Raw genomic sequence first — 72089 nt, 5'->3', positions numbered from 1 at the left:
CATACATAATTTCTCTCAAGTCTAATACTTGAGGATATAATAGCACCAACAGAATAGAAAACACACATGCATGAATGTAAATAAAGCGTAAAATTAACACTAATATTAGATAGTTCTAACATTTAAAAACCAAAATCAACACTCCCGGTGAAACGCTATGCGGTCGGCGCTTGCTCAGCCCGATTTCCGGTGAGGCTCATCCTCCGGTTCCTCTTCCGGCTCCTCTTCCGGCTCTTCCATTGGTTCCTCCTCGACTTTTGTTTCTCCCGTCTGGTCATTATTTTCGTTCAACTCGTCATACATTTCCTCCTCTTCATCAGTGAAGGCATCCTCTTGTGGGTCATACTCTAGTGATTTTAAGATGGACTCATCCATGTCCTCATAACCTGGTGACACAATTGCCAACAACTCAGAATTAGTGGCCTCACTCTCCAAAGGAATGAGACGGTTTCCCAGGTTGGTCCCACAGTATTGGTTTACCCTTTCCACCTCTGCACTATGTAGCGGCACCGCTTCTAATTCCTCATCTGCCAGTCCTGCCGTAATTTCATCTGCTTGTTCGTCTGACATTGCGCAATCCAGCTTTCTCTTACCCTTGGATTCTCTTGTCTGTTTGGGGGAATAGTTCTTTGGTTTACTCGGCATTTCCGAGATTCTCCTGCTTCTTCTAGGAGTGAAGTTGTTACCTTTAGTCTTTGATTTGTGCCTGGTGAGCGGCGGGCTAGGTTTAGGTTGTGCTTGCTGATCCACCCCTTTGTCTGCGCTGACTTGGTTGTCATCTGATTGAAAGTCTTCGTTGGCCGCCGTATCTTCCTCCTGTTCTTCCATCTCCTCATCTCCCATCTCGCCATCAAATCCCTCTTCATTATTGTTGTCCTCCTGGGTCTGACCTTCCTCCAGGGCTGGTGGAGCCTGGTCCGAAATTTCCTCCGTAACTGCCAATTTCTCCCTGTACGAATCTATTTCCTGTTGTGTATATAGCCATGGGTGTGAGAGCGGCGACGGAGGCAGGGGGAGATACGGTGTCAGACACCTGACATGGGGGCCCTTGTTCGCAGCGAAGTTTGCTGCTATTATTGGATCCACATTCGCCGGTAGCGGGACCCCCCCCCCCCGATTTTTCTAATGGGTATAGCGGCACTACAATCGGGCCCCTATGCTTTTTTGGGCTTTCCTGAATTTTCATGTTCCTTGGAGAGTCCGGATCTGAGTCAGTTCCCTCTCGATGGGTCTCTGATGGATTGTTTAATACAGCTTGTAGTATCTGGCGGCCCGCAATAACCGAGTAATTTTCTGCCTCTTGAGTGATATTTCTAGCGGGCTCTGGGCCTTTAAATAACAGCTCACTGTTGGGCCTTTCTTGTACTGCAGAAGGTACTGGGATTCTCGTTTTGGCAGGGGGTGTTTGGATTATCTCCTGTGATGCGGCGCTCGCGTGTTGTCCTTGCCCCATGAGGCAATTAATGCCGAGGTGACCCTGTACGTTATCCTCTTGTTGTCCATTTTCAACTTCACTGGAGTTCTCCAGTAGAAATGTTTTTTGAACTGTCACCTGCGGCTGTGAGTCGACGGCAGTTCCGGCTCCGTCGTTTATGCGCGCATCAATGACAATGGCCCGTTTCATCTCACTCGAGTTGTGTTGCATTTGGTTTGTTTCTGGGACAAAGCATATAGACATGTTTGGTCTGTTTTTCGGCATGTCCTTGTCCCCCAAGTTACCGCGCGGCACGAGGGGGTCAAAGTTTGATGGCTTGGAAGCCGGTGAGTAGTTGCACATGCGCGCCTCATGTCCCGTCTGCCAGCATTTTGCGCATGTACGTTCCTGGCTCGGGCAGTCGTTTTGGTCGTGACCGAGTTCGAGGCAGTTGTAGCATCTCCCTCTCCATGCCTGGTGTTTCGGGTCTGGTGGTAAAGGAAGGGCTTGTGGTGGGGTGGGAACATTTTCGTTGTTTGAAGGTGAGTTGGCAGGAGTAGTAAAAGTCCATGGGTTGTTGTCTATGTAACTTTTCCAGATTGGCTATGGGAAGCGGATCGGTTGCTGTATGAGGTGGATATTTGGTGGAGATGTTACCATGGTTGAGAAGGATTTAGGCGTACGTTGGTGCTGGCCGGAGTTGGTGTAGGTGTGGTTTGGGTGTGCTTTGTTTGGGATGAATTGGTTCTGTTTCTTTTTAGTCATCTGGTTTTGTGTGTAGCTGGTTGGGGGGAGAGCGGTAAGAAGGAGTGGGTGGTTTTGTGTATATTTTGTTTTTGGGTTGAGATGAGTTTGTTTAATTTGAATTTCCACTGAGTTTGAATGGGGATTCGGTAACGCATGGGAGTACGGTGTCAAGAAATCCAGGGAGCAATATTTTTGGATTAGATTTGCGTTTGAGCGATGGCGTATGCTATTGTTGTAAGGACGTCGCCGGTACCAGTTTTTAGGTACTTTACCATGTTTTGCCCCCTGGGTTGTTGTTTGATTTGATTGCCCATTAATTCTACTGTACTTACCTGAGTTGTAGCCGTTTTGATTGGACCTTTGAACGGTGTTACGCACAATTTGTCTCCAGCCGTCTCCAGTGTCGATTTCCTTGAAGCGTCTCCCCATGTGAAGAATCGCCCAGCCAATCGCCCTTTTTGGAGCTCTCCATACTTCACCAAATCCACAATAATTATCCTAAACCCGAGATAATAATAATGCCCTCTATATCCTCCAGATTTTCACAAGATGAATACTGTAAAATTAACAAAGAAAATACTGTAAAATTAACAGATCAATACTCCATATCGTCTCTCTATAATTTCTTTTCTCCATATTTCCACAAGATGAATACTGTAAAATTAACAGGGAAATACTATAAAATTAACATATCAATACTCCATATCGCATCTCTATCATCTCTTTCCTTCAGATTTCCACTAGATAAATACTGTAAAATGACAAGATGAATACTGTAAAATTAACGGGGCAATACTGTAAAATTAACATATCAATACTCCATATCGCCTCTCTATCATCTCTTTTCTCCAGATTTCCACAAGATGAATACTGTAAAATTAACAGGGGAAATACTGTAAAATTAACATATCAATACTCCATATCGCATCTCTATCATCTCTCATTCATGTCGCCTCTCTCAGATCATCTCCTCATATTTCCTCCATATCAAAATTCAACAGAAATAAAGAAATAATTACGAGATAATGCGAGATCCGTTATTGAACAGTAAGTGATACAATTAAAATTTAAATCAATGTTCATATAATGCATACACACCTGAGACTACATCAATTCAAATGAAACTTCAATAGAAGCAAAGAAATCATGATTATTAATTCAAATCAATAGAAGAAATAAAACTTAAATAGATTAGTACTGTAAAATAACCTGATTATGCTCCAGATTGCCTCACTCTTATCTCCCTTCTCCAGATCGCCTCGTTCTCATCTATCTTCTCCAGATCGCCTTGTTCTCATCTCTCTCCACTAGATCGCTCCTCCAGATCGCCTCTCTTAGATCGTTTCTCTCCATTTGAATCTAAGAGAGATGCCGGAGAATTCCGTCGAAGAGAAGAAAGCGCCGGCGAGCGGTAATGGAAATTAAAGGAGGAACAGAAGCCGAAGGCTTAGGTGTGGTTGAGACCGGGACGGAGATGGCGATGGTGGCGCGAGGAGGCGATTGGGGACGGGCGGGATGAACAGTGGAGGAGGTAGCGGCGTAGATGAGAGACTCGATCTCTTCGATTCAAAAAATAGAAATAAACGATCGGGGAAGAAGAGAGGTTTAAATTAGGCATGACGGTGGTCTAACAGTGGAGAGCGATGGTAGTTAAACTGGGAGTGGATAATGTTTGTGGACAAATGGTGGACAAAACAGTGTGGATAGAAACCTTTTCTCTTAATTTTAACACATTCATTTTTCAACATTTTTACTGCTTGATTTGATACTAAAATAACTCAAAAATATAAAAAAAAAATTGTATGTAAACGCACCACTCATAAAGTAAATTGGTTTGAACGGTTTGGATTAGTCGTTTGAAATTTATTCAATCAATTTTGAAATTAGTGTCATGTGACACCGATGTCATACTAGCCGGACTCTTTTCAGATGGATACAAAAATTCAATAGTTTGAAAACAACAATTTTGTAAAATCAATAGTAAAAAAATTAAAAAATATATATATAATTTGATCTGCAAGCACATTTTAATATATCTATCATATTGAACAGTTTAAATTGACTGTTTAAACTTTAAAAACTTTGAAAATTTGAGTGTGATTCGGTGGTGTAAGTGGATCCCTCCTCTTAATTCCGTCAGTAGACCTCAGCCTCACTGTCTCATTAATTCTCTTCGCATAGTAGCGTTTCTCCTCGTCGCACTGTCAAGAAAGCATTGATTTACCAATTTTTAGCCTTTTGTTGTGACCCAGCGCATGCAAGACCTGCACCGTGACGTCCTCACTCGGTCCGACCGCCTGGGAGATCTCTCAATTCTGTCTCCGATCACAGCTCGATCGATTTGCAAGGTACATTACTCGATCTATTTCGCGTAGATTAATGCTCGATTAATTTGTTATTGACTTTGTTTAATTCTAGTTGAATTATCTAAGATAGCTAGGTTTATTGCAAGTTCATCTCTATTTGGCTGAATAATTTTACTGTGGTGTGCACTGGGTATCAATTGATTGTTTTCCTTTTTTAGATTTAAGGATTATGCTCCATAGCTCATAGCTCAAATATAATAAATTCAGTCCAATCTTCATTCTTCCTATCAATAAATCATTATGATAAATTTCTACCTATACGCCCTTGTTTGTTGATTTTATTTTAGCCGACTATTATAATCTAACAACATACCCAACTGATAGTCAGAATCAGCTCTCCTGGTCTATGTCACTTGTTTTCCTGTGGAATGTTTGTAAAAGATCTCGGCACCAGATGCTGGTACTGTAAGATAAATCAATTCAGATACTACTGGCTTTGTAAGATATGAAACCCAAGGGTTTTTTGAATGGTTTTCTCAGGGCCTTTCAGTTGCTTGTTTCGAAAAATAAATAAATGAATTTTAGAGCTTGCACTACTACTTTCAGTCTTTTAAACTATTTATGTATATCTGAACCATCATTGTCAGTCTTTTAAACTATTTATGTATATCTGAACCATTATAGTTAGAAAATAAAGGAAAAATTCTTATTTGTAAACCGGAAATAGGGTTATCACTTATGAATTGTGGGTGCAACTATGCCCGCAATAAAAGTCTGCATAAAGCTTGCAAGGCGTCACTCTCCTAATAGACGAAGAAGCTCCTGAACAATTTTATAGTTTTTAAAGTATAATTTGTATATTGTTACTTATTTATTTTATAATTTTCTTAACTTTTCTGAAATTTATTTTGTAATTTGTTAAACTGTAAATTTTTAAAATTTAGCGTGCCTTCTAACATATGTTGTTCAATTAAAAGTTAAAATAAGTTATTATAAATAAAGTTGAAATATAAAAATTTAAGACATGACTTAAGTAACATATTCTACTTAAACAATAAATACTTTAAGTCATGTTTAAGTAATAAGCTCCAACCAAGCAAGATTGCAAGAGTAACTTACTTCACCTTAACTTGGAGTAAGCAATTTAATCCTCTTTAACTTTAATTCTCAGCTAAACATGACCCACAAGCATAATAAAGATGAATTACAAATTGTGGGGTTGTATTTAAACATATGCTCCTTTTTTTGACTTTTTGTCTAGAACCTAGCTAAAGGAGTAAATAATTTTGCTATTTGATTAATACACAAAAATGTCTTGCAGTTTTGTATAATTAATACTAAGCCCACACATATTTATTGATGAAGTAAATCGAATGAGACGATCAACAATGAGCATTAAAAGGCTTTGACTAAAATATTTATCACCACAAATTTTTAAGATTAATTAACGAAAAGAAAAGAAACTAAATTCTCTCTCAATATGAATCACTGGCTTTATCACATTGCTCCTTTGTTCAAAAAAAGAATGGTACAGTTCAACAAGTGAGCTCTATATCAATTAGTAGCCTTGAAATATTGGGGGCGGAGGTGATGCATAACTTGTACCAGTGACTGGCGGGAGGAAGCCAGTGTCTGGTACATCAGGCTCAACGTTTGGTGGGGGTGGAGCACTAACTGGTGAAGGAGGTGGCGATGAAACAGTTGGTGGTGGCGGCGAAGCAGTCGGTGGTGGTGGAGGGGAAGAAGTTGGTGGTGGAGGTGAGAACTTTGGAGGTGGCGGTGAGTAAACCGGTGAAGGAGGAGGCGGTGAAAACTTTGGAGGTGGCGGTGAGTACACTGGGGAAGGAGGGGGTGGTGAAAACTTTGGAGGTGGCGGAGAGTAAACTGGTGAAGGAGGTGGCGGAGAGTGAACTGGAGGGGGTGGGGAAGCAGTCGGTGGTGGTGGTGAAAACTTTGGAGGTGGCGGAGAGTGAACTGGAGGGGGTGGGGAAGCAGTAGGTGGTGGTGGTGAAAACTTTGGAGGTGGTGGCGAATGAACTGGTGGTGGTGGTGAGAATTTTGGAGGTGGTGGTGAGTGAACTGGCGGAGGTGGAGAAGCAGTCGGTGGGGGTGGTGAATAAACAGGAGGTGGTGGTGAGTGAACTGGCGGAGGTGGAGAAGCAATCGGTGGGGGTGGTGAATACACAGGAGGTGGTGGTGAGTGAACTGGCGGAGGTGGAGAAGCAGTCGGTGGGGGTGGTGAATACACCGGAGGTGGTGGTGAGTTAACCGGTGGAGGGGGTGGGGAAACTGTTGGTGGAGGCGACGAAAACACTGGTGAAGGAGGGGGTGGAGAAACAGCCGGAGGCGAAGGAGACACTTTAGGACTTGTCGGAGGATTGGTAGGTTGTTTAGGTTGGGGAGCAGGAGCATCAGATGTAGGAGATGTCCAAGGCGCACGGGGCTCTGCATCAGGAGCAGGAGACGGCTCGGATGGTTCCAGGGGAGATGCCCATGGAGTGCGGGGTTCAGTAGCAGGAGCAGGAGCAGGAGCAGGAGATGGCTCAGTTGGTTCCAGTGGAGATGCCCATGGTGCACGGGGTTCAGGAGCAGGTGATGGCTCTGATGGTTCCAGTGGAGATGCCCACGGTGCACGGGGTTCAGGAGCCGGTGATGGCTCTGTTGGTTCCAGTGGTGATGCCCACGGTGCACGAGGTTCAGGAGCCGGTGATGGTGCATGAGGTTGAGGAGCCGGTGCTGGTTCCGTTGGTTCCAAGGGTGATGCCCATGGTGCACGAGATTCAGGAGCCGGTGATGGTTCTGTTGGTTCCAGTGGCGATGCCCACGGTGCACGAGGTTCAGGAGCAGGAGATGGTGATGTATATTCTGGTGGGGCTATCGGTGAAACTTCTGGTGTCTGTGTCGGGGGTTTTGTTGGTGTCACTGGAGTTGGTTCTGAGGGGGTGGGTTTTGGCTCTTGCGGTGAAGGGGTAGGCTTTGGCACAGATGGTGTTGGGGTAGGTTTTGGCACAGATGGTGTTGGGGTAGGTTTTGGCACAGATGAACTTGAAGGAGAAGGCCACCCACATTTGGCTTTGTAGCAATCTACCGGATGGCTCACCACCGGGTTACAATCTTGCACCGATCTTTGTTTAGGCCGCTTTGAGCTGCCCAAACAATTGCTTCTGTCATCAAATACCACACCAGTGCTTGCTGTTGTCGGCACACACTGCGCATCCTCTGCTTGGAAGTAGTTATAAGAGAATGTGAAGTTTGCAAGCTTCGGAAGTTGGCATATCAGTGACGGCATGGTGCCGGTAAAGATGTTGTGTGAGATATCCAATTGCTCGACCGTTGACAAGCCGGAGAGACTCCACGGAAGCGACCCGGTGAGATAATTAGAGCTGGCATCGAATACTGATAAATTGTGTAGGTTACCAAGTTCGGCCGGCAAGCACCCGACGAGACCATTATTTAGGAGAACCATCTCATTTAATGAAACCATGCGGCCTACACTTTTTGGGATACATCCTCCGAGTTTGTTATTTGCAAGTACAACAACTGAAGCAGACGAGTTGCCAATGTTCTCTGGAATCCCTAATGTGAAGCGGTTGTTGTTCACGAAAATTGCATCTAAGGTTTTGTCAAAGAGCTCTGACGGGAGCGGACCTTCAAAATCATTGAACCGAAGATCAAGGAACCTACGATAAACACGTAGTTTATTGAAAAGATAAATAAATACATGTTGTAATATATGATGAGTACAGAGATTTAAGCCATCATAAATATATAGTCTTAACCAATAATATGCAAACTACTGGTATGGAATTAGTAGGGAAAAGGGTCCTAAAAATAATGTTGTGAACATACTTGAGTGCAGGCAATTGGAGGACAACTTTGGGAAACAGGCCAACGAAGCGGTTGTTACTGACATCTATCTCATGGAGGATAATGAGGCGATTGAAGGTGTCAGGAATGATGCCACAGAAACGATTGGAATTGATATGGAAGAGGGCCATGTCAGTCAACAGACCCAGCTCAGGTGGAAGATACCCTGCGATATCTCCCCCATTCAAATCGATACCTGCCACAGTTGTCACCGTGTTGTCGTCTAGCGCTTGCGCACAGAAGACACCTGAGTAAGAGCACACATCTGGGCCCACCCAGTTGCCGGTGAAGTTCTTTGGATCTGAGTAGATGGCATGCTTCCACGCCTGCATTCAGTTCACATGATAATGAGGTAAAAGTTAGAACTCATGGTCGTATGATTTCCGCCCCATTGTATTTTTAAATGCAAAAGGTAAGGAATTGTTGGTGTTAAATGAGTTTTCTATAATAATCAGGGTTTTGGCTTTTTGGGATTTGTAATTGTAAGAGATCTTTATGTTGGCACCCATTTTCTTGAGCCAGTTTGATAACTGTCATTGATAGATTTATAAACACAAACCCACAACCTGGTACCTCAATCCTGGATCCTGCAGACTAGTAATTTATTTCAATTTTTGTTACATGCATTTCAAACTCTAACGGGTTTCTAACCAGACATCTATATAAATTTATAATGGTAACTCCAAATCTGTCAACTAATTTGATGATGATATGGTAGCATTTTGCCCTTGTTTAAACTTAAATATTTATGATGATATGGTAGCATTTATGATGATGGCACAGTTGAAAACCTGTAAGGCAGTGTAGGCATTGCGGAGACGCTCATTGGCAAACTGCACACCTACTTGAATGTCAAACTTGTAATCAGGTGACAATTCGCCATCTTTAAGTCGTAAGCTCAGAAGCTGTCGACGGACAATTGCCGCAGCCTCGGCATCTGTGAGAGCCGAGGCGGATATAAGAAGAGAAGAAAAAAATAGAAGATGGAGGAGAGGCTCCATTAAGAATGGCAACAGCACTTGGTGAATCCAAGGCTGCTTAAAAGGAAAAAAAGACATAAACAGACAGAAATGAGCAAATTGGTGATGGGCAATGTGGTGTAATGGAGATTTAAGAGAGAAGCAAATTGGATATTTGAATGGTTACCCACAATTGGAGGATAACCATAATTAGTTATTTTTTGTTGGCTGATTGGCTTTCAAGAGCTGTCAGTTGGTGGGGCACCTACGCGTAGAAATCAAAGGCATCAACCAAATGAACTATACATTTCTGCTTGAATTTAAATTGTTTTTATGCTGGCTTGGCTACTAATGATAAATAACAATTGCTAGTAATATTAAAGAATATAAAAAGGATCTCTAGAGTTAACTATGTGATTTAAAACATAATATATATGATAAGTATACAACGTAATCTCAAGAATGTTCTGATTAAGCTAGGCCAACTTTTTATTTATTTTCTCAGATAGAATCTGAACCTGGTTGAGACACAACGCTCTTGCTCTAAATTGTTCCAAATTGTAACAAACAAACAACCGAGCAAATCTCAATTTCTGGTTGTCCGCACAAATGGCGGGAGACATCATCTGACCACCCTCCCAAGTCCCAAGGACAAGTTCTGTAAGAATTTTTATTTATTTTTATTAACCAAAGGGAAAATAATTAAATATTTACATAAAATAGTCAATTTTCAACTAAGAGGATTCAAATGTCTTTATTTATTTTCTGTATTTTTATTATGTCTCAATTTTTAAAATTAAAATAATTTAAATTTTATATGTCAAAATAAAACTATTAGGTAAGATCTATATTATTTTTTCTATGTAAACGTAACATATCATGACTTTTTTATTTTGTTTTTAATTAGTATCAAAAACTTGTAAAAAGACATTGATAAAAATTTATTTTGGATATTAATTTTTGAACTTATTATAAAATCACAATTGAATTGAAGTAATATAATAAAGAATCGCAGATTTTTTTATTCTATTGAAGATAATCAAAAACTTTTTTTATAAGTGAAAAATTTGAAATAAACTATGATATTGATATTATAAATAGTAAGATTTACAGTATTTTTATATCCCTATGGGATACAAGAAGAGAAATCGAAATGAAATCAAGAATCCATAAAAAAAAAAAAAAAAAAAAGAAGTAGAAGATAGAAATGATTCAAAATGAATAAATTGAAACTCATAATGGAACGAATTTGTCCTTTTTCCATTCAAAAACAAAGCATTAAATTGAAGTTTGGTAAAAAAAAATGGGGCTTTTTGTATTTGATTTGAACGAAAACAATAATATAATAAAAAATGAAGAGAAATTGAATTATCTAATATAGAAGAAATCAGCATGTGCTTGTAGAGAAAATAATATAAATGATATTTAATGGTTTTACTTTAAAATATTATTTTTTTATTTTTTTAAAAGTTAAAAAATAAATAATACATGAAAGAGTCACAACTCACAACAAAATAGAAGTATTTGGACTCTTCTCTTTAGAAATTGTAATAAATTATTTATTTTGAATGCTACATATATATCATTTTCAAAACACATCGTTAATTGTAGACATAGATTTACTAAAGACGTTTTGAGAGTTGATTATACAATTGTTTAAAAAATGCGCTCATCCAGCCCCTTTTTCTTTAACCGAATTTGACATTTTCGCATTAAAATCGCACGGCAAATATATAAAATTCTTTGTTTTTGTCATTTACAATTTGCGTCGCGTCTTAGGACGAGCCATCAACGACCGTTTTGTTGAACGAGTGTTAAAATTGAGAGCAAAGAAATATTAACGATCGAGTGTTATTTTATTTTTTTCATCTTTGTTAAAATTGAGAGCAAAGAAATACTAATGAGTGCTCTCATTTTGCTTTGCTAATAATTTAATATTGAGAGCAACGAAATATTCCCAAGTGACCAGGGTCCCAGTTGCTGTCACCGGTTGCCGAAATTTTTATTAATATTAAAAATATATATATTAAATTTAAGAACCTATCCAAGTATTCATTTTTTTTGAAATCGATCCAAACCGTAAAAAAAATTGTGGTTTTAAACTTTAAATTCCAAAACGTCAAAAAAATTGCGGTTCTATATTTTTCATATTATTTTTTAATTTAAAAAGAGATATTTATAATTTATTTATTTTTGTATTAAAATATTAGAAAGATTTTATATATTTATTTGAAAATAGATGGAACACTATATAATTTGATTTATTAGAAAGACTGCCACTAATAATCCGAATCAATATTTTTCAGGTCGGATTTTTTGCGGCTGTAAGAAAAATTAATATATTTCTTTATGTGTTATTGGAAAAAAATAAAAATGCTTGAATTCTTAGTTATTGATCTTGATTCAAAAGTCACTTCTAAGTAAATACAAAAAATATTATCATCCTTCTAGTACATTTAATTTTTAAAAAGTTGTATCTATTTTTGAAAAAAAACTTTAAGTTATTTAATGTTTGTTATTCAAAAAGAATTCTTAAAATAGATACAACTTTTTTAGAAATTAAATGTACTAGAAGGATCATAATATTTTTTGTATTACCTAAAAGTGACTATAAACCGCGATCAATAACTCAAATTCAAATCATATTTTCTTTTTCCAATAACACACAAAGAAATATATTAATTTTTCTTACAGCCGCAAAAAATCCGGAATGAAAAATATTGATCCGGGTTATTTGTAACAGTCTTTCTAATAAATCAAATTATATAGTATTACATCAATTTTCAAAGAAATATATAAAATATTTCTAATATTTCAATTAAAAAATAATAAATTATAAATATTTCTGTTTAATTAAAAAATATTATGAAAAACATAAAACCGCAAAGAAAAAATTGAGGTTTTGAAATTCAAAGTTTAAAATCGAAAAAAAAATTGTGGTTTTAAAATTTTAAAACAGTAAACTTTTTTTTACGGTAATTCAGTCTAAACTGCAAAAAAAAAAAAAAAATGATTTAAGTAGATTTTAAAAAATATGAAAATATTTAGTTTCTGAAATTTAATATTTTTTAGATATTAATAAAAATTTCGGCAACAGTTGCATAAAAAAGTATTAGTTCCAGAAGATTCAATTCCTTCGCTATCAAGTACTAACAAACAACAAAATCATCAACTCATCATTGAACCTTTTTGATCCAGAAACATAAATGGAAACTTCTACAGACTTCGTAAATCATGTCTATAGGTTTCTGAAAATTGTTTTGCGACTCGTGTCTTTTTCCGAGAAGGGAAAGGTAGCATAATTAGCTAGGAATAAGTCATAGAGTTGTTGTACCTAAAGGTCGAGAATTCAATTCTTTCTCACGACTTTGCAGTTTCTGCAGAGATTTTCAAAAAAAAAAAGACTCATATCCTTTTTCCTTATTCTCTATTGCAAAATATGAGATATTTTATCTACAGAAAACAACGAAAGAGTGTATGGAATTTTTTTTTTATATATATACAGTAAGATCGGTGGGTTCTCATCCGATAATTTTATAAAAGGAGGAATCAACTTACAAAACATCTTATAATAATTTGATTTTGCTATTTTAAAAGTTCAAACAGTTGATCTGTTCAGCATGATATCTATACTAAAATATACTTGAAGTATTTTACAAAACTGCTATTTTTTAGTGGTCCAGAATTGGCTAAAAATAGCAATTTTATAAAATACTTAATAAATAGTAAAAAATTCAAAAAAATATAAAATTTTATGTTCAAGCACATTTTGATATAGATATCATGTTGAACGGTTTGAATCGATTGTTTGAACTTTTAAAATCGCAAAATTAAATTGTTGTAAAATGTAATTTATAAATGTTGTAAGTGGATCTCTACTCTTTTATAAAATATCATTATTTTAAAAACCACCAAACAAAATAGACTTCTTAAAAAATAATTGTGAAAATGACCTTGTGGGGTCCAGTTTTCCTTTATCTCCCCCTCCCTCATCCTCTGAGTTGTCACCCTCTCCTATTTTTCCTTTCTTCTTCCTTAATTATTTTTTCTCATTGATTCTAATTATATTTAGAATCGATGAGAAAAATAATTGAGCTGCAAAGTTTTGATTGATAGTTGACTGTACTGATTACCAACAGAAAAAAAAAAAATCGGTAGGGCTTATTTATGAAATTTTTTATATATTATTTATATTTCTCTCTTCTTTTTTATTATTTTCTATAGATAAAAAATATTCAAAAAATATAATATATATATATATATATATATATATTGGCAGCGTCCTTAGATGACTGAATACCAACATAAACAATTATCAAAGATCAAAACAGCTCGAAATAATATCTATTTTCATCGTCATTTTAGACCGTTACAGTACAGCAAACTTACAACAACTTAAATGGGTGGCCACTAAAACTCGTTATATTTCTATAAATTATTTCGGAACTAATTTTTTTTTGACAAATACTACCCTCAAAATGAGCAAACAAATAGAAAAAAAATAAATCTAAATTGAAACCTTTTAAACAAACATTACATTAGTACAGAAAAATAAAATACATATATAATATCAACTTTATTTTTGGTAAAAAGCCAAACCTCAAATTTTCAAATTTTATACTCTTGATTACCATCACACATGATCACATATTACAAGCATGCTTGATTTCTTGTCCCAAGTAGATATATAAAAAGCTTCGTCCAAACAAAATTTGGGGAAGAAATTTAAGTTTCAATGTTTCCTAAGAAATTGACTAATTATTCAATGAAATATTCAATAACACATAACAAATATTAAAATAATATAAAATAGTCACAGCAAATTAATGCTCATTATCACTCACTATCAATGGCGCATTATGATAATTTTTTGCTAGCAATAACACTTGTATTTGGGTACTTCATTATTGCAATCCACAAGATAGAGCCGAAAAGGATGACTTTTAAACCAGTGTCAACAAAAATATTAGGGGAAGCAAATTACCACATAATATTCACATGGAACAACTTAAAGCCCTTCAACACTTAGACATAAAACTGTTGCTATACTTAATTGCTTCTTCCACTATAATCAGAAAAATATAACCCAAGCACACTCATAGCACCAAACCTTAAAACCCCCTAAATTGCTAACCCACACACATATAAGTATTATTATTAAGCCATTACTGAGCAGAGATGGGCTGCATCTCAGGTGCAGCTGGAGCTGGTACCTCCTCAGCAAAAACTTTAGCAATCTTCTCAGTTGGAACCAATGGCAGGAAAGCAGCAACCTTGTACCCCTTCTCAGCACCGGTGCAAACTACACTGTTATATCTGTGAGACAAATTGGCTGCGGTGGGAACAACAACATGTGCCACTTGGGGTACAAGTGGGAGACGATTAAGGGCACGCCACGCAGCTACAGCATGTTTCTCAGCCTCAGGTTCGTACTTGGTGTAGAGATCCTTTGCCACCGGTTCGTACTTGGAGTAGAGGTCCTTTGCTACTGGCTCAACACGTGAGACTGCATTGCGGGCCAGTCCAGCTGCCGTGCCGACCACACCAGCACGGTGCACCTCTTCAGCAACTGACCGGGCCATGTTTGGTGCTTCCTTCACCACACTGGGTACATGCTTCTCTATCTCCTGGACGGACTCACCCACCTATGAATTGACATGAATAGAAAAGGTTAGCTTGTAATTAATCAAAGACGTACATTTTTAATGCTGGCTTGACCAATGTGGTACATGTAAGATTCCCCACTATTCAAGCAACTACAATCAGCCAATCACAACCACTACACCACCGTTACATGTTTCACATTTATCTCAATCAACATTCAACTGTTAATTACAGCTCCTTTTAATTGACCATATATACCTGTTAATTACAACATTCAACATTCAACTCAATATAACAGTATTTACAAGTCAATAACAATAATCAGTTATATAAAAAATAAACTTAAACACAACAAATATAGGACTAATACAACATTGATATGACATTCACAAGACCAGTACACTGTGCAACCTGATTATGAAGAAACTATACTAGAACAGGACATATAACATTAAGCTATCCACAAGTATGTTCATGCATCAGCAATTTATTTACTCAATTACCCAAGTATTAAATAAAAGAGGAATTTTACCTTGCGATCAAGGAACTTGAGGAGGTGGAGGGGCACATAGTGAAACCTATCATAAACAGGACCCACGACAGTCTTAACAGTACCCTCAACAGTCTCGACTCCTGACTTGAGCGGGCCTGCGCTCTCCTTCGCATATGCATACAGTGTGGCTGCACATAGTAGCATGTGAGCAGCTGCAGCATGCACAAACTCGAGATACCTCAGCCTCTCTTCCTCACCCTTCATGCACAGATTTAGATATTATTAAAGAAAATGAGCAAATAAGTGTGAACTGGCACAATTTTTTATTTAACTAATTATGGTAGTCACAAAACCCCGTTATGATTACACGGATAAAGGGGATGACCTTACTTTGGAAACGAAAAAGTCCAATTTTAAGCCTACACCATGACAATAGGGGGAAAAATAGTCCCCCCTCAACATAAAATAAGAAGATCAGAATCATCAGATCAGTCGAGGCTTACAAAATCCGTTCTATTTTGACACCAATTTGACAACTGAAGGAACAAAACTTGTGTGTAGACTAGTTAGAAGATATCCCCAAGTACAGCGCTTCTTAAACACTGTTGGTTTGTAGAAAGTAATTTACTTCCCTAATTGGTTCAAACCTTTAAATATTTTCATCTTTAAAAGGAGTTTTCAAGCATAATTTAACTAACAGGGTCAAGACAGAAGAAAATTTGGAACAGTATTAGAACATTAGAAGGTAATCAGTCGATTTAGATCTGAAGGAAATGAAATAAGATGATAATAAGGCGAGATTGCTGGCGAACAAATTTAGAATACCAGGAGAGATGTCTCTCCCACTCACCATTAATTTCTCAGAAGAAACCTTGTCTGACTCAGCCATTACTTGATTAAATTGGGGACAGAAAACTGGGAGTTGTATTCTTTTAATGGAGAGATCAAAGCGAGAACTAGCAAAAAGTATAGGTCGAATGAAATGAAATTGGGTGAGCCGATCTTCGTTTCTTATAGGCGAAATCTTCCTTAAAATGCTGTATGTTAGAACGTACTCTAAATATTTACAAATAAATACTAGTAACCAGGTGGCACGTTAAAATGCAACATTGGCATGTGGAACTGCCCGTTGAGTGAACGTAGATAAGCGTAGAATTGTTTCATTCCGAATATGTGCACCTTCTCGGAAAACGTTACTTTTTCATTTCGCACGAATCGTTATCAAGAGAAAACTGATTACACGAACTACTTATTACAATTTCTACTAAATTTACACGTGTCAACATATTAGATGCCCGTTGTGACGAGCGACGCGGTGGAGGCGTGGAGCTGGATGTTTGCAAATAAATGTAGATGATCGTAAAAGTAGCTTCCTAGTAAATTATACGCCTTCTCTTGTCGATTGTCGGCGGCCTCCTCGATCAGACGGATGAAATGTTGACAAGCGCGTAATAGGATGCGGTGGATGGATAGATGATAGATGGACGGTTGACCAATGTTGACGACTTAAGTTACTTGGTAGTTAAGGCATTTCTCTTGTGTGCTAAAATTAAACCCAACTTAATTCAGTTGGGTATATAAATATAAAAATAGGAAAATTGTGAAGGCGTTTAGTTTAGACCATCAGAATTTCAGAATAGACAAAAATGAGAGGAGAAAAATACAATTAAAAGAATTGCCCGTTAGCTCAAATGGATTGAATTATATTAGATATAATAAGGAATCGAACATCCGGTGCACTGCAGATCTACAGACTACAGCGAGCCTTCTTTGTTTCTTTCTTTTCTCCGCCATCTGATCTCTCTCTTGCAATCTGCGACATTAATTAGTTTGCCCAGTCCACTCCAAAATCCAAATGAATTCAAATCCAGTCAGGTACCATGCGACATTAATTAGAAAAGTTTGATAGGAGCGGAGCGATTGAAGAGTAGAATGTACAGATAAGATACCATGAGTTGAATTTAAATTCAACATCTTTCAACTACAAAATAAATTATTTATTGAAGTTGATTGAACTATATAAAATGTTTTAAAAAAATTAATTAAATTTCTACATGTATAATTACAATTTTGAAATGCCTTGTTCACCTTTGACAAAGCCTTGGATCCACTCCTGAGTGTCTAACATAATATGGTAGAATGACAGTTAGAATGTTTATTTTAATTTGATACGAATCTTAACATTTCTATGTGAATTTAACACAAGTCCGGACAAAAAATTATTTGGCTAAAATTAACTCAAATGCTGTACCGAGAGATACAAATACTCCTCTGCTCAAAATAGACATGTGTATTAACAAAACCAGTATTCTGCTCGTGCTTTGTTAGAGATTCAAAATTTAAACAGAAATTATAAAAACATAGAAACAAATAAGACCAAATATTTTAATCTTTTACAACATTTTTTTTTTTTTTGGTAATTTCTCTTTATTCAACGATAACAGTGAAATTAACTATTTTATCTTTACCTCTCTATTAAATAGAAAAGTAATTAGAGGAGGGATCAAGTTATAACAATTTTTGAGTTACAAGTTGCCATAACTATTTTCTACATTTTCAAAGTCCAAATCGTCGATCCAAACCGTTAGATGTGATCTCTACAATAAAATGTGCTTGGAGACCAAATTGTACATTTTTGAAATTTTTTTACTATTTATTGAGATGGGTACAAATACTAGTCAAATTCAGACCATTGAATTTTGTACCCATCTTAATAAATAGTAAAAAAAATTCAAAAAATGTAAAATGTGGTCTCTGAGCACATTTTATTGTAGAGATCACATCTAACGGTTTGAATTGACGATTTTGACTTTAAAAATGTAGAAAATGGTTGTGGTAAATTGTTGTAACTCAAAAAATTATTGTAACTTGATCCCTCCTTAAGTAATTAATATTTAGTGAGCAAACATGTTAATTACTTTCTTATTTTGTTGTAATAATAAAAAATAGATAAATAAATGTTATCAATTAGCAACATTCATATGACGAAATTGTAAGTAGAGAATCAGTGTAGCGAGTGTTCAGATAACTAAATATAGACTTCAACACAATAAATACCAATACATTGACACATAAAATTACAATTACAATTTTTTTTTTATCTTAGCCGTTTTAAATCCAACAAATTAAATTACAACCGTTTGCAGAATATCTACAAACTTAATATAAGAGGAGAGATATTCTTGTCATACCTCACGTTTCTCTCTTTTTTCTTTCGTTCTCTTGTGTTTCCGTGAAAGAAAAAAACAGTACTAAATGTTATTAGTAATTATATATTAAGAACATAATTCAATTAAAGAGTACATATAATCAAATATTATTAACCAACTGTTTATTTACATATTGATTTAATATTTAACCAAAATATTATGTAAATATTGTTTGAAAAATTAAAGAGTGTGTATATTCAAAATAAGTAGGATTAACATGTTCCATTGTTTTTGTGTTTCAATCATGTTTTGTATTCTTATTTTTATTTTTTTAAGTCTGAATTATTGATCTGAACCATCAACATGATCTCAGCATTAAATGTGATTAGAGAATAAATTTTAGATTTTTAAGATTTTTTTTACTATTTAGGTTGGTATAAAATAATTGTTTTTGGATGTCCAAAATATTATGAAAAATAGTGATTTTGTACCTTTCCAAAAAAAAAATATAAAATTTAGTCCTCAAACATATTTTTTTAGTAAAAGATTGGAAGTTAACTAGTTAAGTCATCAAACTATTTAATATCCACAAAAGATTTCTTCACAAGGATTTCAAACCTGCAACCTTCTACACGGAGGGTATTGTCTTTGCCACTAGACCAAATGTTAGTTCTCGTCTCCAAGCATATTTTAATAAGGAAATTGTGTTAAATGATGCAGATCAACTATTTGAACTTAAAAATGAAGATAAGAAGGCGAGACATGAGCAAAACAAGAAAATAATAGTACATTTTAACCCTATAATTTTAAAATTAACCTTATTTACAGACAATATTTGGCGTGCTTCTTTAGTAAAGAATGTATATATATATTTAAAATTAACCTCGTTAATTAACAGAACCAAAATGTAATACGCGTGTTTCTTTAATTCTAATTTAGGACAATGAAAAGGCTCTTCTTTCATATATATATAACTCCTTAATTTTCAATGAGAAAATAATTAATTCTCTCTTTGTTGAAAAAAAATGTATTGGATTATGTGTGAATAAAAAACCATCATGATCAGTATTCGGGAGTTTCTGATCATGAGGAGATTATTTTTACGTTGAAAATGGAAAATACAAACTTGATTGTAGCTAGCTAGCTAGTGTAAATAGTTTAACTAGTGGTGGACGTTCAGGTGTTTGACCAGCCAATTAATATTGCCTCACTAGATCAGATATATATTTGATCGAGTGACGTAAAAGTTCCAACATGTTAATATGCATGCATGCTCCTTACTAATTAATAAAATTCAGCAAGTGGCTTTTTATCAAACAACAACCAATATATGATGCATAAACCCATTAGAATGGATCCAACTCCGCTCCTCTCCAAATAGGAGACACTACTACAGAATAAGTGATTATACACGGACATAAACAAGCGAGCTACACGGATTTCCTGCCGCGTAGGCTGTCACGGTTTAGAAATCCTTGTATATATACACACGGATATTTACCGCGTACAATTACTGAATAGCTACACAGATTATTACATACACAGCCGTTTACAAATACTTGACACTGGCGCTCTCCATAACCGAGCTTCATGTATTATTACATAAAAACCCGTGTACAATTAGATTTCTACACGGTTATTTATCTAAATATCCGTGTAGCTCTCTTATTTTTTAATTTTGTTTAATATCGAAATATCTTTCTATACGGATGTATAAATAAATATCCGTGTAGCTCTCTTATTTTTTAATATTTTTTTAATATATAATTTTATGTATTAATTTTCTTCTTTATTTTTTTATTGTGGAAACACCTTGCTACACGGATGTATAATTAAATATCCATGTACCTCTCTTATTTTTTAATATTTTTTAATATTGAATGACCTTTGTACACGGATGTATAATTAAATATCCGTGTAGCTCTCTTATTTTTTAATATATTATTTTATGTATTAATTTTCTTCTTTATTTTTTTAATGTGGAAACACCTTTCTACACGGATGTATAATTAAATATCCGTGTACCTCTCTTATTTTTTAATATTGAATGACCTTTCTACACGGATGTATAATTAAATATCCGTGTAGCTCTCTTATTTTTTAATATTTTTTAAATATATTATTTTATGTATTAATTTTCTTCTTTATTTTTTTAATGTGGAAAAACCTTTCTACACGGATGTATAATTAAATATCCGTGTACCCCTCTTATTTTTTAATATTTTTTTAATATTGAATGATCTTTCTACACGGATGTATAATTAAATATCCGTGTAGCTCTCTTATTTTTTAATATTTTTTTAATATATAATTTTATGTATTAATTTTCTTCTTTATTTTTTTAATTTGGAAAAACCTTTCTACACGGATAAATTTTAAAATGTCCGTGTATAATTGAACTACTTTTTTTTTAAAATTTTTTGCTTTTTTTTGGCTAGCCTCCAGTTTTGCCAGCCGTTTAAAATCAGATCAATTCCAGAACAGAGAATTTCCAAAATAAGAATACCAAAACCAGTAAATTTTTGAAATTTCCAAATTATATCAAAAATTAATACAAAATTCATGTACACTGAATTATACAAAGATCATACAAATCCATATTCTGGTTTACAAAATTGTTTTATAAAAAAATCTGCCCACATACATCTAAAGTGATCTAACTGCTCCTTGGAGTAACTCTTTGAATCTGGTGAATACTACAAAAAATTCGAAACATGCAAGTTACAAAAATACGGCAACTACATCTCTGTTTTGCTTTATAGAAATAAATTATTGCAATTATAACAATGCAACTAATAAAACAAGTTTAGAGGAAATCAATATTAATTGTATGGACAAGTCAAGGCAAAACATATGAATTACATACCGGATATGCTGGCCATTTGAATTGTATGCTCTCAACAAAGTGAAACATAAAAATCATCGTGTAATAACCGCACTCCCAACCGCCAATCTGTTGCGGGCACTGATATTTACATTCAGCAGCCTATGTCAGAATGACAATAAATTTTTGAACCCAAAAATATGAAATTATAAAATTATAGTGTGCTCACCTCCTTCCAGAGCCCATTCATTTTATTTCTGCTCTTACCCGTGCTCTGCACTCCACCCTCTTTAAGATATTGCCGAAAAGCCTTACAAAATTGAGTGACTGTAATTAGCAATTCCACAATTATAAAAAAAAAAAATCAAACCAAGTGATATTTAGATAACTTACTTAATTATAACAGTCATGACTCTTTTGGACTGCTGAGTGGTGATGGATTTGTCGGGCCGCCTTGAATCCATGACATAAATCGTATTTTCAAGTTGCACAATCACCAACAAACACCAGTGGGAGCTGTGGGGGGAGAAGAATTGTAGTACTTTAGCATAAAATTAGTGACATATATATTTCAGCATGTAATGGTGACACAACTGTTTGCTATGGTTCATTGTGTAATTGTTTAACTGAAAATATAAACAATTAAGGGTTACAAGTAACCTACTTTTGGTGGTATGGCAGGAGAAGAAATTTCTTTTGATCCCCACGAGCATGATGCATCGCTTTACGCAAGTAGTTGACACAATCATCCTCATACCATTCCAACATGTTTCCATTAATTCTGCCGGGGTCCAAAAGTGCACACAAGTTCACCTTACCTTTCGATGCGGTCTCACGGCATTTTTGGACTAGGAACCTGAAAAATCATCATTTTACATTAGAGTATATATTTGAGTGCTATACACATGATATAAATAATTGATTGGTCACTAACATGAGGAAAACGGTGATGACTCCCACATCGAGCCATTTATCGCTTGACGAGGCGCCCTGTAGAAAGTCGTTGAATTCTGTGAAAGGCAGCACGACCTCCCTGCCATCGTGTAGAAACATACCGGGGGGGACACTGAAGGTAACAGCCGTCATGTCCTTGGGTGCCTTGATCAAGTGGGCGTGGAGAGTCTGCAACTGACCAGGCAAACGGCTAACCTCTTCTGCTGTGAGCCCCGTACGGTCTAGTGGCGCATCCACTGGCGCATCTACTGGCGCATCCACTGGCGCATCCACTGGCGCATCCACTGGCGCATCAGGCACTTCTGGCGTAACAAACACCAAGTATAATTCCATGTCCCGTACCGGTGACAACGCTTCATCCTCATTGATTGTTTCACCTCTTCGTATCTGTATCAAATTTTGTATATGTTTTTTTCAAGTATTTGAAAAGAATGATTTGAATAAGATATCCCATTAATTTGGAGTTTACGTACATTGTCCAAAAGAATTTGATTTTTCGGCCATTGGACTGTCGAATAGCGGGCATCATCAAGCACCACCATTTCATCGACAGGGACAGGAAGAGGTATTCTCACAGCCCAATCCTGCGTGATCTTCTCAATCGCTACGCGGAGATAGTTGGGCCTCAACTGATCACCGGCTGCAGGAGGATATACAATGCCCTTAGCAATGGTCAGAGGAGTAGTACCGAAATACATGACGAGGTCGCATGCTGTGGCCTCCTGCAATAATTATCAGCAATTAGTTGTCTTTAGAATGAAATAATATTGTCTAGCGAATTAACCGCGAGAATCAACAATACCTTTCGATTATGAACAAGTAGTGGTTACCTTTAGATTGTCCAAGCCGCCTATCACTTCGGTCCCGGATACCTGACTGCTTCGCCGAATTCCCGGAGAAATGGGAGGTCGGTCCTCGGATGGCTGCCTAATTTGGTGCATTTGGTTCACCATCCTTGATTCCAGCTCAGCCAGCTTCTGGTTGTACTCCATTGAAAGCTCCTCGCGTACCTCCTGGCGCACCTGCGCCAACCTTGATTCCATCTAGTCTTTGTTGACCTTGGCACGAGGTCTTCTCCGGGGTTTTGCTCCATCGAATTCCTCCTTCCAGCCCGTGTAGACCCCTCTGCCCCTAACTCGACCGGTGTGTTCTGGATTCGGGAGCGCCAAGGACAAGGAATCTTTTTGTCTTGCGACAGTCCGGGCACCAGAATTGACCTCCTCCTCCACCTCCAACTGTTAATTAAAAAATTGGTTATAACAAAACACAAAGTAATGTACACAGAGTTATGATTTTGTTTGAATGACACAGTTATAACAAAAGGCTCTTACCATTTTATGAGCAACGGGCTCCACGTCTTTTGGGAGTACTATCCGCCCCTCAACGGTTACCTCAGATCTTCCCATGAGCCAATCTTGGCCCCTAGGATTTTTTATCTTAACCACGGGTGAGTCAGACTGTTGGTTTTTCAAAATAATTTTTGCCCATTCTTTCGACTTACCCTCGTAACCACCTGACCCTAATTTGTGCGGGTACTTGTTCATTTTGGCGATCTTCCTGCCCTTCTCACTTTTTTTCTTTGAACATCAAAGTAAATCCATTACTTAAGGAAGATGAGTACATATTGAGAAAGAACAAAAACTAAGAGCATCTCCAATCCAGCAATTGAAATTAATTGCTAAATTAGCAATTATGAAATTAATTCCAACAATTGCTAAATAAGCAATAGCCGTACAACCCAGCAATTACAGAAACAATTGACGCATCTGCATAAGCAATCCATAAACAATCACTGTTGGAGATGCTGTAATGAGTTACCTAAATTTACATACCTTGAATTCTTCTGTTTTCTTCAAAGCTTGGAACTCCTCCCACACCTCTTGTGTCAGCCAAGGATACACTGGCAACGGATCTTTCCCTTGATCCATGTAAACTGTTTTCAACCTGCTCTTGAATTGCTTCCAAGCTTCATTCATTATCTTCAAAGACACTCCCTTTATCTTGTCTTTTGGGTCGTCCACGATGTTCCACTGGTCCTGATTGACAATGAAACTACTGCATGTAAGTTCATCTACTCCAAAAAAAAAAATAGAATTGTTAGGTACTTTACCTTCACAATGTTCCACCATTGGTCCTTGTCCTTCTTTTGATCAAACTGATCCCAGCGCTCGACCAGGATAGATGCATGTTTCTTCACCGTGGAGGCGCAAAAATTTGAGTACTTTGCCCGATTATCACCCGTCGCACAGCCGTTCTTGTGGAATTCGATTGGCAATATTTCCTTCTGCTCAGTGATCTTCTTGCACATTGTCGGACCTCTTTTCCTTTTTTCAGGCCGAGCCTGCGAGACCTCTTCTTCCATGACAGCTACATTCTCTCCTTCTACATTATCCATCACAGCGACATTCTCTACATTATCCTCACCTGAATGTGTCATCGTTCTTTCTACAATCTACCGAGCGAGCGAGAGCAGCTTAGAGGTTCACCAACTACAGGAGGACAGAGCGAAACACCAACAGTGGCAGCACCAAGAGAGAGGAACCACGGAAAGAGAGAGGAGGAGACGCGTGGGTTTAGGGTTAAGAGGAGACGAAGGGATTTTGAAAAGAAAGTGACCAGGCCGACCCAGCGCGCATTTTATTTCGCGCAAAACATTTATACACGGATATTTAATTAAACATCCGTGAAGGAAGACATTTCTAGACGGTTATTTCATTAATAATCCGTGTATAAATTCTATGCGTTCGCGGAAACAAATTCGCGCCTTGGGAAGTTCGAAATGTAAAGACATATTTTTATGTTTTTTTTATATTTTTAAACTTAATTTGCATCTAAAATATTTATAAATAATAAAATTTCAGAGTTTGAAGCGACGTCGTTCCGACTTCCATTAGATAATTATTTAAAAAGCACATTTTCAGTTTAAATAGCAAATCTTTTAACTTTCTACACGGATGTTTAAGTAAAAAACCGTTAAGAAATGATAGAGAATGTCTCCACGGATATTTCATTAAACGTCCGTGTGTAAATATTTATTAATTTAAAATTCTTAGAAGACGAAACGGCTCTTCAAAATTCTATATGAAACTAGTTCGATCAAGATATTTATATAAATTTTGGTTTGCAAGTAGAAATGGCCGAAGTCCCTTCGGCCGGCAGTGCTCACCCCTCAAATGTGCCGTGGCCATTGCCCTCCAGCTACGTCCCGCCCGAAGAGGTTGATGTTAATTTCGAACTCCCCCCGGTTTCGAAGTCCCTCCTGGCTATCTCAGGCCTCCTCCCAACTACAGGAGGACATGGCCGTGGCCGCCTTCAAATGTGCCACGCCGAAGTCTAAGGGGGCATCCACCACCAAAGCCGTACATTTCTCTTAAGAGCTCTAATAAGGACGTGAAACTCTTGTCGCTCCAACCATTGTCTGCTTTTAAGTTCAACAATTTCAACACAGCCGACAGTTTTGAAAATTTGGTACACCCGGGATATAACGGCCTTTTGGATTCATTAGACATATACTGAAATTTTTTATAATTTTTATCACTAATTTCATCTTCCACATCACGTAACATGTCTTCTAGATTTTCAATAAAATCGTATTCTGCATTTTCATCAATATTCACACAATCATCCTCGTTGTAATTAAGTTCAAGTAGATTATCAAAATTTTCGACATTCTCAAAATCATCGTTGGAATGAAGCTCAAAATTATCAACAACTTCTACATTAATATCAACATTGTCTTCCAAAACAAAATTTCTTTTGGTAGCACTACATTCCCCAATTTTCTCACCATGCATAAACCAACACGTATATCTCTTCTGAAATCCCCGACAAATCAAATGAGCTCTAATTTCTTCCAAGTCCCCAAATCTTTTAAAATTGCTACAATCTCTACAAGGACACAAGATGTCGTTATCCTTTGTCTTCACTCTATAACTCTCGGCACATTTTATGAACTCATCAACGCGAGCCAAATATTCTGCACTATCACGTCGCAATTCGTACATCCAACTTCGATCCATCTGTAAATTAAATTAAAAGAATGATTCCAATTAGTCATGGTGGTCGAGCAACATATATTGTTACAAATTCTTGGCTTACAAACGGGCCGGTTTACAATCGTAACCCACTCCTCGAATATTATGCCTCATATGTGAACACATTAATTAGCGGGATTTAATTAGTGTTTAAGAAAAATTCGACAGCATTTCCCCTTAACTCCCCAAGTATGCGTAAACCACATACTCGTAGGAGCAATAAGGAGAAATGCCAACGAATTTTTCTCAAACACTAATTAAATCCCGCTAATTAATGTGTTCACATCCTAAATGAGACACAATATTCAAAGAGCAGTCCCAAACGGGGGACTATCCAAAATTAATCCCTATTAGATTAATTTCGAACGGGCATGGACCTAAGAGCATCAATAGGGCGGTTATTGGACCACAATACACTAATTATTTACATTACCTAAACAGATCAAGCATGCATGCATTAATAAATAATTGACCTAAATAATTAAGCAATAATAAGTTTCATCGACAGCGAGAGAAAAAAGGAAGACTAACCTAGCAGGATAGAGAGGAGAAATGCAAATTAACTTCAAAGATCTCAGTTCCGGTCTGCGCAGAAATCAGACCAATTCAATACAGAGAGAGAGAGAAAGAGAGAGAGAGAGAGAGAGAGTATTAATTGATCAAAACGGCGCTGGAAGCCTGCTCGAAAAAGCTTGTTGTAACCATAAACCTTTCTACACGGACATTTAGCTATAAATGTGGGTAGAAAGTCGAGAGAGCTACACGGACTTTTATATAAACAGCCGTGTAGAATTGTTTTTTACACTATTAATTAAAACAAAAAACCTTTTTGTATTCTACCTTTCTACACGGCTCTTTATTAAACGTCCGTGTAGCATTGTATTTTTTTTTTTTTATGTTTTTCGGATAGCAAAACAAACAACTTCCAAAACAGAGGAAGACATTTAAAATCCACAATTCCAAAACATACATAGCAATTTAAACAAAAAATTCAATAACACTAATTTATACAAAAATTACAAATTCCTATTGAGCATTAATTACAAAAGTTAAATCCATATAAACTAAAAAATTCTATTAAGGACTGCAAGCACTGAAATATGAAGGACACTCAGAATCGGATAGAGAGTCGGATGAAGTGTCGGACGAGATCGTCCGACACTTCATCGACTCCCCATCCGGCTCTGGTCCTTCATCCGACTCTTCATCCGGCTCTGAAATTATCCTCCAAAAACACTTTAGTGCACAAATCAGACTGGCTCATCATCTGGTTTGAAGGTCCTTCTCCAACACTTCATCCGACTCTTCAGGGCGGGTGAAAATACATATTTTAATAAAGAAATAGCTAGCTAAAACCAAAAAGTTGGATGGACCTTCAAAAAAAAGGAAAAGAGATGGACGAAGAACCTTCAGAGTCGGATTAAGAGTCGTCCGACTCTTCATCCGCTCTGAAGGTCCTTCATCTCACCTCTTCCCCTTTTTTTGAAAATCTTCATCCGACTATTTATTCGATCAGCTCTTTCTTTATTAAAATATGATTTTCATCCGCCTCCGAAAGTCCGAAGTGATCAGATCAGAGAGAGAGAGTTGATCGAATCGGCGCTGGAAGGAGAAGGCCTTTTATATAACCAACTTGGTGATGGAAAAGGCGCGCCCTTTAATAACCAAAACGGCAAAACCCTAAAATAACCATTCTACACGGCTTTTTTTATTAAACATCCGTGTAGCTCTCTAACAGCTTTCCACACTATTAATTAAACAAAAAAACGTGTATAATTGAAACCTTTCTACACGGCTTTTTATGAAACGGCCGTGTAGCTCTCACAAGCTTTCTACACTTTAATTTAAACAAACATCCGTGTACAATGCCGAACTTTCTTCACGGTTCTTTAATTAAATATCCGTGTAACTCTCTCAAGGCTTTCTACACTGTTATTTAAATAATAATCCGTGTACATTTCCTAATAAACGTCCGTGTAGCTCTCTCACGGCTTTCTACACTGATTCTTTAGTAAACATCCGTGTAGAGATCCCACACATATTTCGGGCTTCCAAAAAATTAGAATTTCTCCACGGTTTTTAGGTAAAATTATCGAATCCGTGTACAATGTGCAGTGTACAATGACCATTTCTGTAGTAGTGAGAGCAGGGCTCTCTTATTCCAAATCTAACTATTCATCTATATTGAGAGTCGTGCATGAAAAAATTCAATGGTTAGATTTTGAATAACATGGTCCTGCTCTCCTGTTTGAAGAGCAGTGAAGTTGGATCCCATTAGAACAGTAGTATACATAGAAATTGCCCATGCGAAAGTTTCGTATTTTTTTTGAAGTATTTGGTTAAAACCTGAAACGAAGAAAAATGATAATTAACGCCTATATTGCAAAATAAATGATAAGAATATAGCTAATGTAACATCAGTGTTATTTCAGTATGTATACCATTAATTACAAAACCTATTGAATCGAATTCAAATGAAAATACTGTCCAAACCAATCTATCCCATTAGTTATTATTAATTTTTTGAATTTATTTATTATTTCAGTATGTGGAACTTATTAAGTTCATTTTAATATATTCATTTTTCAACATTTTTTCACCTTAAACTCGGTACTAGAATAACTTGAAAAAAAATATAAATCCTGGCATATAAACGCATCACTCATAAAGTAGGTCAGTTTGAACTCATCGTTTGAAGTCTATCCAATAAGTATCGAAGTTGATGTCAAACATCACATATTTTTGTCTATATATTTTTTTTTTTTCAAAATTGAAATACATTATTATCTTGTCAAATTATATTTTCATATTGTTAATTAAAGAAGCACATCAAATATTGCTTGCAAATGAGGTTTAATTGCTTAAATTAATATATGCACTCTTTAATTTTTGAAAACGGGGTCTTTATTTTGATCTATACATGCAGAAAAAATAGTTAAGTACCAATATTTGATTCATTTTTTCCCTCTTTTACGTTGGTCCTGATTTTTATAATTTTAATCATGTGTAGAGGACAGTCGATAATTCGAGATTTAGGTACATGATTGTTTATTTGTACGCCAACCGACCTTTCATACTTATTTTAAAGTTGAGTAAGGTTTGGTGTGGATAGCATTTTCTTTCTCAAAAGTCTATCGTATAAATTTTAAACTTTGATCTATGTAGTTTAGTAAATTAGCTATATACAACAATGAACTTGTAAAATATATATATTTTTTTATGATTTATGAAAGATGACAAAAAATAGATTAAAAATAAAAAATTGCCAATATTTATGTCATTTTTTGCCATCTTTCATGAATCATAAAAAAATAATAAAAGAATTCAAAAATAGTCAAAATTGATATTTTACAAGTTGATTTTATAACTAATTTATTTAGCTACTTAGATCGAAATTTGAAATTGATACTATAAATGTTTTAGGTAAAAGTACGGAAGACTTTATGCTACTGATAGCATCTAAGTCTTACTCTTTAAGGTTTTGAAGCATATATTTTTCAATAATTATAATACAATGAACCGATTTTTTTTATAAATATCTAAAAAAATAATTAAATTTCAAAAACTAACCAAAGTTGTGCAAAATTTTGAAATCTACCCAAATCGTAAAAGAATATTACGGTAATTCAGTCTAAAACCGCAAAAAAAAATACGGTTTTAGAATTCCAAAATCATGGTTAAAAAAAATTATTTTTTTTGCAGTTTTAGAAAAAAAAAATGCTTGGATTCTGAGTTATTGATCCCGGTTGAAAAGTCACTTCTAGGTAATACATAAAATATTGTGATCCTTCTAGTACATTTAATTTATAAAAAGTTGTATCTATTTTGAGATTTTTTTTAATAACAATTATTAAATAACTTAAAATTTTTGTTTTTTTTCAAAAATAAATACAACTTTTTAGAAATTAAATGCACTCGAAGGATGACAATATTTTCTGTATTTACTTAGAAGTGACTTTTGAACCGAGATCAATAACTGAGAATCCAAACATTTGTTTTTTCCAATAACACATAAATAAATATATTAATTTTTCTTACAACCGCAAAAAATCCGGCATGAAAAATGTTGATCCAGATTATTTGTAGCAGTCTTTCTAATAAATCAAATTATATAGTATTTCATCTATTTTCAAAGACATATATTAAATATTTCTAATATTTCTAATATTTCAATACAAAAAAAATAAATTATAAATATTTCTATTTAAATAAAAAAAAATCCGAAAAACGAAAAAAAAAATTATTTTTTAACCGCTGGACAATTTTTTTTTGCTGTTTTTGAATTTCAAAACTGTAAATTTTTTTTCGGTTTTAGACTAAATTACTGCAAAATTTGTTTGCTGTTTGGGTAGATTTTGAAATTCGGTGTAACTTTGGTTAGTTTTTTAAATTTAATTATTTTTTTAGATATTTATAAAAAATTCGGTAATATGAATATGAAACAACCAATTTTTTTTTCAAGTATTTACAAAAAAAAAATGGGACAGAATACGATGAAATCTCGAAGCACAGCACAAACAATTTTTTTGCACAGCGCCGCAACGATTGGTCAGTCCAATTTTTTTGCACAGCACAAACAATTTTTTACAAGATCTGATCTGGTCCGTCCGATCCAAAACGAACGGACCAGATTAAAAACTCTGCACAGCGCCGCAGCGATTGGCTACGCTTCCGCAGTTGCTTGGGCCGGCAGTATTGTTCGGTCGCAACGGGACACTACAAATTATAAAAGCCCAGCCCAAATCCACAAGAAAAGAAAAGAAGGGATTTAGGGTTTCTATATAGCGCCGCTGCCTGCTTCCTTTCCTTTCCTTTCCTTTCCTTTTTGTCGTATCATCTCCCTCCCCAATCCCCATATACAAAATAACAAAATCCGTGTGCGCGAGCGCGACTACTTCCCATGGAATCGGAGGCCGATAAAAATACATCAGCTGAGGCTGAGGCTGACGCGGAGCGGGAGGTGGCGAACGGAGAGGAGAAGAAAAAAGTAGATATACGGAGGTACTCGTGCGAGTTCTGTGGAATTGTGAGATCTAAGAGATCTCTCATAACATCTCACATCCACTCTGCGCATCAGGTAACTTAATATAGATAGTATTGACACCTCTTTTCCATGTTTTTGAACTTGTGGACTCGATCATTATTATTAAATAAAGCTATTGGCATATTATTTTAAACCCGTTTCATTTCACGTGAGATTGATGCACTTTTCTTCGTCTTCTTCTTATATATGAAAAATACGGCTTCCAGAAGCTTATTCTTCTTTTTATTCCATTCATTCAACCTTATAATTATAACTTGAGAGTGATGTTTGCAGGAAGAAGCGGTCAAAGTACAAGAAAATCGAGAAAAGGAGGAGCGGCGGTTGGAGGAGGAAAGGAAGAGATGTAAGGAGTGTGGTGTCTGGTTTAAAAAACCAGCTCATCTCAAACAACACATGCTCTCTCATTCGTCTGAGGTCAAATTCTCTGTTCCATTCACGATTTATACCTTGTATAGCTGTAATGAGCAATTCACGTGAGTACCTGAAAACAGAAACTATATTAAATTTTACTGAGAAATGCGAAACTAAATTCAGAGATTTTGCAGGTCCTCTTTACATTTATTAAAAAAATGTAATCAACGGGTGTGAAGCATTGGATCTCATAAAAGAACTCCAAAATGCGAAGAGGCACGTGTCTTGAATGGACCAGTAGCAGGACGGGTTGACCTCCTGTGAAGCTCCTTCAAGATTTGTGCCTCAGTATCACGCTTCTTTCTTCCCAGGTTTGATTTGATTTTCTTTCAAATTTTGGAATTTTGTAAACAAATGCAAAATGTTGCAATACTGCATAGATAAAAATAGTGTCAAATATTTTACATACCACCTAGAAAATGATATTTTTTGTCAATATTTTGTAGATGACAACGGTTATATAACAAAAGGGGGGTTTGCTTAATGAAAAGGCATTTGATCATTTCCCTAATCTTTTCATCTTGACTTAATTAAATCATTTTTCACCAGAACATATGAACTCTGCAACTTCCACACACCACACACTCCCCTTTGTTTGATTGATCTTAATTAGTATTTGATGAAAACATGTACAACATTAATACAAACTCTTTTTGTATTGTTTGCAAATATCTGAATTATTGATGTAGTTATGAGAACCATTGAAAAAAATAGTTTGTTCTTTTGATTGGGTTTACTGGGTTAATGATTGCTTTAATAGGTATTTAACAAATTATGTATGTGACAATGCAGAAGTTATTTTTATGCCCTTTGGAAGACTGTAAGTCAAGCTATGGAAGAAAGGACCATCTGAACAGGCATTTGATGTCACACCAAGGCAAGACATTCAGTTGCCCTGTGGAGAGTTGCAACAGTCGGTTTGTGATCAAAGCTAATATGAACAGACATGTTAAAAATTTTCATGAGTGTATGTCGCCTGATAAAGAGCACAAACGGAAACAGCAAAAGTTTGTATGCCAGGAGGTCGGTTGTGGGAAAACCTTCAGATATCCTTCTAAGCTTGCAACACACGAGGAATCACATGGTACTTAACTGGCACCTTTGCCCTTTCAGCTCTCATATTATTTTAATATGAAGCTTATTGTAACTTAATCGCAGCACACACTTTGTGGGGTGGTCTAATGTGGGCAGCAAACTGGTTTTTTAAATAAAGTAAAAACTGAGCACTCTGTGCTGACTGTCATCTCTAATAATTTATCATATCTTCAATGGGTCAAAATGATTCTCATTTAATTTATATTCTTGTTTCTCTGAAGAAAAATACTTTTGCTGTTGTTCTCCATTTACATCTAAAACTCAAAATCCTAATCATGTATTTATTGAGAAGTGAGTTGGGAACTTGGAATAAACATGATGTTTTGAGTGAGCAGCAACATACAAATAAACAACTCAATACAAAGTCATGATTTTTTTTTAAAATATCAGGTCTTTTTTTAAACATGAACACCCTGTGATACCTTATGTACAGAATTGGAAATAGAGTGGCGCTTCATGTTTTTTTTTTAAATATCAGAAGGTTATGCTACCTTCTGTACAGAACCAAAATCTTTCAATGAAGTTAAGATGTACTAATGTGCTGTCAATGACATGCCAGTGAAACTGGACTGCTGTGAGGTTATCTGCATGGAACAAGGCTGTCTGAAACATTTCTCAAATGCGGAGTGTCTGAAGGATCATATGAAATCATGTCACAGCTATATTACTTGTGAGACGTGTGGGAAGAAACAATTGAAGAAAAACATGAAGCGCCACCAGCGCATACATGAAGAAGGCACTATTATGCCAGAGATCAAATGCTCCTTTGAAGATTGCAAGGCCACATTTTCTAATGTAAAAGACTACTCCCATTCCATTAAATCATTATCTGTAGTCTACTTCCGTTCTAAGTTTGGTTTATGATTTTGATGATGGATTATGTAGACATCAAACTTAAAGAAGCATGTGGTGGCTGTCCATGAAGGTTCTAGGCCATTTGCCTGCCGTGTCTCTGGATGTGATGAAAAGTTTGCTTACCGCCATGTCAGGGACAACCATGAGAGGACTGCAACACATTTGTACTGTCATGTAAGTGCTTACATTTCTTGTATCCATGATTTCTGTGTTATGCAAGTGCAATTGTCATTTCATGTAGCTACAATTCTTGTGTATCCACAAAATTGTTAGAAATATCACGTAATACATGTACAAAATGAAGAAAAATGTCCTCTTGGATTGTTCTGTATTTAAATATCCCAGAATATCCCCATGCTTCATTACGCATCTGGGTTTCACATTTATATCAACATTTAGCTCATTGAAAAAGAGTTCAACCATTGGATCAATATTACAATGTTTTGGTTACAAAAACTAAAATTTATTCACTGAGATGGTTGAATCTTTACGCGAATAATATTCATATACAGTTCAAAGGTCAATGTGACTCCTTGCATTTTATTAGGTCAATGTTGTTGTTCTTATTAATTGTTTGTTGCCTGGTGGTAATAGGGGGATTTTGAGGAAGCAGATGAGGAATTCCAATCAGGGGAGCGAGGTGGAAGAAAGAGAAAAAATGTAACAACTGAAATGTTGCAAAGAAAGAGAGTGGCTGTGTCGCCGGATTCATCTCTTGTTCAGAATTCCTCTGCCTCATTGGAGAACGCATCCGAGTACCTGAGATGGTTGCTTTCTTGCTAGATAGGTTTGGTACCAGATACGTTTGTTTATAAGAGTAGGTCGGGGGGGGGGGGGGGGGGTGGTATATATATGTGCAGTGACAGTATAACGTTTGTTTTTATTAATTTGTCCTATTTACATTAGGAGCGGTGTTTTTTTTTTCATGTTGAAATTGTGACGGAAATATCGAGATAGTTAAAAGGCGTCGTCTTGTATAATTTGGGAAAGTGCAATGCCTGCTTGAGGGTCAAGTAGAATAATTTGTAGGTTTTCTTATTAATTTCTAAGGTAAGGTTGTCTTAATTTTCTAGGAGTAAGTTGTAATAGGAACTTTATTCTTCTTAATATATGCCTACGGGCTTCATCTCAAAAAAAAAAAGTTAAAAGGCGTCGTCTTACCTGTAAAATGTGTGATCGAAGATTCGTAATCTCCAGTATCCAAAAATTACGAATTGAAAAAAAATAAATTTTGAATTGTCTGAACTTTTTGATGTTTCATCTCATCACCTATTTGTCATATGCTCATCATATGTTGAAATAATGATTGCAATTCTGAGAATGGAAGTTTCACATACATATATTTAAGATCATAGAATGTTTAACCTTGAACAATTTGAGTTTGATTTATGTTGAAGCGAAGACTGGGGAAAAAGACGGGATTCTGTGGTCACTAGGTATATCGGATTGCCACCTCACTGGGCTGTGGGGTTATGATTTGCATGTATCTTTTGTTTTGGTACAATAAACAGCCCGTTGCCATCGAAGTTACCTGTCCACTTACGAGTTCGGATCAGAAATGGTGCTTGACTCTGACTTTTAACTTTGATCCGAATCGTTTAATTTAAGTAGTCAAGAATTTAAAGCGGCTCTATGTTTTAAGTCAAAATTTTCTTTTGACTTGACATGATGAGGCCAGCGGCCTGTAGGGGTGTCAATGGTACCTTTTTAGCCGTTTACCCGACCGTATCGTATTCGATAAAACGGGTATGGGTGAGATTTTTTTTTCATTAGCTTATTGGGTATGAGTATGGGTAAGAATTTTTTTTCGTTAAATAAATGAGTAAGGGTATGGGTAATGACTATTTCGTACCCGTTACCCTATAGGGTAATTATAAAATTTAAATATATATTCAATTCAATTTTCAACCCACTTAAATGTATATTCAATTCAATTTCCAACCCACTTAAATGTATATTCGTGTTTTTGAATTTTTATTCTTTATAAAAAATAATTTAGTTGGAATTGATTGCACATTTTTTTGTTTTTTTTTTTATTAGAAATGCAATTATGTATATGTGAAATGAATGAGTTTTTGATGTTTAATTTGTAAAATATAATAAAACTAATTATTATACTAGTATTATTAGGGGTGAAAACGGAGCCGGATTATCCGGCGGATATCCGCTCCGTATCCGGATATAATCCGAATCCGGATAATCCGGATTCGGATAAATCCCGGATACGGATTCGGATAATTTTCAGAAATCCATAAAAGATCCGGATACGGATACGGATTCGGATACGGAGTCCTAAACGGAGCGGATATCCGGATTATCCGGATTCGGATAGTTTGGCCAAACCCATATAAAAGAGAAATAAATATTTGCTATAGGTGGGATTTGAACCCATGTCCTCCCATCTCAATGGCCTTAAGAGTAAGCTTCAAACCACTACACCACAACATCTTTTGTTACCATACACTTATTTGATATATATATATTATATGAATAGATTATCTTTCATCTCTTATAAGTTCATTAATATTTATATTTAATGTTTTAATTAATATTTGTATTTTAGAAGTTCATATATCTTAATTATCCGACCATTATTCGTTTTATATCCGTATTCGAATCCGTATCCGTGGACTATCCGTTCCGTATCCGTATCCGTTTAAGGCGGATTTGGTTTTGAATTTTGATATCCGTTTACTATCCGTATCCGTATTCGTATCCGCTCATTATCCGACGGATGCGGATATGGTATTAGCATTATCCGCTCCGTATCCGCTCCGTTTTCACCCCTAAGTATTATCCATTATTCATCCGCTACCGTTTCGTTACCCGATAATATTAACGGATAAGGGTAGGATAGGATAAGATCAATTTTTAATGAGTATGGGTAGGATATGGGTAAAGTCAATTTTAATAGGTATGGGTATGAAAATGTCTCCACCCGATCCGTACCGTACCGTACCCATTGACACCCCTAGCGGCCTGGTACGAGAGTATATTTTTCTGTCCACTTACACCTGGTTTAGACAGAGAGAAAATTTGATAATTTATTATTGTTTGGTTGGATATTTAATGAAGGAAGGTTATTCTTTTAAACACGTTTAATCTCTTAAAATTTATATTTCGTTGCTCTTTATATTGGAGTGTTTTGGACCAAAAAAAAAAAGAAGCAAAATATGGTAACTAATATTGCAAATAGAAATAATCATTTTGTTCCTTTTCCTTTCCATCTTTCACCTTTGAACCAAACATGATCTTGATACGGAGAAGTTTCAACAATTACTACAATCCAAATGTTACTACATTTCTTTATTCGCATAAATTGCACGACAGTTATCTAGCTAGGTTTAACAAAACTCGTGGTTCTATTATTATCCCTAGCTATAATGGGGTGCTCTTCAGAATCCGCTCATCTTCAACAACAAAAAAAAAAAAAAAAAAAAATTGACTTTTGTTGTTGTTAGGGTTCTCCAGAAAACCCTTCTCCGGTCCGGACATTGTCAAAATTTAGCGATAATAACCGAATAAGTGTGAATGGCTTAATTATAAATCGGATGAGCGGTTTGCATACTCTTGAACAAGTGCTCCAAACAGTGATGGCCGTTCAATAAGATTGGAAGGCGAGTCAAATTCCTTAGCTAGTCCTGTTAACACAAATGATCGAAGAAACAAGCCAAAAAAGGATTAGGCAACAATTCAAGTGTAACACAATCATTCAATCAAGCCTTTTTTCCCAAATGTACAACTACATGTTAATTAAGCAAGTCAGAAAAAAAGCAAACATGAAATGATTAATGAGAGGACATACCGGCATCTACCACAAGGACCCGGTCACAATCCATCACGGTGGGTATCCTATGAGCAATGCTGATGATGGTACAAGATGAGAAATCTTCGCGTATGATTCTCTGTATCACAGCATCAGTTTGAGAATCTACGGACGCTGTCGCCTCATCCATGAAGAGAATTTTGCTGTGCTTTAGCATGACACGACCAAGGCACATGAGCTGACGCTGTCCCACACTCCAGTTCTCTCCATTGTCCGCAACTAAATTCAATATGAAAAAAAAAAGATAAATAAACTTAGCCTAGATTGTCCTCAAGTAATTAAAAATAAGCTCGTAGCTTAACCTATATTTCGTTGACCATCCCTCATTGTTCTTATCATTGCAATTGAAACGAATTACTTGAACTCTTAAAATTATGTACCAAATAGAAAAAAAAGGGCTTAATGTTGGTCAAGCTGGTGGTCAAACCTGTAAATATATATATATATTTTTTTGCGTGAATCGTGCCCGTAGGCAATAGCTTTATTAATCACAACTTTTCACAGGAGATTACATTTGGTATAAAAACCCTCCCAGAAAATCTAAAATCCCAAAAACATAGGATATGTGTACCCCATATAGTCCCAAGCTATGTGTAAATATAACATGCCAGTTGGTAGTAATGGTAATAACAACTTCTACAGATATGGAAACCAAATCTGCTGTAGTGACCTTTCCAGATTGCAGGTTACAATGACATAATGATCTGAGAAACATATATAGTACCTAATGAATCAAGCTTTTCAGGCTTGGAAGCAACCGAATCCTTCAGCTGGCACCGCTCAAGGGCCTAAGGAAATGTGAAAATAGCTTCAGTTCAGTAAACAAGAGTAAAAGAAGAAGATTCAGGACTGAGATATATCTAGACTATAACGGTGAACAGCAACCTCATTATAAACAAACCTTGCGAATAATTATAATTTTCTTCTTATTTACTGTTGTTTGTGCCATGCGTTTACTTGGGTTCTATGAATCAGAGGGACCGTTCTGGAGGTACAAATTGTGAAGGCTTGGCCAATAGAACAGAAAAATTAATCACGACTCACGAGGTAAAAGTTAACTAGTAGTTATCTACCACATCTGAGCCCTCATGCATCCATGAAAACATAATATAAGAACATGACACCAACCTGCCATATTTCATCATCTGAATATTGCTCAAGAGGATCAATATTACTCCTAATAGTCCCTTCGAAGAGCACAGGCTCCTGAGGAATTATTCCAAATCGAGACCTCAGATTGTGAAGGCCCAGAGTGCAAATGTCAACCCCATCAATTATTATTTTCCCTTCTGACGGTTCCACAATTCTAAACAAAGCCTGTATCAATGTGGATTTTCCGCTGCCAGTACGGCCAACGACTCCTATCTTCTCACCTCCATAGATGCTTAGAGTGATGCCCTTTAAGACTAAAGGAGTGTTTGGTCGGTACCTCACCTGAAAAGAGCCAACATTAAGGAAATAATTAAGCATGAGCAAGCACTTTTTGCCATTTTTCAGTCTAAAGTTAAAAAAAAAAAAAAACACTTCTTGATCCTCAGATTGTATTATTGGCTTGTAGTCACAAACATATTTGAAAAATTAATTTATTAACCATATTTTTTTATCTTTAAAGAGAACCATAGTCGGAAACTGTTATCAAACACAGTAATAATGCAAAATAGGGAAAAAGAAAAAACTAGCAATGTAACCTTTAGGTTAATTATTTCAATATCTCCCTTGTTAGGCCAATTTGGTGAGGGAAGGCAATCTTCGATTAGCCATTCGGCCTCAGAAGGAATGTTACTGAACTGTTTTATCCTCTCAACTGACACCATTTTATTCTCTATGAAGCAGCTGATCCATATGGCCCAGAATAAAACTGAGTTGAGAGAGAGTCCATATGAGAGAGACAGCCCCACCCATTCTGCAGCAGCATTGAGTAAACAATTAATTAATACAAAAGAAAAATGGAATACAATCTTCAATCTATTCATAAGAATGAATTTTGCAGTTAGACCTTAATTCAGTATATCTTTGCCTAACTAACTCCTGAATTGCATAATCAATCAATTTAAATATATTACCAGATTTTTAAACTTATGGATTAATCAGTAGAAGGTACCTGGTTTAATAAAACCACTTGGTAAAGTAACCATGAGCAAAGCTGTGGAACAAAGGACAAAACTCCCAATCAACTCCAGACGGAATCCGAGCCACTCATTCGCACCATTGTTATGGAAATCCATGCGTAGACTTGAGTTGACACGGTTGATGTTTTCTTTGGAGAAGCTAGCTCCTTTCTGGAAGCATCTGATGGTGGTGACTCCTTGGATGGTCTCTGAAAAATGATGGATCACTGGTGCCTTTGTGATGGACTCAAGCCTTGTTAATTCCCTTGATGTTGCAAGATAGTAACCCTGAAGACAGATATGAACGACTATTATTTTGTTATAAGAATTTGTTTATAAGAAAGTATTATAAGTTTGTCGTTTCTGTGTTGTCGTTATTGGCTTCATCTTTGCTGTTGTTTTTATTTTATCTTTTATTATTATGAAACTACAAAATTCCAATAGGCTACTGATATCAAGATATGGTGAATACTAATGTGAACAGATTACTGTAGAAATTTTTTGTTTTTAAATTCAAACAATTACGTCTATTTATCTACCATTAATATGTTCATGAAAGTAATAGTAGAAATGGAAATCATACCCGGTACCAGATGTTCAAGAACAATAGTGGAATAACCAATATCACTGACGGCCATGCAACCTGACACGTGACAATGACGACACTCAAGACAGTTATGTACATTGAAACACTGAGCCAAACGAAGAATGGAAGGAAGAGATCCACATTGGTTTGGTCAGATGAGGCCTGAAATGAAAGAAAAAAAAATTCTAAAATGGTAAGAATGTGATATACCTGCATCAATCCAAAATTTTTACAAACATACAACTTTTCTTAGCTTCTTTTATGCTTATTGCACTTGTGATGGTTCAAGTATAAATTTTGCTTAATTCAGGCATTAGTATTAGCTTGAGGGTGAATTGTGGCAAAATTAGATTATGTAAATGTATGCACGTTAGTTGATTGAGGCTTTAGTAATTAGCATTGTAGGCTCACGAAAGGTAATAACATCTGACTTATTACGGTACTAGACAAGCCTAGTACCAGATGGCCTAAAAGGAAATACTTGATCTCTGTGTCATATTTCAGTTAATTAATTAATGAACTCTCCTGTAACCTTCATCACGAAAGAGAGTATAGGTAATGAATATACGAGTATAATAACTAAATGAAAACAATACCCGGCTAAGGATTCTTCCAGATGGTGTAGTATCGAAGAATGACATTGGTGCATGTAAAATACTGTTCAAAATCTTCCGGAAGAACATCTGTGCAGTCTGCAGACCCAGAAATGCAACCAAAAATGCACGCAGGGTAACTAAAACTATAGAAATGGCGGCAATAATTGCATAAACCTCAATGAAAATTGTTGGTTGGAAGGAGCTTGCGTTCTCGTCTGACGTCTCATATGCTAGCCAATAGTCACTGGCCATGAGGGAGGATTGCCACACAACAGAAACACCTAGTGGAATGGAAAAGCATGCTTAAATTTATCCATTTGCCGAAAGATAATGAAATTTATTTAACATTGTAATAGCAGGGGGGGTCCTCAATTGAATCCCTGCAGGTTTCATGTCAATGGTATTTATTGATTGTTTGGTGTAAAGAATAATGTATGAAGGGGATTGTATAAAATAAAACAAAAAAAATCAGTACCTAGCACGATCAATGGTCCCCACCATCCCCACGCCTCAGTCATATACGTCTTATATATTTTCAAACTGACATGACCAGTTTCTCGCTGCTCCTCCTTGATAAGCCGTGAAGAGGCAACTTCCTTCTTCACCTCACCGTTCGAATTTGCTGGATTGTTTTTTGGAGATGGGGATGAATTATGGCTGTTATTGATTGTAGAGATTGGTGTGATTTCTTGTGCTGTGTGGCTAGAGTGTTCAACCAGCTCCATGGAGCTATCATGTGCTGCTACAAGAGCAGCGAAATCCGTGCCATGTTGGACAAGTTCATTATACTTCCCTGATTGTACGATTGTTCCTTCCTTCATTACCTTTATTTTTTTTTCAATTGGAAATTGAAATGTTAGTGTTGTGCTACCTGGTATTCAGTTTGGGCTTAGGGTACTCTTCATAAATCAAATTACTAAAGCTACTGAACCAATAAGAATTCATAATTCTATTGAGGCCAAATCTGAATACTGTACAACTCCAGTGCCAAAATGTCAATACTATAATGGCCATATGTAAAATCAGTATATGTCTTGAAATTTCCTGTTCATTGGAATGGAAGCTGTACCAGTTTGTTTCAAAGAGAAAAAAACAAAATTCTAAAGATTATATATTAGTGCTGTACTTACAAAGATAGCATCAGCATTGTGCAAAAAATCCACTTGGTGGGTTACCAGGACTATGGTCTTATCCTTCAATGCACCTCGTATACATTCCTAGTAAAATATTTATAAAACAAAACAGGAATAAAAAAATAGTATTATGTTGTAAAGGATAAATTTCATACAAATTCTAAATTCGACCACAAATTTTAAAAAAATTATATGCGAGACAATGAAGGAAATGATATTCCATAATGGCCAAGATTAGTTTTACATTGAACTGATAAAGCTATGCTATTGCCAGTTATACCCAGCACCTATATCACAGAAATGATAGTCCCAAAATCAATGAGATCCTCTTTCTTTGAACTAACTGGAGTTTTTCATGAATCTAACATTGGGATAATGTAATGAAAGACTACCCAAATACTGATATATGCCATACCATTTCTGACTAGTCATGTTTTCAACTAGTACTGGTTACTGGTTTGACACTTAATGTTATTGTATTCTCAGTTTTATTGTTCCATCCACAATTTAGACTTAAAAGCCCATATAAACTTATATTTCAATAAGAAAAAAATGAGCTAAATCTACAAAAATAAAATGCACCTTAAAGATCTCAGAGCCAGTGTGAGCATCCACAGCGCTGAAGACATCATCAAGGAGGTACAAGTCACAATCTTGATACACAGCACGTGCCAGCTGAATCCTTTGTTTCTGACCGCCACTAAGGTTTATACCTGTAGAATAAAGCAATAAATGTTGTAACTAGGGGTGTAAACGGTCGGATATCGGATAGTGGTCTTACTGTATCCGCATCCGTTATAATTTTTTGGATATGGATCGGATATTAGATGGATACGGATATTTTTCATAATTAGCTTGTTGGTTACAAAACATCTATTATATTATTAAAATATTAGTCACTAATTATGTCAGTGTTATATTGTTCATCAAAATATATATCTATATGCAATTTAATAAATTATTGATACAATATGCAATTTAATAAATCAATTTAAGAACATATAGCATATTTTTTGTGGTTTAAAAGTGTAAATGGTCGGATACGGATAGTTAAAAGTCTTACTGTATCCTTATCCGTTATAATTTTTTGAATATGGATACGGATACGGATCAGATAATTTAGGTAATTTTCCGGATCTGGATCTGGGTAAAATCGGATAATATCCGATCCGTTTGCACCTATTTGGTTTGAAGCTGCATCTCTGAAAGGAGAAGTAAGGCCCAACGCCAATTGTGTTGGGCTGCAATTCTACAAATGCTGTAAAAAAGAAATAACGCTTGCAAATGTAGTTGTTGTTGTGGCAGTTGTGCACATAATTAAATGTTCCAAATTAAACCACAGCTGTACTGCAGATTTAATAATGGAAATGAACAAGTGGTAACATTTAAGGACTGACATGGTCACATGGATATATAAGTAGAGACAGTTTTGTTATTTAAATTCAGAGCAACAAGAAAATATTGAATCAACTCAACCAACTATTTAGAGAGTATTAAGAATCATATGACACTGTGTATATGGGGACCAAAGCGAAATACTCTTAAGAAGGAGATGGGTCATGGGTGTAGGCCCAAGATATACAAATATAGTTAAATGTCAGAATATATATTGATGCTATTTTGTACTTTTTTCCATTAAACATTGCATATTAAATTATTAAAAAGAAAAAAATATTTATATTTTTCTTGCATTTGTGTACCTCTTTCTCCTATCTCAGTTTGATCACCAAACTCCATCATCTCTAGATCTTTTTCCAAACAGCACACTCTTATAACTTCCTTGTATCTCTCTCTATCCATTGGTTTTCCGAACAAGATATTCTCTTCTATGGTGCCATTTTGAATCCAAGCAGTTTGTGCCACATAGGCCATGCTGCCACAAACCTTAACCTGTTTTAAAAATATATGAAAATCCAAGGATCAGTATGCAAGCTTTGATGCTGTTTCCTTCATGTCCAGACTCCAGATATACTGATGCTATGTAACAACAAGTCACAGAGCAATCTTAATTTATATTACCAAACTACATCAAATTCCAGTTTTATTTTATCTTTTTCTACAAACATGCTGCCATTGATGCTATTGAGGTCCCCTAAGGCCTACAAACTCGCATTTCAGATTTTGCAGTTTTCTGTCTTTCCACTTTATGTTTTTCTAAGATTTTGCATTTATTTAAGAAAAGTTTAGAGTACAAGTACAAATGAATAAAATTAACAATAATAGAGTTTATTTCAATATACAATTAACTTGGTACCACCTACCAAGCTTTAAAAAAATAAAACCTATGCACAAGTACATGTGAATTGTTTTCAAAGTGATCCATATTACAATGATAGATATGATTTAAATTTAAAATATATAGCTAATTTTAGATACCACAGGCTATAGTAAAACCTAGTCTGCAAAAGTACAAATTGCACAAGCCTATCTGGCAGCTCTAATAAATTGACTGATTGAAACATGGACGACTGGTCTCAGTGCTGACTTTTGTCGTTACTCCTGACATTTATTTATTTTTGCAAATTTTCCCTTCTTTCATTTATTCATAACCATATGAGAGGACGAATATTATCGCTAGTCTCGACTCTCGAGAAAAAAAGCAAATAGAACGCCATTTTGGAATTATTCCCTCAAGCGAAAACAAGGAACAGACTTTTTGTATTTCTCTTTTGTTATATACTTGGCTACTATTTTCATTTATTCATAACCATATGAGAGGACGAATATTATCGCTAGTCTCGACTCTCGAGAAAAAAAGCAAATAGAACGCCATTTTGGAGTTATTCCCTCAAGCGAAAACAAGGAACAGACTTTTGTATTTCTCTTTTGTTATCTACTTGGCTACTATTTTCATTTTTTGTGGTTCATCTTCAAATTTGTGGTCTTCGGAAAGCGTGCTCAAATTTGTCTACTGCTAACTAATGGAACGAAAAGATAGAATCGGATTCTCCCACCAACACGGCGCAGAATCCGTGCCAAACAATGGAACGAAAAGAGATCATTCTTACGGAAACTATTTATTTATTATACAAAATGACAAAATGTCTACTGTCTGTCTTAGATTGCGCTAGTAGTTTCCGACGGAAAAAAGATCTTCTCAAAAAATAATATTTTATTGGTCTTGATTTCTTAAACGTGGTGCACAGTAGTACAGTACTTGCCCCGCGTTTTTTTGATTGAAGATCTCGGTAATATTTGCCCCCGTCATTACAGGGTCCGGGTCCCCTAATAAAGGAAACCAATTTTTTAGTTTTGAATTAAGACCGTTCTATTTGAATCCGTTGCTCCAGATTGCTTCACGATTCAAATTTATCTCTCGAGATGTGTATGCTTCACTTCAGATAGATTATCACGAATTCGAATCGAACAGTCCCAATTTAAACCAAAAATTGAGTTATTTGAATTTGAACTCGTCATGACATTATGAGGAGGTTCAAATGCACAAAAAATCAAAGCATTTGAACTCTCCTTTTACATTATTATATATATATATATATATATATCAATTTATGTGGATCCTTCAACTGCTATAGTACTATCAATCAGTTATTTGCTCTATTTATACATTAATTAATCAAGTGGTTTCCACTTACCACAGTCCACAGGGCAGGTGAGATTCAATAAATATATGATATTGTTTGGTGCATCAGAGATCGGTTTGACCTCAGTAGTCAGTACACATTAAATAAAAGGATTTAGATAATTACTAATATAAATTACTCAAGAAGAAACCACTATATTATATGTTAGGGCTTTGATAATTGGGAGCTGATAATAGTACCCGCGCTACGATACCTGCACTGTACCCGCAGGGTGATCACCGAAAATTAAATGTTAAAATATAACTTTTTGTGGGAATTACAAAAACTGCATAATTCAGATTTTTTTCCTAAAGTATTAATACCTATGAACGGAAGTATTTATACCTATGTACAGAAGTATTTATACTTATAATGTGAACAATTATTATTGTGTGGATTATATAGCGCCAAGATAACAATACCCGCGCTACAGTATCCTGAGACTACCGAAAATTAAATGCATAAATATAACTTCCTACGGGAACTACAAAAACTCCACAATTTAATTTTTTTTTTCTAAAGTATTAATATTTATGCAATTTTCTCTTTCAAATGAGATCCATGATGACGTACTTTCAGGCTCGTCGTCACGCAAGTGTTTATTCCTCGCCGTACAAGTATTTATACCTACACTTGCAAGTATTTTTTACATATGACACTGAAAGTATTAATATCTAAATATTGAAGGTATTTATACTTATACACTGAAGTATTTATACCTATGAGGTCAACTATGTTTATTAGAGGAAAGTTGACGCGAGAATGATTGGAGAACTCAAAAATATATTATCATAACAAGTTATGCATCAAAGTATTAACATCTTATTTTTTTAAGTACTAATATCTTATCTTCTAAGTATTTATATCTACGAAGGTATAAATATCCAAGTATTTTTTACATATGACACAGAAAGTATTAATATATAAGTATTTAAAGTATTTATATCTATGCACTGAAGTATTTATTTTTATGAGATTAACTATTTTTGTTAGAGAAAGGTTGATGTTGAATTAGTGCCGGGACTTTGAAAGGGGAACCATATGATTAGTGGGGACCATAAAAAAGGGTGCTGCTGGAATTTTAGAATAATAATTAGTTGAGACTATATAATATATTTTTAGAATAATAATTAGTGGGAACCATAATACATTATTTTTCTAAGTCTGGATACTGTAGCACGGGTACAGTGCGGGTACAGAAATAATTATTCTTGATAATTATCCCCCACTCTCATCCTCCCATTATCCCCCTAATTTTATTTGTTCAATCTTATTCACATTTCTCACGATCTACATGGAATTTTGCGAATTTAAAATCACAAACGTCTTCTACGCAATTTTATCTTTCAAATGAGATCCATGATGACATACTTTCGAGCTCGTCGTCACACAAGTATTTATACCTCGTTATCTAAGTATTTATACCTAGTATTTTCAACATATGACACTGCTGACATTTAAAAGTATTAATATCAAATATTACAAGTATTTATACCTATGCACTGAAGTATTTATACCTATGTGGTCAACTATTTTTGTTAGAAAAAGGTTGAAGCAGAGACGATTGGGGAAGGTTGATGCGGAGATGCGGGGTCCACGATTGGCGATAAATACTTACAAGTATAGGTATAAATACTTGCATGATGAGGTATAAATACTTGTGTGATGATGAGCCCGAAAGTATGTCATCATGGATCTCATTTGAAATATAAAGTTGCGTAGAATACGTTCGTAGTTTTAGATTCGCAAAATTCCTTATATATCATGAGAAATGTGGATGACATTGACAAAAAGAAGAAAAAAATCCACCTCTAAAAACGTGTATGATTCTTCTCCCCATATAGTTTGAGTGGTCACCTCATATAGTCATATCAAGTTAGACATGCAAGTATTAATTTATTATCTTCCAAATATTTATACTTATGAATTTAATTAAACTTGAAAGACCACAGTGTTTTGAATAAATTTAATTAAACTAGTTAGTTAAGTTAGTTTATGAAAGTTAAAATCTCTTTAAGAGATGAGGGGATTATGGGGAGATGCGAGGTTCACGATTGAGAATAAATACTTACAAGTATATGTATAAATACTTGCACGATAAGGTATAAATACTTTTGTGACGATGAGCCCGAAAGTATGTCATCATGGATCTCATTTGAAACATAAAATTGTATAGAATACGTTCATGATTTTAGATTCACAAAATTTCTCATAAATCGTGAGAAATGTATACGACATTGAAAAAAAAAAAAATTCCACCTTTAAAATCTGTTTAAGAGATGGGGGGATAAGAGTGGAGGGGATTTATATAATTATTCTATATACTAACAGTTATTTATTAAGTATCCTTGGTAGCTCCTACCAAGTTAAAAAAAAAGAGAAGTTATTTATTAAGCAAAATGCCTTATATGTATAGATTTATGTAGATTTCGTAACATTTTTACTATATAATTATATATCTTTAATTGACAGATACATAATTATTAATAACAGCTAATATATAGTGAAAAAGAAATGAACAACAAAAGTGATATGAACGCTTAAATACTTAGCTTTGCCTGAAACATCACAACAGCTTCGATTATTTTCTCTCTTAAACTTTCCTATGCGAGAGGAGACATTTATTTTAAAGTCAAACTTGAGATTGCATGATTTCTTGAAAACACCAATTACAAGTTCAAACTTAATATTTTTATAAAGTGAGCGAATCCTATTTGGCAAGCTACCTGCTACCCTGATCTAGATCATGGTGGAAATTTCAATGAAAAAAATACTCGAGTAAATAAACCTCAACTGGGCCAGGTTGAGAGTATACTAAATCTTATATATAGTTCTCTTGATAAGATATAAAGATAATAGTTTTTAATCGCGTGGAAGACGTGCATTCAAACACGCTCAGATGATTTCGACCATACACTAAAAACAAGAGATCCGAACCTTATTCTCGTCAACGTCAAGTAATTAAAAAACAAAAAAAGAAGCTATGCTTAAATAATATTGGAATAAAAAAAGAGAAGAAGAAGAAGCAATAGTATCAAGTGATGTCATACGTACCTTGCCTGTGATCTTACGCATCTCTCCCATAAGGCAGCAGAGAAAGGAAGACTTGCCAGAGCCGACCGTTCCGACGACTGCAGCCAATGAACCGCGTTTGATCTCAATGTTGATCCCCTTGAGCACTGTAGTGTTGTCATCCGATTCGTCGTCCCACGCAAAACTTCCGTCCTTGACCTCAACAGCTATGCCCCTCTCATCGCATTCATCCGTCCTCTTCACTGCGCTCTCCTCCAGCTCTGCACTTGTCAAGTATTTGTCCAACCTGCATGCCGAGAATATATATGATTTTTAATATGGATTTTATCTCAGCTGAGAATTAATATATATGATTTTTAATTTTGATTAATTAAAGCAATATAATTAATTGTTCTTTAATATTAGAATTTCATGTTTCACAATATATGTAGTCAAATTGAGCTTTACTGATCAACTCAACTTAAGCATGCACATTAATTGAATTGGGAACTTGCTAATTAATTAACCTGTCAAGAGAAGTCATGGCTTGTGATGCTTGAATGAGAGCCTGAGGAAAATTGCGCATCGGCTCTTGCAAAATCTTGAAAAAGGATGTAGCAGTGAAGACTAGGCCGGCATCGAGGTGCACTCCTAAAAGAACACAAGTACCAAACACTAATGCTGATACCACCACAGGTGCACTCCATAAGGCGATAATGTTGCCTGAGATGGAGATCATGAATTTCGAGAGCCAGGTGAACTCCTCGTCACGGAATCGATTAATGCGACGGTTAAAGTGTTCTTCCCATGCCTGAAATTTAATCACACGCATGTAATTCAGCATCTCGTTCGTTGCCTTCATACGCTTATCCCGCATCTCCATAAGAGCACGCTGGTACCTGCAATTAATAGACAAATTTAATTATTAGACATGCATGTTACGTACAAAATTAAGCCAATTATTCACTATCACTATATATACACGTTGTATTTAATTGTTACTTTGATCAAAGTATATATATATCATTCGGTTTCAATAGAAAGACAATTAATTGGACAATATATGTTTACATTTCCATTAATTGTAGGGTCTCATTTGTAACTGTGGTAACATAAGCCAAAAGAATCGGAGAAAGGAAGCTAGCTTCCAATACTGGAATTCGATCTCATGGATTTCTTTGTTACATACATCATGCCGACATTTTTTTAATATGTTAATTTGTCTTATTTGATCTTGATCAACCATTGGATATATGATAATTAATAGAGCAAAATTGTTACAATCACCACAAAAGTCAAATTGTCAAAGTTAATTAGCACTCCGGTCACTGTCACTGAACGGCGTATATAAATAAATAATCACCAAGCTTATAATATTGTGGTCCTTAATTTACTGGACATTTTCTCCAAAAGAATTAATAAATTTGCCGGTTTTTTTATTAATAGAAAAAATAAAAATAGGATATTGATAATGAAAACCATTTTGCTAGATTTTGAAAAATAGAAAGAATGTCATAGTTTGTAACGTGGAGGACACTGTAGGTGGATGTTATGGTGTATTAAGTCTATTAAGTCTAGTTAATCCATTGACAGTACCCCTGAGGCAGGCCAACTGTACCTCTCCATGTCCCCGGCCGACAACTACCGCATTTAATTTACTCTCCTTTAAATTTTGAATAGGTGTTCAGATTTGAGATTTCAAAGAAGAAAACAGAATTTTACACACAAAAAAATGAACCTTCATGATAATTTCCACGATGTGCATTAGCAAAATTAAGCATTAATTTTGATTTAATAAATTTTGGGACGTACCTGTTGTTTCTACGGGTGCCGAAGAGGACGAATATCATGACGCCAGCGACTCCGAATACCGCTGAAGTGACCGACGGGCCAAGATATGTGTAGAGCAGTCCAAGTGCTACACTAACCTATATATATATATATATAGAAGAAACAATTAATTAATTCTAAATATATATATATATCAAACAAGTACTGAAATAAATTACAATTCAAGAACAAGAGATCGAGTACTCTGTTATTAATTGATGAAGCATTAATTATTACTGCTCAAATCTTTATAAGAATTATATAAGCTCCTGTATATATAATATTTCATTAATTGACTTGCTGGTTAATTATCAGATATATATGTCATTGTCAGCCAAGTATATATATTTCCAACAAAACATGAGACAGACAGATTAATTGCATTAATTAATTGTTCCAAATATAATAAAAACTAACTATATATGACAACCAATTAATCAAACCTGTACCTGTAATGGCATGAGCCAGAGATAGTTTATCTGCAACATCATGTCAGCCAATTGTTGTGCATCGACGGCCATATAATTCACGATCATTCCGACACCGTGCGATTGTCGTGCTGCACATGACAATTTAAGTCCTTTCTGATACAATGCAGTGATTAGAGAATTCCTGATCAACATGCCAAGTTTCTGACAATGAAAATTGTACTGGTGTGACAATAGTGCCTCGGTAGCTTTTGCTACTAACAATATCAACACTAGATACAGTCCCTCAAATGGATCTCTTCGACCCACGTCTGAAGTATAATTCACAAACCGTTGGATCAGTAGAGGGCCCACATACATCACACCCAATCTTGCTAATGCCAACAATGAATTGAACAGAAAATGTGACCAGAAACATCCAAAGAGAGTCTTCCGAACCGGGTTGTTGGACCTCACAGCACCCTCGGGCCAATTCGATCGAAATAGTTCTAGCATTCGCTCGGCAGAATGAGTTGGTGCCAGTGAAGGCACATCGTCTAGGTTCAGTGCCGATCGGTAGCCTTTTTTTATCAGCGGGTTCATCCATCCCCATGTTACTCGTGACAGGAATGAAGCATTCGCATAGAGTGTGACAGTGCGGGTTGGCTTTGTTCCTGGTTCGGCCTCGGTCTCGGGCTCGGTTGGATCCGGTTCACATGCGACAATACCGGTTGAGCCGATTATCGCAACAAATAACAGCGGGGCTGATATTACTAGTGTCACAAGTGTAAGGATATCATTGGGAAAAATGGATGAACTGGAGGCGAGCCTGATGATGGAAGAAATGGAGAAAAGCAAGGTAAGGGCAAAATTGGAAATCCAGAAGAGACGGATAGAAATTGGGTGTTTGGTCGCACAAAACCGTTTGTCATGGCTAATTAAAGCAGTGGAAATCAAATAAGACAGAGACTGAAGGACCAAGAAGGTAATTTCCAACAAACTATATTTGTAGACTATGGAGACTAGAAGAAGGACCACGAAAAAAATGGTAAGGAAGGAAGATACCAGGAGGGCAAGGTAAAAGGGAAGCGTGGCAGTGGCACGTGTCAAAGCATGATTTGTTGGTCTTTGTAGGAGGGGTTTCTCGGTTTCCGTGTTTCCTCTGGCATGGGCATGGCGAGGAAGGAGCTTTTTAAGAGAGAAACTAACAAGGAGGGTCAAAATGAAAACCGCATCTACAGCAGATATTAGAAGGGTTTGTGGGCATCGCGAAAGAAAGATGAAGCCAATCCATTGTGACAGAGAATGGATCGAATTTGCCGAAGGATTGCAACTAAAGGAGGTAAGCCAAGATGCAGTCATGGTAATAACAGGGTTTTAACTTTTAAAATAGGAAAATATTGTCCTGCAAAACGAGAAGCATAAAATCTCAGTTATTAATTGTCACCGCATGGTGTGGAACTAATATTGAGATCATCAATAAGAGGAGAAACAACGGCACTTAACATGGTAAACAAAATAATGATGGAATGATTTTCATGGCTGAAATGTGAAAACACATGCAAAGAGAACTTAATTTCTGTTGAACAGACACACAATAAAGTACAATAAAATCATAAGAAAAGTACTTTAGACAAACGAATAAAATTAACCTTCAATTCGATGGAGTGTAAACTGTAAAGTAAAGTACGTGAAGTGTTGTTGCCAAATAAAAATGAAATAGAAAAGACTTGAGCTTTTGCGTGTGTTGGAGGGATGCACTTATAGTTATATATAAAGGCAGATAAATTTCTTACACTTTTCTTTTTGCATGAAGAAAAAATAAGTCGGAAGGAAAGAGAACTACTTCTCACTACATGCTCTCATACAAAGTGCTTAATTTGTTGATGGAGGAGAAAGAACCTCGTGTAGAAATTAAGAGGGGAGAGAGAGAGAGAGAGAGATGGTTGTTCTAGCTAACTAGGCACGAACATGTGGACTTGTAATAACAATAAGAAATTAATAGCTAAAGAAGAGCTCAATTAATCCTCTTTCATTTCACCAACCCTCTGAACCAGTTCCTAATTAATACTCATCTCTGTAAGTGGGTCCCACATAGAAACTACTCGATCAATGGATAGTTGGATACTCGTGGATACTTCCCTGTCAGTGATTTTTTTACTAGCTAGGTGTTGTTTAATTATAAATGTAAGCAGAGAATCAAGAATTATATAATTCCGACAAAAGGAAAATAAAATTGTTGAGACCTCAAGTCTTAATTAGGCCCGTTCCTATCCCTGTTGAGGCTATAAATGAATTATTTTGATACTTTTAATAATTAATTCGGACTTGGAGGAGAAGAAAAAACCTCTTTTGAAGAATAAACAAAGAAAGAAAAGAAGACAAAAAGAAAACCTCAAGTCCAATTTCCGTGTTTTACTTTCCAAGGTACAAAAACAAAAACAATCATTTTCCAGTGATCGTATATATAGAAGAATTATTATATATACTAGCTTAATTCTTCGCTACACAAATTAATTGCTGACAACGTGGATTAATTTCTATAAAGAATTTCCAATTTCTTAGAACATCGATCGGAGCAGAAAGAATGGGATCGATCATTTAAAACAATATTTGCAAGACTTCTTAAGTTCTAACAGATCAGTGAGATAAAATTATAGACCGTCAATGTTTCAATCATATTTCACATGTTTATTTATGTTTTTAAAATTCAAACTCATCTAAATCTATCTCTATATTTATATATATTTAGATATTTAATTATATATATATAAACTTCTACTTTTTTTTAATCATAAATTTGGACAATCTAAAAACAATAATTTTGTATCTATTTTAAAAATAGTAAAAAAAAATTCAAACAATATAAAATTTGGTCATCAAATAGATTTTAATATGGAGATTATAATATGCGTCTCCGAAGCTAAGAGGCCTTCAACATATTTATTGAATATCGCTGTTTTTTATGATTCAGATTTGTCTGAAAAACAACGATTTTCAATAAATCTAAAAAAATAGTAAAAAATTTCCAAAAAATGTAAAATTTGGTCTCCAAGCACATATTAATATGGAGAACAAGATGAACGGTTCGGATCGACCGTTAGAATTTTGAAAAGTCGAATATTGAGCCGTAGCACGGGAGGCCTCTTAGCTACCCATAGCACCGTAGCCAAGTCCATATATATATATATATATATATATATAAACTTCTACTTTTTTTAATCATAAATTTGAACAATCTAAAAACAGTAATTTTGTATCTATTTTAAAAATAGTAAAAAAAAATTCAAACAATATAAAATTTGGTCATCAAATACATTTTAATATGGAGATTATAATATTCGTCTCAGAAGCACGAATGAAGCATGAAAAATACAGGGCATTTGAAGCTGAACCCTACTCTTTTACTATTATTTTGAATAATATTTTTAGAAAAAAAACAATACCAAAAACATATTTTGAACTGTTTTTCAACAAATTAACAGCATGACTTTCATTTACTTGAGCATAATTTTGTGAGCCGTTTACATCACGAAATTAAATTATGAAAAAGATAGTACGTAGCAGATTCATTGGTCAAAAGATCAATTATTCAAGCGACAAGATATGATACTCGCATAGTGGCTGCAGCAAGAGAACATGCACGTATAAACCATGCATTAATTTCAGACTTTCAGTACCGAAATTCTAATCATACAAGTAGCGTGTCCTTTGTACGAGTAAAGACTATATATACAACAATCACAGATTCTTAATTGAGAATTATAACGGAATTTCCTTCCAGTCTAAATTTTTATTAATTTAATTTTAGAATATTTATATGACCTGATATTTATGAAGTTTTTCCAAATTTTTTTTTTAATATGATAGTTAAATTGTGCCATAATCTACTTGTATGTTTGACTATATTTGTAAAACATATATTTATTGAATTTAATAATTTTCTTGAGTTGAGATATGTGCAAGTTCATAAGATTTACAATTGCAACAAGACTGTTGAGTCTCTTTCATTTGTCTTTGAGATAATTGACTGCACCATTATTCCAATTCAATATTTACTCTTCACAAGTTTTTTTGAAAAGTGGTCATATGCCCAAATCGGACACTCGAGCGTCGAGATATGTCAATTTGAAGTTGTTGAAGTTCCACAACACTTGATAACCGTTGTAACGGTTAATTGGCGTTGCAACGGCTTCCACAATGAATGTCTCTGGAAGATTTGGCAGAAATTTGGACCTCCGAAACGATTTATTCCGTTGTACAACGGTTAACACTTTTCAGCTTTGCACACCTTTTGTATTTTGACCGCCGTTTGGTCATACGAACTCTGATTTGAGTGAATCAAAGCTTGAAATTTTCAGAAGACCGAGATCTATAACTTTTATTTGTTAGTTTTATTCAAATTATGAATTTATGGGTCGCTATGGACCGTGAAAGATAGACGTCAGATATGGTAACGTCTATAAACGTAGCTAGATTTGCTTCTCTCCCTATATATAGAAGCAAATATTAGGTTTCTTGTGTATGTTCCAGCCGTCAAACACCTTCTCAACTGAAAAAGAGAGCTACCATGACTGCTTGATCTTGAAACTTCAATACTCATTTAACAACCGAAAATCTACTCCATCATACTCAATATATTGCAAGAATTAGAGTGATTTGTGAAAGATCTTTTATTTACTACAAACACTAGAGCTTTTGTTGCTTGCCTTGTTCAACCTTGAACCTTTAGTGCTCGTGAGCCATTTCTGTGCTCGGGCCGTGTTATTTCTCAAAAGTTTTTAAGGGCTTACCGGTTTCACCTTGCACTTCCTTTCTCTTTGGGTAAAGAAAGACGCACCATCTCGAAGATCGCAAGCCCCGGAGACATAGACATTAGTGCCAACTCCGTAAATAACTCTCGTGTTAAGTGTCTCTTAACTCTTCTATTTATTTTACACACACTTGCTTAACTTGAATATTATAGTTTCCAACAAAAATATCTTTACACTCATTATATAGTTTTTAATTGAGTGAATAATAATCAAATAGCATTAAAAATTTAAAATGACCATATTCATCCTCCCTCTAGGTGCCTTTAGGGACTAACAATGATGTTTCAAAAATAATACATCAACTTGTAGCTTAAAAAGTAGTATTAAGTTTAGAAAAACAAGAGCCAACGTTTGATCTAGGGGTAAAAGACAACACTCTTAGTGTAGGAGGTTATGGATTCAAAAGCCGGATGGAGTTCTTTATGGATAATTAAATGGAAGCTGATAGGCTAATTTTAATGTAGAAATCAGTGTTGTAAATAACAGTATGCAGTCATCGGACGGAAAGGGCACCGCCAATCGATTTATTTGAATTATGCGGACAATTTAACGTTTTTATTAAATTTATATATATATATATATATCATAATTTATTAAAAATAATTTATTTAACTAATTAAACTTATCAAATAAACTTAATTTAACTTAGTTCTATTAGTATAACATGACACTACGTACGCTTATTTTTTTCTTAATGCATAAACACTTTACATTTGTAAGTAAGACATTTATTTAATGGAAAAAATAAATTCAAGAATTAAGCTTTTTCAAATACTAATAACATATATTTGAAAGAAATGCAACATTTCAACATGAAATCACTAAATTTAGTTTATGATAACAATTTAGTTTCATAAATGAATATAGTGTACTAATTGAAAAAAATTAAACCAGTAAAAACCAGTAAGTAAGAAAAATATATAATATATAAATAACAGAAGAATTAATCAATTTCAAAGTAAGTAAGAAAAAAAAACATATATTTAGATGTATGTCCAAGTACAAATAAAATTACATAACATGATATATAAAACTTATTATCACATACTATTACAGAAAAAAAATCAATGTGGAAATAAATATTCACTGGAATAAATTGAAATAAACGGAAATAAACAGAAATAAATGAAAATAAACAGAAATGAACGGACGATTAAAAAGTAAAATGACCGATTAATCATTTTCATCTACAAACAGACATCCGTTAAGTGTATTCGTAACGGTTTGGTCGCCGTTAATAATTAAATGACCGTTTAATCGTCCTAAGACCTTTTTTACAACACTGGTAGAAATTAAAATCTTTCACGTAAAAAGAAATTACAATGAAAATTCAAATTGTTCAATAAATATCATGATTTTTTTTAGAATAGTATCATGACCTGATTATGATAAATTGACTTTGCTATGCTCAGTCTATCTTTATAAATTGATATTAACCCTTATTTCATCTTCTTCTCTTTTTTGTTTGTTTGTTTTTGGTTTCTTCCAAGACCCGTAGGTCGTCTGAATTCATCCAGCTTCTTTATCTAAATTTATTGATACCGCCCCTAACTATACAAATATGATCAATTATTTATAATTTAACATTAATTAATCTTACTATGAAATTCACACATGACCCACGAAGAAATATATAAAAGGAAGAGGAGGAAGAAAATGGTTTTGGCTGTAACCTTGCTAACCATGAGATTGGTTAATTTGTTTGTACCTAACAATTGGTTGGGGACTTGGGGCTATTCTCTTTACACGGATGATCGCAAATAGAAGTCGACGTGGAAACGGTATAAATAGACTGGCAGTAGTTGTGATTAATTAATGCTCGTATTCTCCAATATTGTTGTTATATTATTTTTTATGGGGAAGGGGGGTAGTTGGAGTTGGGAATTGGGAAATATACTGTATGTCTTGGCTAAAAATATTTCATATGTTTTCCAGCCTTCCAGAGTTCCAGGTACTTGGGATCCTTTTTTTTCGGTTAACTCAGATCAGATCAACTTTCTAACAAGTTGTAAATCGTTCATTTACTCATAATTGTAAATTGTAAATTTAAACCATTCAATCTACCTCGCAAGTATTATTTACATTAAAAAATTATAATCAAATATAATTGTAAGGTTGAAAACTATTAAATGTTTATCCCATATAATTGTTAGTTCAACCGTTAATTATTATCACATATAATTGTAAGGTTGAAAATTATTTAACCTTTAATTGCTATTAAATGTTTATCACATATAATTGTTAGTTCAACCATGCATATACCTAACTCAAAGTTGGACTTAAAATTATTGTATTGCGTAATCATCTAACACAATTTTATATATTTTTTGATGTATTTTTTTATTTCTGTGAAGAAGCCCGGAAATTAGTCATAATTTGATAGCGGTACAACAGTCAAAAAAGTTATCAAAAACAAATAAATTACTGAAGTTAACTTAATCATTTGATAGGCCATGTACCAAATTTAGAGCAATTTTTAGAATAAATTCATCATGGTCAAGTGCCAATAAAAAAAACTGAATCATTAATTATTCAGATTTACTAATGAACAGTATATTAATTTTGAAGCTGCAAATTTTGATGCAAGCCCTATGTAATACACTTAGTTTTTTGCATTTCAATAAATATTTTTTTGTTTGTCACTAATCAAGTTACGCAACTGACCCTTCACCGATATTTTTTTTGTCGTTACTACCTTTAATTGTACCAATTAAGACAATACATTTTTCAGTGTCATTTCAGCATTTGAAAATAAAGTGGATGCAATCATACAAACAATAAAAACGATTGGAATTCTAGTAATACCATCCATCGGTATCACGTATTAATTAGATGGATGTTATTGTCATTATTATCACGGGATAGATGCTAACTTAATTAAAATTTAATGGTCAGAAAGAAATAGAGTTATTTTTAATGATAATACTAATTTTATTTCCGCTAAATCATTAGGATTTAAGATAACATCTTTAGCTATTTTTTGGTGTAAATCTAGATCTGAAAATTAATACTTGAAATTAAGTATAATGCTTCCATGTGATGTTAAGAACCTTCTAGATCTGATACTAGAGGAGGAAGAGGAGTCAACCCAAGCTCTTGGAGCTGGCAACCACTCAGATTCTATGTCTGGAGACGAGTTGACGGATGATGATTTATTAGATGACTAGTCTTCTAAGATATGACTGATTCTTGAGCTTTTTGCTTGCTTAGTATTCATTTTGTTGGACGATTAGTTTTTGATGTGGTACTGTTTTTTACTCGTATACTTTTATGTTTATTGCTATAGAATTGTTGTAAGACCTATCGTATTTGATTTTGGTACCTATTTTGGATACCAAATCAAGTATGTTTGATTTCTATGAAATCGTTGGTAATACCACTATTTTTCAAAAAAATAATTGTTAATTGTTATAGTGACAAAATACTCTGGCACAAATTTATAACATTAAAGATTCAGACTATACCTTCCGAAACTTGACAGGTCAAAATTTGAATATCAAATTTGATGGTGACATGGTGATCATGTATAATAGATCGGTTATTCTGGTAGAATTTTTCAGCTAAATTTTCAAATTTGATATTCAAAATTTATAGCGTAGGTTTGGATGGAAGTTAGAATAGTTAGAATAGTGAAATTTAAGAATAGCAAATGAGAATAGAAAATAAATAGTGATTTTTAGATTAGTATAAAAATAGCGCTATTCGGATTAGTAAAAATATTGTTTGGATTGTACATTTGGAATAGTGAATAGCAGTAACTAATAAATAATTGTGTTAATAAGATGCTAATTAAGATGAAAGATAAGTAAGTGAGGTCTTAAATGAATTGTTACGACATGATAAATAACAAAAGTAATGTCAATTTTATAATTTCGGAATTATGTTAGCGGAAATCCGAGAATGAAACATTTTTTTTTCTCTCTTCACACTTTTGAATAGTAGTTATTCTAACATTTACAAGGAATAGAGAATAGCAGTTATTCTAACTATTTTAAATAAGAGCTTTTCTAACTATTTCGAATAACAAAAATATTAATTGGATGCACATTATTATTCTAAATAGCACATATTCTAGAATAGCCCTCTATTCTAAGTTATTCTCATTTCATCCAACCCTACCCTGTATAACACGATATGGTGATATGACCCGCAATGTTAGTGTGTCAAATTTGATGTGTATAATTTTATTGTCTCTTGTTAAAAAGGCAATGGTGATCAGGTGATGTCTCGTGTATGAAAACGATGCTTATAAAAAAAGTGTCTTTCATGTGTATACACTATACACTATACAGTATACTTTCATTCTTTCAGTATCAAGTTTTGATAAAGACCGTTTAATTTTCCCTGATCTTGTGTTCATCTCCTTGGCTATTGGCTATTGCTATTGATCCTCAATAATCAATTGAGATACAATCCATTTCTAACAATATTTATTTTAGATTCATAAAAAATAATCTCATAACCATTTAAGCTGCTAATTAACAATTTAGCTTTGCAACTTAGATGCTTCTATTAATGCTCATGTTTTTTTTTATAATTTAATTTGGATATGAAAATATCTACACATAGTATATAATTATTTATAATAAATTGTACTTTGGTTGTGAATTGGAAGCGACGACTTTACCATCAATGGATCACAGACGTAAAACAATATTTTTTATTGTGCAAATTAATTTACATAATTAATATGTGAAAAAATATCAGCATAATTTTGAAATATAGGCAAAACTAGTGTTTTGACATAATGCCAATCATCTAATATCAAATTTTAATCCGGAGACTGAATCTCCTGCTGCCCCTAGAGTCACTGTCGGATGGGTCCGAAGTAAATCTCAGATCAAATATTTAAATGTTAAAAGCAGTGTTATCAGAACCGGACCGGACCGCGATTTAACCGAAAAAATCGGATCCGATCACTAGTCCGGTTTGGGTTTTTTCAAAAGACCGATTCAGCTATTGGACCGGTTGAAACCAGTTTAACCGGCCAGATTTAATGAAAAAATCGCTGAACCGCAGTGAAGAAAAATTCGGTTTAAAACTGATTCACTTAGCTCTCAGATTTGAAGCGAAATCGGCTAGAGAAACAAATCAAAAATTTGGAAGAGAAACATATGACAGTGGGACCCATTGATTAAAAGGTGTTAATATTTTACAATTTATTTGTTGTCTTTTGATGTCGTGACATTTATTATCCCAATTAATTGTTTATTAATTTAATATTTTGAACTTTAAGATCAGATGTGGATTGCTCTTTGTTATGCAACTTTTTATAAGTGATTAATTTATTTCAAAGTTTCTTTTCTTATATTTTAGAAAATATTAATTTTTTTTTTATCTATCAAGTATAAGTTTCTTCTTTATTGTAAAAAAAAAAAATTATGTTATGTATATTCTCAAACATGTTTATTTTATCATTATGTAATTTTTTTTTGTGTAAGATAGAATTTACAACTTTACTTTATTAATGTTTTCATTTGTTTTTAATTTTCATATTCTTCAGCTGTATTACAAAAAATGCATCATATGAATATATTATTGGTTTTATTTTTCTTCACTAAGCAAAAAAAATATATTAACTTTTAAATATTGTGCGGACAAAATTTGATACGCCACTGACATATTGGTGTCCACCAGTTTGAAATATTGAATAAAAGAAATTAATAAATTTATTATTTTGATGATTATATAGTAAATTAAAAAAAAGAGAGAACGGTGTGCATCAATCTCAATTGAAAAAAAAGAGTAATTAGCGATAATAATTAAAATCAAATGATCAAATTTGATGATTTAAAAAAACTAGCGATCAAACCGATTGATCCACCGGTCTAACCAGTAAACCGTTGATCCGAGACTTTAACGGATCAATGTCTGATCCAGTTCTGATAACATTAGTTAAAAGTGACCCCTATTCCACTCAACAATGACTCTCGAGAGACAGATGATCCGATTCCTTTAATCCGGGAGAATATTGGGCAATCTATATATATATATATATATATATATATATATATATATAGAGTTAGGCTGGGGTGCTATGGATAGCATAGTGGCCTCTATGCTACGGCTCAATATTCGAGTTTTCAAAATCCAAACGGTCGATCCGAACCGTTCATCTTATTCTCCATATTAATATCTGCTTAGAGACCAAATTTTACATTTTTCTGAATTTTTTTACTATTTATTAAGTATTTTACAAAATTGTTGATCCAATGGTGGCTGCACAAAACAGTAAAACCGTTGGATTAGCGATTTTCAAAGTGGCTTAATAAATAGTAAAAAAATTCAGAAAATTATAAAATTTGGTCTCCAAGCAGATATTAATATGGAGAATAAGATGAACGGTTCGGATCGACCGTTTGGATTTTGAAAACTCGAATATTGAGCCGTAGCATAGAGGCCACTATGCTATCCATAGCACCCCAGCCTAATTCTATATATATATATATATAGAGGAGGGATCGGATGACACCGTTTTTTGGTGGCATCGGATGACAATGTCAATTTTTGAAGTTTCAAAGTCCAAATAGTCGATCCAAACCGTTCAATATGATGAATATATTAAAATCTACTTGCATATCAAATTTTACATTTTTCTGAATTTTTTTACTATTTATTAAGTATTTAACAAAATCGCTATATTCGGACCGTTGAATTTTTGTACCCATCTGAATAAACCCAAAAAAATTCAGAAAAATGTAAAATTTGATCTGCAAGCACATTTTAACATATCCATCAAGTTGAACGGTTTGGATCGACTGTTTGGACTTTGAAAATGGACGGTGTCATCCGATGTCACCAAAAAACGGTGTCATCCGATCCCTCCTCATATATATATATATATATATATATATATACTTCATAAAAAGAGTCAAGTTTCAAGATTTCTCACATGTCACATCATCCATATAAAAATTTAATTTATTATAATATAGATATTATTTTTTCGGACGAAATCCGTGTGATGATCCTAATATTACTATATTTTTGGATGAAAATAGCCTAAGAACAGCAATAATTTGAAAAGAGCGAGGCTATGGTACTTTGCAAAGCCCACAACAATTCGTACTATAAATTTTTATTTTTATTTTTAAAATTCAAATAGTTGATATAAACATTTTTATATAAAAATGTACTTGAAGATCAAATATTACATTTTCCAAATTATTTTACTATTTCTTAAAATAAGTATAAAATTACCTAAATTCATAATTATTGACAATCCAAAAGTAGTGATTTTCAACTTATCTAGAATTATAGTAAAATATATATATAAAAAAAAGTAGTATATGATTTTCAACTACATTTTCATATAGAGTTCATATTAAGCGGTTTAGATCGGTGAATTTCGAAAATAAAGATATAAATCTATAGTACAGGTCGTTGTGCGCTTTTCTAATTTGAAAATGATGTTATTATTTTCATTAGTCAGATGCAATCAAAATATATCTTTCTCTTCAAATTCATTATTTTGTGGAAATAGTAATTAACATTAAATTCTTCGGATTAACGTTATTAAGATTTGTACAATCCAAATCATATTTGAACTATTTAAAATAGCATAAAATTAATATATATTTTTTTCATACTGCTCCTCAGATTGACCCATTCTAATTTCTACATATTAAATTATCACACGACACATGCTGCTATTTTTTTATTTTTTATTTTTGACGATCCAAACGCTCTTTGCCAGAATAGGATCTGGACCAGTACCCATTAATGTGCATAAATATCTTATGATATAAATACATCCCTCATTTATCATGCATTAATTTTCATTTAATTTAATTTGACAAGTCAAAACTTCTAGAAGATTTTACGAAGCTGCATATATTTGTGTGTATATTTAATTAATAGGAGATGAGGAGATGGTTGGTCCGTCTTTTTAGCTTGGAAATTATTTGAAATGATGAATTGAATTGAATGAGGTCACCGCTCTCGTAAGTCGATGCAGTAGAGATTAGAGATGGTGTACCATGTGGCACCGAGCAACGGAGAATATGAACTATTCAATATTTTTTAAATAATAAATTAGTACTCAAATTTATTACTTGTATGTATAATATGCAGAATTCCTTTTTTTTTTATTAAAAAGGTTCCGATATATATATAGAACGGAACTCGTGCTAATGTACTAAATTTGCAGTTTGATATGTAAATAATGTGAATCACAAATTTTAAATAAATACACGTAGTCTAATAACTAAGATAATTTTTTCTTTGTCAAAAATCACATATTTGAAATTCATTAAAAGACAACCTCTTTTTTCTCAAAAAAAAAAAAAACTATAAATCACATTGCAATTGTGGAATTAATTATTAAGTTAATTCTTCATACATTAATCTCGTGAACCCTCAAAAACAAACTTAACTGTTGTCAGCAAGGAATACGTATCCTCTGCGTTAACTCAAAAGGGAATCTTTTGAGTTAATGAATTCTGATCATCTAATATGTTTTAAGATTCATGCAGACTAGATCTGCACTAATATTAAAGGACCTCTATATCATAAGCAGATACCAGATTGGCTATATTTAAAATTAGACGGTTGAGATTGATTAGCTCAAAATATTCCTTTTTAAGTTAATGTAGAGGATACACATTCGTTAGGGAGCAAGGGAAGTCACTCCTTTCGAATTCCGATACAAAACAAAAGAAATTGAACACACATTGGTATATTTTAAAGGGTAATTATAATTGGGACGTGATATGAGTACCCACACTCTCATCTCTCCATTATCCCTCTAATTTTATTTATTCAATCTCATCTACATTTCTCATGATCTATAAGAAATTTTGCGAATCTAAAACCACGAACGTCTTCTACACAATTTTATCTTTCAAATGAGATCCATGATGACACATTTTCGAGCTCGTTATCACACAAGTATTTATACCTCGTCATTTAAGTATTTATACATAGTATTTTTCACATATGACACTGCTGACATTTAAAAGTATAATATCAAGTATTACAAGTATTTATACCTATGTGGTCAACTATTTTTGTTAGAGAAAGGTTGACGCAGGGACGATTAGGGAAATGTGATGCGGGGTCCACGATTAGGGATAAAATACTTACAAGTATAGGTATAAATACGTGCACAATGAGGTATAAATACGTGCACAATGAGGTATAAATACTTGTGTGACGATGAATCCGAAAGTACGTCATTATGGATCTCATTTGAAAGATAAAATTGCGTAGAATATGTTCATGATTTTAGATTCGCAAAATTCCTCATAGAACGTGAGAAATGTGGAAGATATTGAAAAAAACCCCCCACCTCTAAAAACGTGTATGATTCTTCTCCCGTGTAGTTTGAGCGGTCCCTCTATATAGTTATATCAAGTTAGACATGCAAGTATTAATATCTTAATTTGCAAGTATTAATTTATTATCTTCCAAGTATTTACACCCATGAATTTAATTAAACTTAGAAGATCACAGTGTTGTGAATAAATTTAATTAAACTAGTTAGTTAAGTTAGTTTATGGGAAGTTAAAATCTGTTTAAGAGATGGGGGTACAATGCGGGTACTGGAGTGTGGAGATTAAAATAATTATTCATTATAATTTCCCCATTTCATCCCCCAACTAACTTTCTATTTTAAATATAACTATAACTACTATTTCTAATAACTTTTATTTCTTTCCTCTTTCTCCATTTCTCTTCCACCTCCATTTTTCTCTTTCAACTCCATATTCTTCTCCTACCTCCTTCCCCCACCTCCGCCTCCGCCTCCCACCTCCCTCTCCCACCTCCGCCTCCCATCTCCCCCTCTCACCTTCGCCTCCCACACCTCACCTCACCTCTGCCTCTACCTCCCTCTCCCACTTCCGCATCCCACTTCCTCTTCCGCCTCCTTTTTTTCCATCGATAAGCTCCCCTCTCTCTCCCACCTCCCACCCTCTCCCACATCAAAATGGTAAATACAATAAACTCCCTCCCTTTTACACTTTCACCTCGGTTTTTTCCCTCTATGCCTGCTGCTCCTGCTCCAGCGAACGTTCTGTCGGAGATCATCCGTCATTCCATTCCAATCAAGCACGCCTCTGTCATGAATGAATACTTCAATGTGTATGAATGAATACTAGAGCACGCCTCTACCGGGTCAGATCCATTACTGTCGATCGTATCAAAATAATTTTGTATATGTATATGCAATTAACCCCTTTCATGTTTATGTTCCCCTTCCTCATGAAGTGGCGAGTTTTGCAAAGAACAAAACTTTATTAATGGTGAATTAGGCCACTGCGTATTAAATAAATGACATAAAAACAAATTTTGAAAAAAAATAGAGATATATGAATGAATACTTGATGTCTTAGATATGAATACTTCAATGTGTATAAATGAATACTTAATATCTTAGGTATGAATACTTGCATGACAAGATATTAATACTTATCCAACGGACAACTCCAAAGTATGTCATTATGGATCTCATTTAAAAGATAAAATTGTGTAGAAAACGATCGTGGTTTTAGATTTGCAAAATTCTTCATAGATCGTCAGAAATATTGGTTAAATTGAACGGAGAAAAAAAAACTATCTCTAAAAACGTGTAAAAGATAGATGAGTGATGTGTCTAGTTTTTATATTTGCACTTACACGATAATGATTAATACTTTCTCGATAAGAGATGAATACTTGTGCAACGGACAACTCAAAAGTATGTCATCATGGATCTCATTTGAAAGATAAAATTATGTAGAAAACGTTTGTTGTTTTAGATTTGCAAAATTCCTCATAGATCGTCAGAAATATTAGTTAGATTGAACAGAGAAAAAAAATCACCTCTAAAAACGTGTAAATGATGGATAAGTGATGTGTCCAGCTTTTATATTTGCACTTGCACGGTGAAGATGAATATTTTCTTGATAAGGATGAATACGTGTACAACGGACAACTCGAAAGTATATCATCATGGATCTCATTTTAAAGATAAAATTATGTCAAAAACATTAGTGGTTTTAGATTTGCAAAATTACTCACCGATCGTTAGAAATATTAATTAGATTGAACGAAGAAAAAAAATTCCACATCTAAAAACGTGTCCAGTTTTTTTTTTTAAATACTTGATATATTAGATATGAATACTTGATGTGTTATATATGAATACTTGATGCATTATAGATGAATACTTGCGCGTGCCAGTTGTAAAATCTTTCAAATATTATGTGTTCCCTTAGGTAGTTAGTAGTTATTGAAGTAGTTAATGACTGGGGGATGAAATAAGAGATTGTTACGGGAGGATAGCTAGGTGCTCCCTATTTTAAATTTAGTACCTAATTAGCTTCTGCGTATTTAAAAAAAAAAAATGTAGTACCTACTTGGTCGCTATTATCAAGTATTAAAAAAAAATTATGTGTAAAACTTCACTTGCTCATGATTCGGTTGTTTAATAAAAAAAGGTACAATGGACATATTACACAGATATGTTCATTTATAGAAATTATATAAAAAAAAAAAATACAACTATTAGATTGGTTCAACCATAATAAAATAACTATTACATTGGTTAGTTTGAAATTTCGATTTCATATAAGAAACTAAAATAAAAATCAGTTTCTTTCCATCATATCTAAGAGACCGAATCGTCTGCCCCCCGGGGGGCAGGAATTTCCTGCCCCCAGAGTCTCTGCGGGTGGGACCCCATTTAAAAACAGTAACGGTCCCACCCCGGTCCCACTGCGCAGAGACTCTGGGGGCAGGAAATTCCTGCCCCCCGGGGCAGAGGATTTGATTTCCATATCTAAACATACTGAACGAGGCATAACTCTAAATTTCAGTTATAATTAAATGTCTCGGATATTGTTCACAACTTTGTAATTCGTGAGGTATAAATAGGAGAGATGTCTTTGGAAATATAAATGTAATAGAAGTTTGTGGTAAATTCACTTTAATGACGATTAATTTTAAAAATTAAAACTTTGGAATTGTGAAGAATATCATATTTAGCACAATTAATTAAAATATTATTTTTTTTACATTGGATTTCGTATGTTCAAATTTCATGACACGGCATGTGTCATTTCTAATGAAATCTGGAAGTTAAATCTCCATATTTCTTTGTCCCAAAAAAAAAAAAAAAATAGCTTTATCTTGTTTAAAAAAAAATCTTTTAGAATTGTGTATGCTTACATTTATTGCTCGTCACGGCATGTAAATTTTAAGGAAGTTTAATTACACGAAACTTGAAAATATATCACATCGGAAATTTTTATAAAATACTATTTTTTTGGCAAGTGGTCAAACAAAATAATGAGAAGCAATAATTTCTGAGTTTATTGCGGCCCCATTTTACAAAATGCAATAAATACCAAACAACTTAAGCAAATTATCAACCAAGATGGGGCCGCAATATTTAAAGTTGTTAGCTTTGATAATCATATTAGGATCGATCATATATAGATACTCGCACTGTATTCGCAGGGATCATCAAAAATTAAATGTGAAAAAATAACTTTTTGTGGGAATCGTAAAAATTTTACAATTCAATTTTTTTTCGTAACATATTAATATCTATGCATGAAAGTATTTATAACTATGTACGGAAGTATTTATAGCTATGAAGTGAACAATTATTTATTGTGCGGGTATTGTAGCACGATAATCATAATAAGCCATGCATCAAAGTATTAATATTTTTTTAAGTATTGATATCTTATCTTCTAAGTATTTATAACTACGAATGTATACATATCTAAGTATTTTTTACATATGACACTAAAAGTATTAATATTTAAGTACTGAAAGTATTTATATCTATGCATTGAAGTATTTATTCCTATGAAGTCAACTATTTTTGTTAGATAAATGTTGACGTGAGAACGAGTGTGAGAATTGTAAAAGGGAAACTACATAATTAGTAGGGACCATAGAGAAATGATGTTGCTGAGATTTTAAAATAATAATTAATTGAGACTATATAATTAGTTAGGACCATAATACATTATTTCTCTAAGTATGGGTACTGTAGTACGAGTACTGTAACGCGGGTACTAAAATAATTATTCGTTAAAATATTGCATTCTCATTAATTCACTCTGATTACTTGATTAAAATAGCTTTTTTTTCTTGGAATGATATCGTTAAATTACTTAATTAAATAATATTTGAGTTCTTTGTTTATTGTCTTTCTATCGTTCTGTCATCGTCATTTCCATAACCGTGTCACCTCTTGATCAACCACTCAATTTCTCATCTCTCAACCTTTGTCTCGATCAAGTTCACGACATTTAATATCAGAGATTCGAGATCAAAGTTGGGAAGAATCAGATTGAGTGCTCAGTTCAGATCGAGTCAAGAAGATTTACAAATTGAGAATCATCTCAACCAAAGCACGATCCAATAAAAAAAATGTTCTAATAAGCAACTAAAAGGGTGTTTAAATTCACAAACTTACAATGTATATAACAAACTTCCAAACAGTGGCGGATCCACGATAGCTGTCAGAATGAGACAAGAATCGGATTCAAATAGCTTATTAGGTTCGAATTCATTAACCAATTGAGAATTAGATAAAAAATAATAAAAATAGTCTCTTGCATAATAAAAAATAACAAAAATAATCTTTCACATAGTAAAAATAACAAAATAGTATTATTTTATATTTGAAAACAACAACAAACAATAAAGAGAGACAAATTAATTCGGACCTATTAAATCAAAATTACTTTTCAAAATCTAGAAATGATATATTGGATCCGCTCTTGATTCCAAAATTATCATTCTAACAACGAAAAAGAAAAATAATGTATTGTGAAAATGAACAAGGAGAGAGAAGTGTAATCCCTAATAGTACTTAGAGGGATGTTTAAGGGATTTTCAAAAACTCTTTTCACGTTTTTCGGTTAAACCCTCTAAACTAATAAGTCAAACAGTCGTGTACAAGTAAAGTAAATAGAGAAGAGTTTAGAGAGATTTGACACGTAGGATGATAACGGAGTTCGGCGTAAAATGCCTACGTCTCCGGGGTAAAGGCACTTCGTTGACGCTCCTTTTCTATTACCCAAAAAAAGGATACAGCTAGTGACACGTGATCCCAAATCGTGTGGGCTGTCACGGCCAACTTTGTGTACAGGTTGGCCCTAAAAGTCTCAGCTGGCGTGTCCTACGTAGCAGATCATCGCACATCTTTAATTAAGTGTATTGAGCTGAAAATCTCGAGCTAGTGTACTTCTTCACGTCCTACAAACATACCACACTAGCTAGGAAGTAAAACCTCTAAAACTAAATCTTAGATACTAAACTATCTCCTAAAGATAAGTCGAGTGGATTTGAGTGTGTTGAGAAGATATTGAAGTTTAAACTCACTTAACAATAGAAGCTAGTAAGAGTTGCAAATTAATGTGTTTTGAAATGTGAGAGGCGGATAGCTTAGAAAATCAGAAGTGATGATAAATCTTTATATAGTGGCGGACTTCAGATTTGCTAGATCCACTCCAACGGAAAGAAACCCGTTGGGTTGAATTGTACGAATATTGAAGTTAGGGTTTCCGTAAGATAATTCAAATTCATATTGACCATTCCGGACGTTTATTCTTGTCCGGAACTATCAACACAATTTGTCTCACACAACTTGCCAGTCGTACCATACGAATAGCATCCGTTTGGACAAAACCATATTGGAACTCTTTGCTTATTTCGTTTGTATTTGTTCCATCTAATTTGGTCGTTGAAGGCGTATGCTCCAGAAATTAACCAGGCTCAAATATACTTAAACTACTTAATTATTACACAAATCTACAGTTTCGTAAAGTCTTCTTGACTTCTTAGGTTCATTATAAGAATCTTGAAATTGAACACTTCATGAACCTTGGTTCTTCATTATAAATCTTGAATTAAAGCTCTGAACTTATCTTTTGATTCTTCATAATAGAGTTTTGAACCTACAAAATCACTAAATCATATAAATGATTAAATTTAGATAATGTATGTTTTGCAAATTTAGTCAAACAAAGTATTAAAAAATTGCATACATCCAACAAGAAGAATGTCAAAAACTGAGAGTGAAAGGTAGAGTAGGAGGGAAAGTGAAGTAAAGACAAATGTGGTCGACAGAGATATTTTATCAAAAATCTTTTAAGAATAGTATTTTATTTGATAATTTATGAAGAAAGTGTATTTTGTAAAATTTCTCATATATTATATATTTGAATCATATATGTTTGAAATTTGAGTGAGTCTATGGTACTATGCATATTACGATTTGGCACTATGCTACGGTTCTATATTTGAGTTTTCAAATTCTAACGGTCGATCCGAACCGTTCATCTTGTTCTCCATATTAATATGTTTTTGGAGATCAAAATTTACATTTTTTGACATTTTTTTACTATTTTTTTAGATTTATTGAAAATCACTGTTTTTGGATGGTCCAGAATTTTCAGATCAAGTGATTTTCTAAATATCTAAAAAAAATAGTAAAATTTTTTTAAAAAAAATGAAAAATTTGGTCTCCAAATACATATTAATATGGAGAATAAGATGAACGGTTCGGATCGACCGTTAGGATTTGAAAACTCGAATATAGAGCCGTAGCACGGTAACAATCCGTGATATGCATAGTACCATAGACTCACTCTAGAAATTTTAGTGTTGTTGACAAATCTTAATTCGGTAAAATACTTTATTATCTGATTGCAGATCAAGAAAAAAACTATACATTCAAAATTGCAATATACTAATCATAAATTATTTGACAAGAAAAAACTAATTTTTAATTTATTGATTAAAGATAATACCAGTGTGAGAGGTATAAAAAATTATTTATAGATATTTGAAAGTAGAAGACGTGCTTTTCATTTTTATTTAAAAAAAATAGTAAAATGACACTAGTACAGAATTTATACTGTAGAGATGAAAAAAAAAAGCTGAAAAGCAAATGATATATAATTTAAGGTAAAATAAAAAAAGCTGAAAAGCAAATCGATATACAATAAAACCATATCCATATCCGTTTTTATTTTCCGAATACAGATACTGATCAGATATTAGATGGATATGGATACAGATCGGATATTAACCGGATACAGATATGGATATCTGCTTTTTATAATAGTAAACAACATAATTTTTTTTTCATAATATATATTAAACTAGTATATGAGGAGTGATCCAATTACACCATTTTATGGTGATACATTTTGATACCATATTTTTATAAGTCATTTTTGTGATTTTATAATCCAAACAGATGATTCGAATCATTCAACATGATCTTCATATTAAAATGTGCTTGGAGACCAAATTTTTTCTTTTTTGAATTTTTTTTAGTATTTATTAAGATGTGTACAAAATTGTTGTTTTCATATAATTTTGGCCCATTGAAAAACAACAATTTTAACAAATCTAAATAAATAGTACTAAATTTCCAAAAAATATAAAATTTGGTGTCCAAGCACAATTTATTATGGACATCACGTTGAA

The 72089-nt window shown here is 34.2% G+C and overlaps 4 protein-coding genes across 4 annotated transcripts; 1 reads left to right on the top strand and 3 right to left on the bottom strand.

The window, feature by feature from the left end:
* Positions 1–6025: 6025 nt before the first annotated feature.
* On the bottom strand, positions 6026–9335 carry LOC144562971 (uncharacterized). Its single transcript, XM_078312339.1, has 3 exons — positions 9126–9335; positions 8317–8660; positions 6026–8147 (listed from the first exon to the last, which is right to left on the bottom strand). The coding sequence occupies exons 1-3, from the start codon at positions 9333–9335 to the stop codon at positions 6026–6028; spliced, it is 2676 nt and encodes an 891-aa protein (XP_078168465.1).
* Positions 9336–14215: 4880 nt separating this feature from the next.
* Positions 14216–16392, bottom strand: LOC144562900 (REF/SRPP-like protein OsI_017815). The gene is made up of 3 exons (XM_078312250.1): positions 16241–16392; positions 15430–15648; positions 14216–14938 (listed from the first exon to the last, which is right to left on the bottom strand). The coding sequence occupies exons 1-3, from the start codon at positions 16277–16279 to the stop codon at positions 14459–14461; spliced, it is 738 nt and encodes a 245-aa protein (XP_078168376.1). The 5' UTR covers positions 16280–16392; the 3' UTR covers positions 14216–14458.
* Positions 16393–31201: 14809 nt separating this feature from the next.
* On the top strand, positions 31202–34623 carry LOC144563277 (transcription factor IIIA-like). The gene is made up of 6 exons (XM_078312727.1): positions 31202–31428; positions 31669–31809; positions 32599–32890; positions 33461–33696; positions 33787–33930; positions 34351–34623. Exons 1-6 carry the CDS (start codon positions 31252–31254, stop codon positions 34537–34539), a joined length of 1179 nt encoding a protein of 392 aa, XP_078168853.1. The 5' UTR covers positions 31202–31251; the 3' UTR covers positions 34540–34623.
* A 2307-nt stretch (positions 34624–36930) lies between these two features.
* LOC144563276 (ABC transporter C family member 14-like) lies at positions 36931–52760 on the bottom strand. The gene is made up of 17 exons (XM_078312725.1): positions 52632–52760; positions 50878–52240; positions 50411–50526; positions 49126–49497; positions 48641–48905; positions 43706–43895; positions 42588–42718; positions 42003–42089; positions 41348–41696; positions 40873–41153; positions 40274–40438; positions 39684–39978; positions 39271–39485; positions 38711–39016; positions 38307–38370; positions 37562–37801; positions 36931–37397 (listed from the first exon to the last, which is right to left on the bottom strand). The coding sequence occupies exons 2-17, from the start codon at positions 52195–52197 to the stop codon at positions 37297–37299; spliced, it is 4497 nt and encodes a 1498-aa protein (XP_078168851.1). The 5' UTR covers positions 52198–52240; positions 52632–52760; the 3' UTR covers positions 36931–37296.
* Between the last annotated feature and the right edge of the window lie 19329 nt (positions 52761–72089).

Source organism: Carex rostrata, chromosome 12 (assembly GCF_964058835.1).
Source record: "Carex rostrata chromosome 12, lpCarRost1.2, whole genome shotgun sequence".
Lineage (NCBI taxonomy): Eukaryota > Viridiplantae > Streptophyta > Magnoliopsida > Poales > Cyperaceae > Carex > Carex rostrata.
This window is presented reverse-complemented; position numbering and strand designations above follow the sequence as displayed.

Excerpts from the sequence above, each read along its gene's own strand:
- LOC144562971 (XM_078312339.1), bottom strand. The coding sequence starts at position 9,335 with ATGGAGCCTCTCCTCCATCTTCTATTTTTTTCTTCTCTTCTTATATCC. Across the intron at positions 8,661-9,125 it reads ATGCCTACACTGCCTTACAG|GCGTGGAAGCATGCCATCTA; the intron begins GTTTTCAACTGT and ends AACTGAATGCAG. Across the intron at positions 8,148-8,316 it reads CTCCAATTGCCTGCACTCAA|GTTCCTTGATCTTCGGTTCA; the intron begins GTATGTTCACAA and ends TGTTTATCGTAG.
- LOC144562900 (XM_078312250.1), bottom strand. The coding sequence starts at position 16,279 with ATGGCTGAGTCAGACAAGGTTTCTTCTGAGAAATTAATG. Across the intron at positions 15,649-16,240 it reads TTTCTTCTGAGAAATTAATG|GGTGAGGAAGAGAGGCTGAG; the intron begins GTGAGTGGGAGA and ends CTGTGCATGAAG. Across the intron at positions 14,939-15,429 it reads TCAAGTTCCTTGATCGCAAG|GTGGGTGAGTCCGTCCAGGA; the intron begins GTAAAATTCCTC and ends GTCAATTCATAG.
- LOC144563277 (XM_078312727.1), top strand. The coding sequence starts at position 31,252 with ATGGAATCGGAGGCCGATAAAAATACATCAGCTGAGGCTGAGGCTGAC. Across the intron at positions 31,810-32,598 it reads TGCTCTCTCATTCGTCTGAG|AAGTTATTTTTATGCCCTTT; the intron begins GTCAAATTCTCT and ends GTGACAATGCAG. Across the intron at positions 33,931-34,350 it reads CAACACATTTGTACTGTCAT|GGGGATTTTGAGGAAGCAGA; the intron begins GTAAGTGCTTAC and ends TGGTGGTAATAG.
- LOC144563276 (XM_078312725.1), bottom strand. The coding sequence starts at position 52,197 with ATGACTGCATCTTGGCTTACCTCCTTTAGTTGCAATCCTTCGGCAAAT. Across the intron at positions 39,017-39,270 it reads TTGAAATAATTAACCTAAAG|GTGAGGTACCGACCAAACAC; the intron begins GTTACATTGCTA and ends GGCTCTTTTCAG. Across the intron at positions 37,398-37,561 it reads GGTCCTTGTGGTAGATGCCG|GACTAGCTAAGGAATTTGAC; the intron begins GTATGTCCTCTC and ends TTGTGTTAACAG.